This window comes from Beta vulgaris, chromosome 6 (genome assembly GCF_026745355.1).
Source record: "Beta vulgaris subsp. vulgaris cultivar EL10 chromosome 6, EL10.2, whole genome shotgun sequence".
Classification (NCBI taxonomy): domain Eukaryota; kingdom Viridiplantae; phylum Streptophyta; class Magnoliopsida; order Caryophyllales; family Amaranthaceae; genus Beta; species Beta vulgaris.
Genome location: NC_079207.1, coordinates 55,661,327 through 55,720,703, shown reverse-complemented (window position 1 = coordinate 55,720,703; position 59,377 = coordinate 55,661,327). Strand labels below are relative to the sequence as shown.

The 59,377-nt window shown below is 34.9% G+C and overlaps 5 protein-coding genes across 6 annotated transcripts; 4 read left to right on the top strand and 1 right to left on the bottom strand.

Moving 5' to 3' along the window:
• The first annotated feature begins 19,495 nt into the window (after positions 1-19,495).
• Positions 19,496-20,110, top strand: LOC125494014 (uncharacterized). The gene has a single exon (XM_048637512.1). It carries the CDS (start codon positions 19,496-19,498, stop codon positions 20,108-20,110), a length of 615 nt encoding a protein of 204 aa, XP_048493469.1.
• Positions 20,111-27,722: 7,612 nt separating this feature from the next.
• Positions 27,723-30,478, top strand: LOC104903639 (uncharacterized). Of its 2 annotated transcripts, XM_010691709.3 has the most exons (6): positions 27,723-28,074; positions 28,168-28,341; positions 29,467-29,518; positions 29,633-29,734; positions 29,870-29,931; positions 30,058-30,478. In XM_010691709.3, exons 1-5 carry the CDS (start codon positions 27,817-27,819, stop codon positions 29,899-29,901), a joined length of 618 nt encoding a protein of 205 aa, XP_010690011.2. In that variant the 5' UTR covers positions 27,723-27,816; the 3' UTR covers positions 29,902-29,931; positions 30,058-30,478. The 2 variants fall into 2 exon arrangements, with proteins under 2 accessions (XP_010690011.2, XP_010690010.2); XM_010691708.4 differs by having other exon boundaries at positions 29,467-29,734; positions 30,058-30,474.
• Positions 30,479-43,531: 13,053 nt separating this feature from the next.
• On the bottom strand, positions 43,532-44,984 carry LOC130591984 (spore wall protein 2-like). Its single transcript, XM_057396010.1, has 3 exons — positions 44,651-44,984; positions 44,058-44,303; positions 43,532-43,774 (listed from the first exon to the last, which is right to left on the bottom strand). Exons 1-3 carry the CDS (start codon positions 44,961-44,963, stop codon positions 43,623-43,625), a joined length of 711 nt encoding a protein of 236 aa, XP_057251993.1. The 5' UTR covers positions 44,964-44,984; the 3' UTR covers positions 43,532-43,622.
• An 8,304-nt stretch (positions 44,985-53,288) lies between these two features.
• On the top strand, positions 53,289-55,189 carry LOC104903735 (U-box domain-containing protein 35). The gene is made up of 4 exons (XM_048637513.1): positions 53,289-53,669; positions 54,327-54,362; positions 54,447-55,006; positions 55,106-55,189. Exons 1-4 carry the CDS (start codon positions 53,456-53,458, stop codon positions 55,187-55,189), a joined length of 894 nt encoding a protein of 297 aa, XP_048493470.1. The 5' UTR covers positions 53,289-53,455.
• An 11-nt stretch (positions 55,190-55,200) lies between these two features.
• Positions 55,201-57,918, top strand: LOC125494015 (U-box domain-containing protein 35-like). The gene is made up of 5 exons (XM_048637514.1): positions 55,201-55,208; positions 55,448-55,457; positions 55,584-56,006; positions 56,349-57,107; positions 57,446-57,918. The coding sequence occupies exons 1-5, from the start codon at positions 55,201-55,203 to the stop codon at positions 57,632-57,634; spliced, it is 1,389 nt and encodes a 462-aa protein (XP_048493471.1). The 3' UTR covers positions 57,635-57,918.
• Positions 57,919-59,377: the final 1,459 nt, after the last annotated feature.

Below are 59,377 nucleotides of genomic sequence, written 5' to 3'. Positions count from 1 at the left end.
TATTCTCTTAACAATACTACTACTTATAGATTTCTAGTTTTTAATTCTGAAGTTCCTGAAATCTCTAACAATACTATTATAGAGTCCAGATATGCAGTTTTCTTTGAAAATATTTTTCCCATAAAGGATAAACTATCTAGACCTCTTAATGCTATTGTTTCTGCTTCGTCTAGTGGTGTTAATATTGATCAATGTGACATTTCTCTTAGCAATGAACCTGTTGAACCTAGAAGGAGTAAGAGGCATAAGAAGGCTTGAGCTTTTGGGGATGATTTTTATACCTTTTTACTTGAAAATGAGCCTAAAACTCAAAGTGAAGCTATGTTATATGTTAATGCCCCTTTCTGGAAAGATGTTTCTGATGAGATGGTTTCTCTTTTGTATAACAATACTTGGTTTTTGACTGATCTCTCGCCTGGTTGTAAGACAATTGAGTGCAAATGGATTTTCAGGAAGAAATTAATGACAGATGGGTCAGTAGACAAATTTAAGGCTAGACTAGTGGCTAAAGGTTTTAAACAAGAAGTTGGTGTCAATTTTTTTGATACATACTCTCCTGTTTCTAAGATTACTACTATTCGATTACTAATTACTATTGCGTTTGTTTACAAGCTAGACATCCATCAAATGGATGTAAAAACCACCTTTTTGAATGGTGAGTTAGAAGAGGAAATTTATATGGATCAACCAGAAGGTTTTATTGTGCCCAGTGAGGAAAAGAAGGTTTGTAAGCTTGTAAAGTCTCTTTGTGGACTAAAACAGGCTCGTGTGCAATGGCATGAAAAATTTGACAAGGTTATGCTTTCTAGCTTTTACATTAATCAAGGTGATAAATGTGTTTATGTTAAAGTTGTCGATAATGCATGTGTTATCTTATGCTTGTATGTCGATGATATTCTTATTCTTGGCATAACATTCATATTATTAACGGTACCAAAAATTTGTTATCTAGTAGTTTTGATATGAAAGATCTTGGCTCAATCGATGTTATTTTAGGCATTAAGGTGACCAAGAACGGTAATTCTATATCTTTATCCCAATCTCACTATGTGGAGAAATTGTTGCGTAAATATAATTATTTTGATGTTAGTCCTATCTCTGTGCTTTATGACCCTACTATTAACTTGTCCAAAAATAAAGGAGCAAGTGTCTCACTAACATATATACTCACAAATTATTAGGTCTTTGTTGCATCTCATGAACCATACTAGACCTGATATTTCTTATGCAGTAAGAAGACTTCTAGATATACTCATAGTCCTAATACTTCACATTCGAGTGCTTAGAAAGATTATTCAAATACTTGAAGGGGACTATGAATTATGTTATTACCTACACTAGTTTTCCTAATGTGGTTGAAGTTTATACTAATGCTAATTGGATCACTGATTCGCATGAAACTAAGTCCACCAGTGGATATGTTTTTACATTAGCAGGCGACGCCATATCATGGAGGTCTGCAATGCAGACGATTATCTCTCGTTCAACCATGGAGGCCGAGCTAATAGCACTAGATAGTGCTTGTAGTGAGGCGAAATGGCTTAAAACTTTATTAAATGATATACCTATATTAATTAAGCATGTACCTCCTATTTCTATTCACTAAGATAGTTAAGTTGTTATAGCTAAGGCCAAGAGCAAAAATTATAATGAGAAGCGAACGCACCTAGTGGTAAGACATAAGACTATTAGACATATGGTTTCTCATGGAATTATTTTTTTGGATTTTGTCGGGTCCGAAAATAATATTGCGGATTCGCTCACCAAAACTTTGACGCGTCAACAAGTTCTAAAACATCAAGGGGAATGGGATTAGAGCCTTGAAATTAAGTCACCATAGTGGAAACCCAACTTCGAAGGTATGGCGATCCCATGAACGAGATTCAATGGGTAAGAACGAAATTGTAAATCTGGTGAGTTGGAAGAGCAAGATATATGGTTGTATCCTATTCTTGTGCTTATTGCTCTTCATGTGACGATTGAGGTTAAGTTTATAGCTCTTAATGAGTTCGAAGGAAAAATGATTGTAGGATGTCTGGGCACAAGTCATCCTTGGAGGATTCACCTAGATGGACATGGTGGTCTGGTCACCACCGTGGGGTTGTTAACCTCCTAATGACGTTCATGACACAAGATTCTTGCGCATGACCGTAAGGCGCACCACTGATAGAACCATGTTGATAACTCACGCCATGTGTATGGTAAGTCTAAACTTGATATAAGGAGTCGAGTTCAAAGTATGTTAGTACTACTCTAAATCTTTCAAGTATAGACTAATCTCTATTATATAAGGGAAGGGGGAGCTATGGTGTCCTCTTTTGAAACGCCTATTTTGCCCCCTTTCTCTTTCTAAATTACAAAAGAAATGTCAAAATCAAAATAACGAAAATAAATTTACAACACTCACTCACAAATCACTTAAAAGAAGAAACTTTACAAATCACCCATACAATTGAAAAAATCACGTTATAAAAATCACGCAAATCACTCAAATAATCAGGAAACTTTATTAAAACTTAAAATTAATATACAAACTAAAACTAATAACCTAGAACGTTAATACATAATAAAAACATTTACAAAAATTTACTTACAAATCACTATTCTCAAGAACCATTCACAATTAATGGTGGGTCATGATAAAAAAAATAGAGGTGTATTTGTAGTGAAATCAGAATTTAGAAATTAGACAAGAAAAAAAATTATTTACTTTTTTATAGTGTTTCCTTGAAACTTTTACATATATATTGGACGTATTTTTTTCTATTATATAATAGCGATAAATTATCAAGGTAAAAAAAGTTTATATAAAATATCATTCAAGAATTAAAGTACAACATATCTCTATTATATAAGGGAAGGGGGGAGCTATGGTATCCCCGAATGAAGAGACTATCTTACCCCCTTCCCATTCTAAATTACAAATTCACTTACAAATCAAAGGGGGCTTCAAACAAAAATATCAAAAATATAATTATAATAATCACTCACAAGTCAACTAAAATCATAAAATTGCATAATTTACGTTATGCAAATCACAAAAATGAGGAAACTTTACAAAAACTTAAAAATCCACTTACAAACTACAACCTATGAAAAAATTGAATTGAAATCAAAGTGTCTACTTTCTTTATAATTTATGAAGTACTGTACTTAATTCAAAAATCAACTAAAAAATTATAATATTAGAAATCATAAATAAATTAAAAAAAAAAATTCTATTTTATTCATAGAATTTAACTTTGAAAAGTAAAAAAAACAAAAAGAATGGTGAGAGACTTAAGTGATAGAAACTAAACCAATCAAATTTTGCAACTAAAAACAATTATACTTCGTATGTCTAATATTCAAATTTTGACTCTTATGCCGAAGAAAATTGAGTTTATGAAAAAAAATGCAAGCACGCATCGCGTGTAAAAAATTCTAGTCTATACTAAGTGTAGGTTCAAACCCGAGAGGTACCTACATCTATTACGCGGTAATATGGTAATATGCTCAATCCAATAGTTTTCTTTTTGTGAAATTTTTAAATCATGTGGGGGATTGTTAGAAATATTTCATTTTTATGATTTAAAAATTATGTTACATGTTATTAGTAAAATAGTTTTCTAAATCCTTTTACTTTAGCAATTTTTTCTAGTTAGTCTAAGTAGTGGGTTAGGGTTCCTTAATTTTTGAGTTGTTACCATTATAAATGGTATTTGGTCAGTTCAAGTTACCTGGAAAAATAAGTTGTTGTGAGAGTGGGCTTAAATTATAGGCATTTTAGTTTATAATCATTGTTGGACTGCATTATTTATAAGAAGCGGTAAGTTTCCTGAATCCTGAACACTCACTACAAAACAAAAGGAAAACAAAATTATCTTTCTCTCTCACTAGACCACGACATTTCTTTCTTTCATCTTCTTTATTGTTGCTTTCTTTCATCTCTTTATTGTTGCTTTCTTTCATCTTCTTTAATCTTTACTTGTTGATTCCTTCATCTTCTTTGTTGCTACTCACTTAAATCCTCCACAATCAATTCAATTAAAAGCTGTTAATTCCCTATTGGGGCATAGAGTTATCAACTTGTTTGGGGATTCTTCTTTGCTGTCACCGAAGGAGTCCGACGGGTTGCCGAATCTTGGGAGAGGGACGTATTTTAAATTGATCAGTGCAATGGGGGTGTATCCTCTCTAAAGAGAGCAAAAAAACATGATTCGACCCAAGCTATTTTGCAATTACTCTTATTTATTGAATTAAGTTAGTTTGTTGTATGATTCTGATTGGCAAGGGTACTTGAACAATTTTGCTAAATTGATTTTCTTAATTGAGTGTTACTATAATTTCTAATTATTGCTATCAATTTCCTAACAGCTATGGCTAGGAATTGGGTGGTAAGTGGCAGTCACATAGAGGAGAAACAAAAGAGCATGACCAATTGGTTGGAAAACTTTTGGATATTGGTCGGTTTTATGAAATTCAAGTAGTTTTGAACAATTTCATTTACTTAAGATATTTTCTCGCAAACAGACACAAAGTTAAGGTTGTTTGGAACAAAAAATCCGAATGGATGGGTTTAGCGAGTGATGGAACGGATAATAGCATTCATATCCAAACCGACCGACCAGATCCATCCATCACCCACTTCACCGGGTGATCACCAATTTATTCGGGTTATATGCAATCTCGCAATTCCAAAAATATCGGGTAAATTATGGTTCTCAATTTTTCGTGTCTTATTTTTATTTCAGAGTCCAATCGGATCATATCATACTCATCTCCAACACTTCAACTTGAGTTCGAATCAAATCATACTCATTTCCAACACTTCCACTTGAGTTCGAATCAAATGGATCAATCTTTAAAGAACCTAGTTTAATCTAATTCCTTCAAACAAAAATGCAAATGTCGAATCCAGATGTAGCTCAATAATAGGTGACACATACTATCGGGCAACGATGGACACTTCCAAGAGAAATAACGAAGACAAAATGGGAAAACCCCATTTTATCAACTTCTTTCTCCATATTTCATCTCCCAGACATGTAACGGTTTACTACCAATAACATAGGTAGAGACCTGACTTCAATATCTGAGTCACACTTCAACAAATATTTTCAAAGTTACTCATTACTCAAATTTCTACCAATTTCATAAATCAACAAATTAAATCAATAAATGACAGAATTTTGTAATGTAGAACCCAAATGTACCAAAGATAGCAACAAATTTATACTACTCAGGCAACGATATGGGCACTAAATTGATTTTCCAGGACAAAAAACGGTCTATTGTAGAAAAATTCATAATAAACACCTGCCGTATGCCTGGATTGATGAATTGCAAAAAAAAATTATTAGTGATTTATAAGTTGACTAGAATTTGGAAATATGGGAAGAAATTTACAGAAATCGAAGAATTAAAAAAGAAAATTTAAAAAAAAAAACTCAGAAGAAACTCAACAGAGTTATATAGACAGACAATCAACACGGCATCAGTTCAGTCCGCCCGTCTGCTTTTCTTCATCATCGATTTGATTTGCGATGCTTAAGATTGCAACAATTTTAAACTCAAAGATGGATGAAAAAGAAATTATTAAGAAATTAAAGTGAACAAAATTTCAAAAAGTTGGAGAAAAAGGGGCTAATTGATTTAGGGTTTTGCAGCTCACGAATTGTTACGTTTGTTCTTCGCTTCCATTTTTATAAGAGAGTGGGAAGACGGGGTTTAGGGTTCAGTGATGGGTGGATTAGATAAGGCCCAGTTTGAACTGGGTCGGGGTAACTGTTTGCATGGGTTGTTTCTCTATTTAAGAGATGGAGATTGCTACATCCATCCGGTGGGTAGACTACTCATGAGAAACAGACAATTAAAAAATAAATAATTTTCTTGAGTTGGACTCCACTTATTATTAATGTACTCCCTCTACTTTTATTTATTTACAACATTTTCCAAAAAAGGTTGTATTTTTTTATTTGCTACATTTCATTATTAGGAGACTTGGCCCACCAAAAAGTAATAGTATTATATTTGTTTCCCCTCTTTTTCCACCAAAAAATATTACTTTTTTCCCTTTTCCCACCCTATTTAATGCTAAAGGGGTCAAAAAGTACATTAAAAAAGAATGAAAATGACATCTCCTAAATTCTTGTGTAAACCAAAATGTAGCAAATAAATAAAAGTGGAGGGAGTATATCTCTAATGGGTAGATTACCCAATGGGTAGACAAAGTTTTTCCCTTCTTAGTGCATGTGTTGTGCAATTTAAGGGTTTGATGTAAATAGCTCTCCTTTTAGAGTGAAATACCACGCTTTGATATTACGGTTTTTTCACCAAATACCCCCGAGTTTTCAGTTTATTCACGAGTTACCCTCGCACTTTCGAAAATACACGAGGTACCCCTCAGTTTTTAAATAATACATCCAAATACCCTTAATGACTAAAGGTGTTAACCACCGTTAGTCATTAATCCTAATTTTGTGTTTTAAACCCTAATTAACCCTAATTCTAACCCTAATCCTAACCCTAATCCCCTAACCCTAATCCTAACCCTGACCCACCCTCTCACCACCCCCTCCCACACCCTCCCACCACCCCAGCAGCTCCCCCACCCCCAACCCTAGCAGCTCCCCCCTCCCCTAACCCCCGCAGCCGCCCTCCCCCACGCACCCCGCCACCCTTCACAGAGCAACAACCATCCGCCACCCAAGCACGACTCTCTCTCCTGATCTAATTGCGCGAAAATTGACACGGGTGGGGGGAAGGGGTGCGAAAACCGACAGGGGTGGGGGGAAGGTGTGCGAAAACCGACGAGGGTGGGGGAAGTTTTGGGCCCAGTCGATTTCGGCACCCTCCCCCCACCCCAGCCGGTTTCTATTCACGCGTGGGTTTCTGGGTTGTTCATCAACGAGGGTGGAGGTTTGGTTCCGAAATCGGCTGGGGTTTGGGGGGGTGCGACAATCGACAGGGGTGGAGGGGGTGGGGGAGGGGACTGAAACTCATCGGAGGGGAGGGGAGCGAAATTCCAGTGGGGGCTTGGTGGGGTGGGCGGCTGCGAGGGGGTGGAGGAAGGGGCTGCGGCCTGCGAGGGGTGGGGAGGGGCGCGACAGGTGGTTGAGGGAGGGGAGGTCTGCTGAGGTGGTGGGGAGGGTGGGGTTGGGGAGGGGGGTCTGTTGGGTGGTGGGTGGATGTGGTGGTGGGGAGTACAGGGTTTAATGTTAGAAGTTAGGTTAAGTTAAGTTAGGGTTAGGATTAGGTTTAAGGTTAGGGTTAGTAGTTAATTATGTCTGAAAACAACAAAATAACAGTTAATGACTAACGGTGGGCATTTGGGTGTATTGTTCAGAAACTGAGGGGTACCCAGTGTATTTTCAAAAGTGCAGGGGTACCCGGTGAATTTCATGAAAACTCGGGGGTATTTGGTGAAAAAACCGTTGATATTATTATTCAGTTTTGTTAGCTTTAGACATAGTTATTATTCTCTTTCTCAAGAACTCTAGTTTCTCCTCAATCTATTTTGCAAGTACATTGAAGATTTCAATAGAGTAACCGTTTTCGATATGCGTTACTCAATTAGTATTGTCTCTCATCATTTACTGTTCACTTTTTAATTCTTCCTTGTTATTCTATCATGTTGCTTGCTTATTTAATTATGATTATGTTTGCCCTAATTGTGTGTGAGTAGTTTACTATCTAGGGATTTTGAGATCTATGTATGCATATAAGGAAGGAAAAATTATTTTAAATAAGTCAACCTTTGCATGGTCTTCCCATTTTAAGTCTATCTTTTGATTATCCCTGATTGAGTTAGGCTTGTATGTTTGTTTTCTTCTATTGAGTTTTAAGCTATTTGCGACTTGTTTAGTAGGTTACTTATGATATGTGTTACAAAAATAAATATGATTATTCAATAATGACACGGACGTGTTGACCTGTAACCATAAAAAGTAATATACGAAAAAAATCAGAGTGGCACGGACGTGTCAAAGGTGACACGGATGTGTTGTCCTGTAATCGTCAGATTCCCCAACTCAACTTCGAAGAGCTATAACAATTGATACGTAGCTCCGTTTGGTGTATGTAATATATCGTTGGAAAGATCTTCAAGTCTAGTTTTGAATCCAATCAGAATCATCTAATTATCATTTTTGTGTCAAAAATTATGGGTATAATGGTGCAAAGGTGTCATATTTCGCACAAGTACACAAAGTCCTTTGAATTTTCTTCAATTCCAATCCGTTTTGAGCAGATGATATATTGTTTCGAAGGTAATACAAGTCTCGTAACCATCATGTCCTCAAAAAGGAGTCCAAAGTACCTGAAATTACATCAAAATACCAAACAACCCGTGAAAGCACTGTAGCTTATAAAAAGGGACCTAAATATGCATAAATGCAATATAAATGCTTTAATGCTACATGAAAATGCACCCTAATATGAACTAAATAATGTTAGAATATGTACTTATCACAATACAAAGTTATACACCAAGACTTTGTCAAAAAACTGCTTTAAAAGAAATGCCCTCCTATCTTCCCCCGAAAAACAGCCCTACCATCTGGTCGTTCTCCGTCGTGGCGGCCGCCTCCTCTGCATGGCCGAGAAGATCTCTTATTTTGTTTCTAAATTACGAATCGATTCTGAAGAAGAAGAAGTTCTTGATGATATAGTAAACCCTAATCTTGAAAATTTCGTATCTCTCCTATTGTTAGGACGCCTCCTCACAAAACTCTCCTTCAACGTCGACGCCTTCAAACGAACCATAACCCCTATCTGGGATCTAGTTCATGGCCTCGTCATTAGGGTTCTGCGACCAAATCTCTTCGTTTTCTATTTTTTTATTAGAGAGACATGATGAAAGTTTTGGATGGAAGACCTTGATGCTTTGACAATATGCTTGTTTTACTCAAAGAGGTTGATGCCTGATGGTGATAAACCACCAGACCAGATAACACTTCATCAATCCCCCTTCTGGATCCGTATGAAAACCTTGCCCTATAATATGCTATCGATGACGTAGTGATAAGAGATTTTTAATGTGTCGTTAAGGCACCAAAAATCGTTTTTCAAACAATACTTATAAAACCTAACAAGCAATTACTAAGAAAATAGTAAGGGTAAGTCAAGGGTCGATCCACAGGGAAAATGGGATTAATTAAAGTCTATCAAGTCTAAATTACCTAATTGAAGGGTATTTGGGGGTTTGAAAAAGGTGTGGTAACAACTATGACTAGCCAATAACAAGACAAGCAAATAACACGAGTTAAAATATCAGATAGGAAGACACTAGAGTTGAGGTTACTAATATGAACAAGAATGGACAATGAATGTTAATGCGATTGTGAAGTAATGGAGACGATTATGCAAGATTTAGTTTTCCTCTAAAATACTTGAGTCCTCTCTCGAATGGTCCTCAAGAATAATCACTTAATCAATCAACTAAATCCTCTCTCGAATTGTCTTTAGTCAATTGATTAAGAGATTCAATAAATTCGGAAAACCCCTTATAATAAAGGATCCCCTTAATTTCTACCCAATATCTTGGCCTAGAAATTAATTTGATTCTCGGGGATGATAAAAGAGTTCAAAATTCAATTTAAGAACATTTGAATTCAAAATATCAAAGTATAAATGTGATCAATATCTATCATAAGGTCTCAAAACACCAAGATCAATGCATAAACTTCTTTAAAAAATCACAATCACATCAATAAAACATTTAAAATCCTAATCCATACTTTCACCCTAACCCTAGATAAGAAACTACTCACTAATCATAGATTCTAATCAATTAAACATAAAATCTATGACTAATCTAAGGCTAAATATGATTAAGAGATAATTAAACTTATAGAAATAACAATTATGAGACTATGAGAATGAAGATCTAAAAATGACTAAGAACAAGAACAAACACGAAAAGAATGAAATAAAAACTGAAACTTCAAATTAAATTGAATGAAAAGTACCTTGAATGTTATCAGAATCACAAACTATGATTAATTAATCTCAAATCTCAATAAAATTAAAGTGTTTATCTGTCTAGTATAAACCCTAAAAAATACTCTTTAAACTCTAAAATAAAGCATAATGAAAACATAAAACAAAAACTCTCATTTTTAAGCAGCCTCGAGTATTTTTCTTTTGCGGATTCGAATGGTGCGGGCGCACCAAAACCTTCTGATATGGTCGGATAGTTCAAGTTAAAACGAGCATAACTTTTTCGTTTTATATCAAAATCGAGCTTATGACCAGTCGTTGGAAAGATATTGAAACCTCCAACTAGAATTACCTTCGTCCGATTTGTGGTTTGAAAGTTGTGTCCATTTGAAGTTTTCCATACAAAATTTTAAGGCACTATGTGCTCCTTTGTGCGAGCGGACATGGGGCAAGGTGCAAGCACACCATTTCTCAGTGCATGCTCTATTTTCATTGCTTCATTTTGCAAACTCTACAACTCATATTCATATTAGATCGTTCCACCTATATTAAGAATATAAAACAGAGTGAAAGCAAATGTACTAGAAATTCGGTCAAAAATGACTCAAAATCTAGTAAAATATCACTATGATCAAGAATGATCAAGTGAATGAAATAGAAGGCAAAATGGAGAAGAAAGATGGAAGAAAGGGGTGAAAGAGGGTCAAAACTCCCCCAAGCTTAGCATTTTACTTGTCCTCAAGTAAATTAAGAATGAGAAAGAATTAAGAAAGAGAAGAGGAGAAAAAGATGAAAAAGAAAAAACCATGAAATACACTAGCGTAAATGCTCTATGTGCAAAGCTACAAACATGACATGCAAGCTAAATGAGTTCATAACAAGATTTAGGAAACCAACCAAACATAAGAGGGAAGATGACTAGGAAGTACAAGAGTGACTTAAGAGATCCAATCCCCTGATCAACCGAATCTCCTTGAAAAAGAGGCTTTCTAAGAGTGATTTCTCACTCCTCTCCACTTCCAAGTCCCGATTTTGACTCCTCCCTAGGGATGCTCAACCATAATAGCTCGCCTCCACCATATTTTTATGACCCTCATCATGACTTGCACAAAATCTCACCCGCCACTACTAAATCGACCAAGTCCAATCTAGAAGTCAAAAAGGACTTTATTAAGGTTGTAATGGGGCTAGGTTAAAGGTGTGGATGAAAATTTAGGAATGTGGTGCAAAAAGGGTAAAGCATAGTACAAACTAGGGGTAAAGCAGAGTACAAACTAGGGGTAAAATTCCCCCAAGCTAGTCCTAACACCAATCTCTAATCAAAATCTCACACATAACCTTGATTTTCACTTTGACTTTTTCACTTTTTGAACTTTTTCATTTTTCTCATCAATTTGCTCTTTCTTTCTTTTCTTTTCAATAGAAATCCAAATGAAACAATAAGAGCTTTCTTTCTTTCATTTCTTTTGCCTTTCTTTTTCGCGATTTTCTTCAACTATTGCAATTATACATCCACATTAATTCACTTTCAACCAAGACTTAGTATCAAAACAACTCAACTCGACACAAACTAGACATGCACTCCACTTTGGGGAAAGTTTGGCCATGACTTATTATGAGGGTTAAGCAAAAATAGGATAGAAAGGCTCAGATGGGTTGAGAAGCGGATAATTATGCCGGTATTAAAGCTTTTTGGCTTTTGAGCTCCTATCTATGGCAAAAAAAAACGCCCTAAATCATTCTTCTAAAGGTTAGGTCTTATACAATCTCGGGGAGCTAAAATGCAAGTCACAAGTTAGGCAATCAATGGTGAGAGTTGTGAATGAGTCTTATGAGGTTCTTGGCCCTCCTTCGGGGTTCGTCGCACAAGGGACAAGGCAATCCAATCAACCAACTCGCCTAATTTCAAAAAGATTCTACCAAAATTTATCGTTCTCAAGAATCACTTAAAGTCATAATAGGGCTCCCAAAACCATCAAGTCTAATATAGGGAAGGTCTTCCAATCAAGTTATGAATACTTTTAGCAATAAGTCATGCGTGCAACCAAGCTACCCTAAAAGCAGGAAAAAAAAAAAGAATTTTTTTTCTGTTTTTTTTTTTATGCAAATCTAATTAACATGCAAGGAAAAAATGTTGAGATGGAGAGAACACATGCTAACTCCCCCAAGCTTAATACAAACTCTGTCCTCGGAGTGTACAAGCAAAGAGAAAGTAAGGGATGAGGTAAGGGCACAAAATCAAGCAAAAATCCTAACCAAGTATGATAAGAAGAAGGGTCTAAATATACCTGCCAAAAAGAGCTCTTTTAGGATAATTAGCTAGACCTTGCCACAAAATAATTTGACAAATATCTCAATAGTTTATCATAAGCATTAGCACACATTTCAGAATGGATCAAATATCTATGATATAAACAAAGAGCATGCATAAATTTCAATGCGTCTATATGCTTACCAAGTAATGAGTGCCGGAAATAATGAAATTTCCAAGAGAATCCTGGAAAGTATGAAGAACAAACATTAAAATCAAATAAAAAGAAGAAAACAATGAGTTCTCCTTTTGATGTCCTTGCAATTTTAAGCTCGGTCATATCCTCGATGACTTTCATTTGGGTCTTGTGAAGTTTAAAGAGGTCAAAGGCTCTTCCAATGGTGAAATTTGAGGAGAGGGAATAAGATGGGAAAGGAAGGAACTAAGTCGATTTTCCTTGAAAAAGGAATATGAAGAGAACGAGTAGAAACAAAATCTCATCAACTACTTTTTCAACATCATTAGACTTTATAGTGTAAGCTTTCTCAACAAATGATTCCTCTACTGGGATTCTCATCCATATCCCAATCATCATCTTCATGTTATATGTCATACAAGAGTGATTTTGATTATTGATAATTTGACCCAATGTTTCAATTGATATTTTGCTAGATTCGACAATGTTGTCCATCATAGAATCACATCTCTTTAACAATGCCATATTTTCTTAAGTGAATTAAGAATTTCAGAATAAACATGGTTTCACAGCTAGAGACATCTTTAAATTTGAGAAAGTGGTATTTCATGGTCCCACTCATAAGTTCTCTAGACAACCACCAAAAGAAACTCCATGCTTCATCAAAGTGTTGGGATCGAAATTCACCATTAAACATAGACTCCACCATGTCTCTTGTATGCATATTCAAACCCTCATACATCACCTCACACATCTCCCAAATCTCAAGTATACTTAGTTAGAAGAGTGTTCTCAAATCTCTGATAATAATTCCAAAATGGTTCATCCTCATATTGAGGAAAAAAGAAGTTTGTCATTTTTTTAGAATTCTCTTAAAAAAAATTTTAAAAAAATTATGTACAAAATCCTAGACTCATATAAACAACACTTACCACATAAAATAAAGACAACTATTATATTTGATATTCTCAACAAATATGAGTTAGCATGCGGGCATAAAATGAACTATGAAAAATTAGAGGCGTCTTTTAGCACAGGAGTCAACATCAGCCAAAGAGAGGAATTGACTAATATTATGTGCATGAGAAAGGTGGAAAAGCATGAAAAATATCTTGGTATCCCTTCTATTTTGGGGCGATCGAAGAAACTTATTTTTGAGTCCCTCTTGGATAGAATTTGGAAGCAACTCCAAGGTTGAAAAGAGAATCTCCTTTCTAGAGCTGGAAAAGAAATTCTATTGAAGTCTGTGATTCAAGCCATCCCTACTTATCTGATGGGTGTTTAGAAACTCCTTAGCTCTATTATCTAAAAGATTAATTCAACTATGTCGTGATTTTGGTGGCGTGGTTATGATACTCAAAGGAAGATTCACTGGAAGAGTTGAGATTCTCTATGTACTCTGAAATGTCTTGGAGGTATCTCAAAGTTTTCAATGATGCACTCCTTGGTCGACAAGCTTGAAGTTTAGTTCGTGAACCGAAATCACTTTTTGCTAGAGTCATGAAGGCTAAATATTATCCTGATTGTGATTTCTTGGAGGCCTCGCTTGCATATTCTTGTAGTTATTCTTGGAGTAGTATTTGGAGTTCTAGAGCTCTTATAAAAGAAGGAATGGTGTGGAGAGTTGGTAATGGAACACATATTAATCTATGGGAGGATTTGTGGGTGGTTGATGAGGAGAGGCGACACCTTACTAGTGTACGAAATGATGAGTTCCAAATGGTGAGTAATTTAATTGACTTTGATAGAAAGAAGTGGAAGGTGGAGCTGTTTGAGGGAAAATTTTAATGAGAGAGATATTCGATACTCTTAGCACCCCTTAACTCGAGTGATACAAAGGATGAGATCTCTTGGGCTTTCATAAAAGATTCTTGTTACTCGGTGAAAACGGCTTACATGCTTGGCAAAGGTGGAAATCTTGACAAATTTCATCAAGTATGGGTTGACATTTGGAGCATGGATGTGAGCCCGTAGGTGCATCAATTTTTGTGGCGTATGTGCACCAATACTCTTCCAATTTGTAGCCTTCTCAAACATCGTCACATGACTGAAGATGAATCGTACCCGTGGGGTTGCAGCCATGTTGAATCACAAGAACATGCCATGTTTAATATCCGACGTTTGCTGGATCTTTGGGCTAATAGAGGAAGCGATGAGTTACGTCAATTATCATTAGCCACTACCATGAGTGATGTTGTTGTGCGTTGGCGTGAAATTTACAGAAAAATCAAGATTAAAGGGATCTTTCTTGCATGGTGTCTATGGGGAAACTGAAATTCATTGGTTTTCAGCAATAATGCCACGCCACATAATGTGCTGCTCTCACGTGTTCAAAGATGGGATGATGAAAATGGTTCCTGTATGTAGAAGATTTACCACTCTCGAAAGCTTCCTCCTTGTAGCAGCACATGTGTGTGGACTCCACCTACCAATGTTATAAAATTGAACATAGGCACTTCTTTAGTAGTTGACTGTTGGGTGGGATTGGGAACCATTGCTCGTGACTCAAGTGGAGGTGTTGTTATTGCTGCCACCCGCAAAATGAGAGCTCACTGGTCTGTCGAAGTAGCCGAGGCCAAGGCTATTAAAATGGTTGTTCATCTTGGAAAGAGGTACAACTTGTAAGATGTCACTATGGAATTCAATTGTCAATCTGTTATTATCCGAGTCTCTAAGCATGCTATCTTTCTTGTGGAGCTTGATCTTGTTCTCCATAATTTTTTTCCTCTAGTTTATTATTCCTCCATTGCATGGTCACATGTTAAACGTGACGGAAATTTCGTAGCTCACAACTTAGCTAAGCTCATCCCCTTTGGGGTTGAGCAAATATGGGAGAACCACTGTTTCAACTCTTATGGAAGTGGCTCCCTATGTCTTGATGGATAGTTTATCAATGGAGTAATGATAATATGCTTTTCCCCTCAAAAAAAATAAGTTACAGACCAAGAGGTAGGATTTTGTATAGGCACTCAATACTAAGCTTAGCAATCTATGACCACGCGAGAGCGACTTAGTGAGATTCGAGAGAGGTAATGTTCGAGAGAAATTATATGTGCCAGAGTTAAATTAATTTACTGAGTTTCTTTGGTCATTCTTGATTTTCTGCATTGCATACATGGTGAATTATTTCCACAACCTTTCCCTTTATTTGATATTTGTGATTTGATTATTTGCAATTAGCTTAGTAAACCAACTTCATTTTCATCTGATTTAGTTAGTATAATATTAGAGCTCAGACATTATAATATAGCTATCTCCATGTGGATTCGATCCCAACTTCTCTGATTACTAGTTAGAGGATCTTAAGTTATTTTTGATTAGATAGTGAATTATTTCCACAACCTTTCCCTTTATTTGATATTTGTGATTTGATTATTTGCAATTAGTTTAGTAAACCAACTTCATTTTCATCTGATTTAGTTAGTATAATATTAGAGCTCAGACATTATAATATAGCTATCTCCATATGGATTCGATCCCAACTTCTCTGATTACTAGTTAGAGGATCTTAAGTTATTTTTGATTAGGTGATACGACTTTAGCCTGTCATTAAAGAGAACAAAAAAAGAAAACAAAAAGCTCGTAAACTCCATAAAGACGCTCTTCCTAAGAGTCGAAACCCCAACCATCAAATCCCCATGTGTTATAAGGCACTAACTACTTACCATCTGAGCTAATTTTCCAACAACAACAACAACAACAAGCATGCGGAATTATTATATATTCGCTATTAATCTGGCGAAAAAAAACTGAAAATATTTTTCGACGGAGTTTGTGCCACCCACAACATAAATCCGCCCCTACAACTATGTACATGTCATGATATTGCACACATACCATATGTATGAACTATTAAAGAGACATGTGATAAAGGATGGAAATAGGTGATGGATCATCCATCACTCGTTTAACCCGGTTTTTTAAATAGATGAAAAACCCGATTTAAATGGATGGAAAGCGGGTGGTGGGTGAGAATTTTTTCACCCGTCACCCGATCCATCACCCGTTTAACCTCCAACCCATCACCCATTTATTAAGTTGTACATGTAAACTTACTTACTTTTTATATTTTTGATAGAAATATTTTATATCATATCACAAATTTGATTAGAAAAATATACTAAATGGTTTCACCCGTTTATCACCCGACCCACTCGTTTCACCCGGTGGGTGACGGATGGATGGATGCGGGTGACGGATGCGGGTGATGTCCCACCCGCCCCGAATCCCATCCATTTACATCCCTACATGTGATAAGTGAGATTTATTTACCTTCAACTTAGTATTATGGTTCTTTTTTATTTTATTCTCCTTCTCTTTGTAACTTCTTCCATGTTCACTTTCTTTAGCTTATTTTATAAACTAACATTTAATATAATGCACCTATCCAAGTTATCCATCTATACTTTGATTTGTGTAGATCTTATTGTTTCCCTTATAAAGGTTTGCATTATGATGACAACTTGGCCTTTTAGACATGACCAAGTAAGAAGGGAGCAGTAACAAAAATTAGGAAAGATCACTTAGAAGATTGAAGATCAAAGGGTTGACATGTTTTTTTAGAGGAGTTTGGATTCTTAAAGTAGCAGTTTCAATTTCTCGCGGTTAGCTGTAGACACATAATCATGTCTCCCTACACCCAATGATGAAACATACCGTTGTCCTAATTGATCTGGTTCAAAGGAAGAGCAATCAAACAAGCTAAGTACAAAGTCATTTTAAGAACATAAAGTCACTAGTAGAATTATTGCTTATTGCTGCGGTTTTATCCATACGCAGCAATATATAACGTTAAAAGAAAATATAAAATACAAAATAAACATATTGCTGCGGTTCTTGGCAGATTCCGCAGCAATATTGTATCAATGGAAAAAATTTTGAAAAAAAGTTGACATTTGACTAGATATATTGCTGCGATTTCTGACAAGAACCGCAACAATATATTAAAATAATATTAAAATTTTTTAATATATTGCTGCGGTTCTTGTTAGAAACCGCAGCAATATATCTAACCCAAAAAAAAATAAAACCCTAAATATAACCTAAGTGGGGCTCCCCCCATTTCTCCCTCTCAAATCTCGCTCCTTCCTTCTCTCTCTCTCTCTTCCCTCTCTCTTATTTCTCCTGGAGATCTCCCCGGAAATCTCCCGAAAATATTTAAACTCCGATCGTCTCCTACACTCTCTCTCGTTTGTTCTCCGTCGGCCGTTTATTCCGCCAACCTCCGTCGGTCGTTCTTTCGTGTTCTTCATTGGTGGTTTTTCGTTGTTCTTCGTCGGTGGTTATTTGTTGTTCTTCGTCGGTGGTTTTTAGTTGTTCTTCATCGAAATCGGACCGGCCGTTCACTTGGCGAGATGGAAGAGGTGAAATCGGACTTGGCCGTTCACTTCGTCAGCCGTTTTTTTCTTTTTTTTTTCTTTTTTTCTTTTTTAAATCTTTTTAGATCTGAAAATTTTATGTTTTAGGTTTTTTTTTATTTTCAGTTTGTTATTTTTTAATATATTTTTTTGTTTTTATTATAGTTTTTTTGTAAATAATTATTTAGTTATAACTATTGTTTTTATTATTTTTTGTTAGATCTGTAATTATATATATGTTTTTAATTAATCATTTAATTATATTTATCAGTATCATCAGGCTCATTTGTAATATATTTGGGGGTTGAGTATGAATACACTTCACAACATTATTTGCCTCTTGGAAAGTTGTGGTTGAGTATTTTTGCTTTACGGTATTATTATCAATATCAGGTTCATTTGCTATACATTTGGGGGCTGAGTATGGATTTACTTTTTCAAATTTAATTTCGAAATGCAAAAAAAGAAAAAAAATTCCTATTTTTATCAGGACCTATTGCTGCGGTTTTGGGCAATAACCACAACAATAGGCCAAGATGTTGCTGCAGTATCTAGCCAAAACCGCAACAATATTCTCTTTTAAACTGATAATACATAGTTATATTGCTGCGGTTTGGCCTAGAAACCGCAGCAATATAATAATTACCTATTGCTGCCCCCTTAATTGATGCGCGTCCAAAACCGCAGCAATAGACCACTTTTTGACCGCGACAGTAAACATTTATTCTACTAGTGAGTCTATTTATTTATTCCAAACCCAGTTTTAAAGACCCAACTAAGAAATTATTCATGATAATTAATTGCATTTTTAAAGCCCGTTTTCGAAAAGCCCGGTTATTATTCATGATAAATTTATTATATTATTGATAAATATTAATTATTTTTGATAATTAATTATACTTCATTAGTCAAAAGATATTATGAAATTTAGATTTTTATTCCTTAAAATAACTGATTTTCAAATCTAAAAGATATTATTTAACCAAAGATAAATGTAATCTTTTAACGAGTAAAGTTTCGAGCAAATATGCTATTATGCGACACGCATTCGAATGCCCCAAGTGCACCAGGATCCGTGCACGCAACGTTGAGACAGAAAGTGAAACACATAAACGAAGAAGCATCTATGCTGACGCCACGCGTCATGCACAAAGCCTACGCTCTGTGCGCTAAGCGCACCACTTTTTTTAAATCTTTTCCACACGGTTTTCGAAATTGTTTTCCTATAAATAGGCTCATGTTCTACACGCTTTATCATGCTTTTATACACTTATAAACACGATTTCTCGCGCTTTCATCTACGAAAATCACTTCAAATACATTCCAAATACTTCAAACACTTTCAATTTCCATTTAACCTTCATTCAAGTTCAAGATTGTTCAGCTTGTGGATAGTATATTCGAGACTCAGACGACAAATATATAGATGCTAAGGGTCAATTGCAATATGATTCTTAATATACTAACAAAATACTTTTTCATGATGTAGATCTTAAAGGAAATCATGCTTTTATACATTCTTCGTTAAACCTCTAATCTTTCCCTTTTCTTTTAATTTCTATACATTATTATGTCACATGCATACACTAGTGGAAAAAACCTTATATGTCGCTTAGTAGCAGATGCAGTTTTACAAAAACCGCATCCGAAAAGCAACCAAAAATTGAGAGGAAAAAGATGAGAGGACAATCAGAAGCGGTTATTGTGGATGAGCTCTCTCATGTCTAGAGAGATATCCAAGAGCTTTCTAAATCCTGTCTGATTGGTAAGATGTTGAGTAAGCCTCTTGATGTGCGCACTATTATTTCTAGAACTAAGGTTGAATGGAAGTTTGTGAAGGGTGATATAGAGTTTCTTGATATGGGTAATCATTGGATTTTACTAAAATTTGCTAAACCTAATGGTTTGTTTCTTGTTTGGTCGGAACGGCCATGGCATGTTCAAGGTGAACTGTTTGTTTTGCAAGCTTGGAGGCCAAATTTTGACCCTTTCCTTGAAGAAACTAAGTGGGTGAATCTTTGGATTCGTATCCCCAGATTCCCTACTGAGTTGCTTAATTTTGAGTCTCTTGCTAATCTCTTTGTTGCTAATAATGTGGGGGTGCTTATCAAACTGGATTATAGCTCTTTATTAAGAAACAAAATTCGTTTTGCCCGCGCTTGTATCCGTGTTGATATTACTGCCCCTCTCCTTGAGTATGCTGAATTGTCCCATGTTGTGGGGCAAGTATGTGGGTATGTTATTTGGTATAAGGACTTTAGTTCTGGGTGTTCTTTTTGTGGATGTGAAGAGCATACTATTGATGTGTGTCCATTATTGCATGCTCCTAAAAAAGAGATTACTGTTTCGCTTTTGAAAAGTCCCAAAACAAAAGTACTTGGCTGAGATTCTCTCACTAGCTACAAGGCAAGAACATCTTGCTACCAGCGCTGTGGAAGCCAATGTGGTGCAAGCTAAGCCTAAGTCAGTTTTTAGAACCTCCTGGGAATAAGAGTGCTTTTCACAATCCTGCTGTGAATCTTTCTAATTCTGCTACTATTCCTGTTAAGCGTAAGGATCATGGAATTGTTATTCGAGAACCTTCTAAGATTACCCCTCGCCCAGCTGTTGTTCCTGTTTATGGTAAAGGTAAAGGAAAAGCTGTGATGTGTGCTGCTCCCCCTCTATATGAAAATGTTAGTGACTCTGATGATGAATCTGTTAATGTTGCTGCCCCCCCCCCCCTCAGTTGCCCTCCTCTCCTTGCTTTCAAGCTGCCTTGCTTGATTACTCTCACTGTGAGAATGGTGAGGGTGCAAGGCAGGCCTTCGCTCCATCTATAGATGATTCTATTGAGCTCTCCCCTGTCCCTCTTCAAGTGATTTATCCTGAAAATTATTGCTAGGGTAATTCTTTTGGCCCCTTGGCTCAACTGTCAGATCAGAATTGTGGTGGGTTTTCTATATTTGATTCTGGTATTGAAAATTATTGCTAGGGTAATTCTTTTGGCCCCATGAGACTTCTTTTCAGTATATTGATTCGGAGAGTTCAATTGTTAGGCACATAAGTGCCATGGGTGTTGAGCAGGAGCCCCCTAAGGCACCCTCTTCTCTTTCTAGTACTACCAAGAGGAGGAAGGGCAACTATGAGGATGACTCAGCTTCTTCAGATCTAAAGAGATCTAAAGCGTAAGTTTCTTGTTTTAGCTCAAGTGGAAGGTGGTTTTTTGGGATGCTCTTTTATGAAAGTTATCTTTAATTTGCTGGGAAGTCGGTGTAGAAGGAGACGTAGGAATAATTTTGCATTAGAAGAATCTATGAGCTTTTGTAATGTAAATAGAGTAGTTTTTGTAATGTTGTGGGAAACTTTGTTGTGCCTACCTTCGTCCTTTGTGTGGATAAGGAGGATAGGTTTCTCATATGATGATTCTCCTCCCTTCCCCAGCTTGTTTAATGGCATCCACTTGATGGTTATGGTTTATTTTGTGCACTATGTCCAGTTTCTATCTTTTTGGTTGATTGTAAGTTGGCCATGGTTTTATTTGCTTATTCCCATGGTTTGGGTTGGTTTTTTCATATGAACCTAAATTTTGCTGGCATATCTGGACCCTGCCCTTTCGATTTTCTACTATAGGGTGGATGATTTTATTATCTCCACTTATGAATTATTTGTGTTTTCAGATTCCTCCATTTGGTGGTGTTTTATAGCTCTTTGGTTTTCTATTATCTTTCTATGTTTTTATGATTGTCGGATTTTGGAATATAAGAGGTGCGTTAAAGAAGAATGCTTTTCCGGATATTAAAGATTTCTGCTTTAGCAATCATATTAGTATTTTCATGGTTTGTGAAGTGAAGTTTAAGGCCCCCCCTTCTCAGCTGACAACAAACCAATGTGGATTTCACTATTTTGACTATGTGCCTACTATAGGCTTAGCGGGGGGTCTTTGGCTGTTCTGGAAGGATAGTACTCAATCCCCATTTAACCTTGTGATAATGTTTAAAGGATCCCGGTTTATGGCGTGTTCTGTATCCCTTCTCAACGAGGATTTTAATTTTGTAATTATTATTGTTTATGCACCTCCTCAGCATGATCATAAGGTGGATTTTTGGGAGGAGATTGTTGTATTTGCTAACTCTTTATCTGTCACTTTTGTTATTCTTGGCGATTTTAATGATATTGGGTGTGAGCAAGATAAGTTGGGGGGTGCTCCGTTTTCTTCTAATCGAGCTCGCAATATGAATAATCTTTTAGCTTCTCTTCCTTGTGTCGAGCTCCCTTTCCATGGGTCTTGTTTTACTTGGAGGAAAAAACGAGCAGGTCCAAATAATCTTTTAGAACGACTGGATAGAGGTGTTGCGAGTCCTTTGTGGCTTAATTGGTTCCCTCAGGCTAAGCTTGTTCATCACCCCTTTACCTCGTCAGATCATTGCAAAGTTTCCTTAGATCTCACTAAGCATCATATTGTTAAGGCGCCTCCATTTCGGTTTGAAAAAATGTGGTGTCAACATAAGGACTATGATACTCTAGTTAAGAAAACTTGGTGTGCTCAGTTTCAAGGTTCTCATATGTTTAATTTAACTAAAAAATGTAAACTGTTGAAAGATAAAACTAAGCTTTGGAATAAATCGCATTTTGGGAATGTTTTTAGACAACTCCGGGCTGTTGATATTAAGCTGCAATCTCTCCAAAATCAGTTACCAGTCTCGCCTTTATGCCCCTCTCTATCTCTCCAGCAGGATCGTTTTCTTCAGAAAAGAGAAAAGTTGCTTTCTTTTAGTCATGAATATTGGAAACAAAAGAGTAAGACTAATTATTTGCACCTAGGGGATGCTAATACCCGTTATTATCATACCCATACATCGATCCGAAGGAATAGGAATCAAATTAAGTGTTTTACTACAGCTCTAGATCAAATTGTTTCTGCTCCAAACGAAAATCTCAAATGCAATCTTAAAAGAATTTGAGCAACGGTTTATCTCTAATCCGGATTGTGGATTTGATGAGGAGGTGGATTTTCAGCTTCTTTCTTCTATTGTTTCTGAAGAAGAAAATGCGTATCTAGTCTCTGACGTCTCGTCGGAAGAGATAAAATCTGCGGTTTTTGATCTTGCTCCGGATAAATCGCCAAGTCCAGATGGTTTTCCTCCTTTTTCTTTCAGAAGTATTGGACATTGGTTGGTAACTCAGTTATTCGCGCTGTGCAGGCTTTTTTTCACTCTGGCCATATCTTGAAAGAAATTAATCATACTTTCTTGTCCTTATTCCTAAAACTGAAAAACCCTTCTTCTGCGAATCATTTTAGACCCATTAGTCTCTGTTCCACTATTTATAAAGTAATTTCTAAAGTATTGACCAACCGTCTAAAATCCGTCCTTGGGAAAATCATTCATTCTCTTCAGGGGACTTTTGTTCCAGATCGTTTTATTTAGGATAATATTTTAATTGCTCATGAAGTGTTTCACTCCTTTCATAAGAAAACGGGTGCTGATGGTTGGTTAGCCATTAAGCTAGATACGGAAAAAGCGTATGCTCAGTTAGAATGGAGTTATATTTTAACTTCCCTCAAAAAGTTAGGCTTCTGTGCGAAATGGATTGATTGGATTAAGTTTGTATCTCCACCCCTTCCTTTTCGGTGTTAGTCAATGGCATCCCGGGAGAGCGTTTTAGCCCGTCAAGAGGTATTCGTCAAGGAGATCCTCTCTCTCCTTATCTTTTGATCCTATGTGCTGAGCTTCTTGCTAGACAACTCTCTGCAGCAAATGCTCATCGACATAAACCTATTGGAGTTTCTATTGGCTAATCTGGAGTGCGTGTTCCGTTTCTTACATTTGCAGATGATATGATGATTTTTGCTAAAGCCTCTGATTCTAGTTGTGTGGTGATTAAGCAAATTCTTGATAAATATTGTTCTATGTCTGGTCAGCTTGTTAATTTCCACAAGTCAGCTTTTCAATGTTCCCCAAATGTTCCTGTGCTAGCTAAAGGTCGTTTTTGCCTCTTTGTTAGGTATGAGAGAAGTTAGCACCATATGTGAGTACTTAGGTTGCCCCATTATTGATTCACGTGTTACTAAGGAAACTTTTGGAACTATTAGTAGTAGGGTTGTTAGCCAGCTTCCAAAATGGAAAGCCAACTCACTATCCCAAGCTAGTAGAACGGTTCTAATTCAAGCTAATTTGACCACTAAAGCTAATTACCAGATGCAAAGCTTTTATCTTCCTCAGCCGGTGTTGTCAGGGTTGGATAAATCCTATCGGAATTTCTTCTGGAACAAGGATAATCTGAGTAAAACAACAAATTTGATTGGTTGGGATAAGATATGTCTTCCTAAGGCTTATGGAGGCTTAGGCATTCGTAAGGCTAATGTTAACAATGTTGTTCTTCAAATGAAACTTCTCTGGCAACTTATTAAATTTAAAGATAATCTAGGTTAGTCTTGTTAAAAAAAATATTTTAAGGCCCACGATGTGCTTGCACACAAGGTGTCTCCAGTGACGTCGTGGCAATGGAGGAAACATATGTCTATAAGGCCCTTGTTCAAAAAGGGGCTCCGCTAGCAGATTGGGAATGACAGAGACATCAGTTTTTGGGATGATAATTGGGTTTTCCAAATATCCGATTAGCCAGGTCGTCAGTCCTTCTCCTGGATCTGAGGAGCTTAAAGTAAGTGACGTCTTGAATGCTTTTAGGGGTTGGGACAGAGCTAGGATTGACCGGTTGGTTCCCTCTCATATTGGGGACAAGATTAGTTCCCTTTTTATTCCCTCTTCTCCTCAAGCTGATTCTTTGATCTGGGGGTTGACAGCTGATGGCCATTATTCAGTTAAGACTGGGTCCTTGCTTACCTAGGGTCTTTTTAACCCAAACTTTGAAAAAGTAGAATTTGCTTGGCTTTGGAAACTCAATGTCTCTCCTAAGATAAAATTATTTCGATGGAAAGCTTGTCATGATGGACTGCCATCCAAGGATAGACTTGAAAAATGCAAAATTTTTGTTCCTCAGCAATGAGTGCTTTGCTGCCATGACTCCGAGTCAATTGCTCATCTCTGCTTTCAATGTCCCTTCACTCTGCAGGTGATTGCTTGTCCTCACTCATTTGATGCTTGGCCCTCTCTTCCTGATTTTATTAATCTCTCGGAGTATCCTTCATTTAGATATTGGATTGAGGAGTGTCATTCTGTCATCGACAATGCTTCAATTGTAAAGTTTGCTTTTGTGTGGTGGTTTATTTGGTTTAGTCGTAACAAAGTTATTTTTAATGAGGAGGGTTTCTCTCCTCGAAAAGTCAGTGCAATGATTAGCAATTTTTTTGCTCAGTGGTTAAAAGCTCCAGGTGGGGCTGAGGAGTATCCAGCTGGACGACCTCCGAGCCACTCTGTTAAGCTGAAGGTTGCGAGAGCAGGTGCTAATATTATTTGGTCCCCCCCTCCTGAGAATTTTTGTAAGCTGAACTTTGATGGTTCGAAAGAAGGTAATGGCAATGCTGCGCTGGATTTTCTGGTTTGAAATAGTAGGGGGGAGGTGTTGCTGGCAGGGGACAAGTCTCTTGGGCCCCATGTTTCCATTGTCCAAGCTGAAGCTTGGGCTCTTAGTGAAGGTATCAAAGGAGCTCACTCGCTGAATATTTCCCATATTATTGTGGAAGGGGATAATCTTATAGTCATCAATTATATGAAAAATGTTTGGCGTATTCCTTGGGAGATTTCTAATATGATAAAAGATGCAGGTTTGGATGCTTCTCTGTTCGGAGTGTCAGTTTCGTCACTGCTTCCGTGAAGCAAACCGGGCGGCAGATTTTATGGCCAAGAAGGCGCATCACTACTCCTCTCTACTGTAATGGTTTCCCCCGTACTGTATGGATTTTCCCCTTATCATCCGAAAGGATGTTTTAGGTTGGCCCCCTGACTAGAGGGTTTGCCTAAATCTTTTCTCCTTATCAAAAACCCAAAAAAAAAGCCAAAGGGGAGCTATGGTATCCCCTTTTGAAAAGTCCTTTTGTCCTTAGCTAAATATATAATTGGATATTCGAGTTTCCCACAATATATCCTTTCCTAATTTAAAGTTGGGTCAAAATTCTAATGATAAATCAAACTAAATAAGCATTACACAATGTAACTTGATACAACGAGAAAAATGGTAATTTTAAAAAATTACAAATTTAAATGTGATTATAAGACCTTAGATCTAAATGTTCGTTACAATTTCTAGGCACCTTACATTAATTTGTACAACAATAATTATAAATCACACTTCTAAAATTATATTTAGATGAAATTTATTAAGAACAAACCCAAATAATCGACGCATGCATCGCATGCATAGTAGGCTAGTATAAAATTAGTGAATCATAAAGATTGAAAATTCAATCCCTAAAATCATGTATTGCAAATTAGTAATGATTTTGATTTAGGTGATCAACTCACTCATGATTTAAGAATCCACATGATTTATTTCCATAATTTAAAGATTGTAATTGATTGACATAAGTTTGATTGAAAGATGACTAATTATATCATAATCTATGTAGGACAAATATCAAGGTTTAGTTTATTAGTGTATATAGATATAATATATAAATATAGATGATATGATGAAATAAAGTACTGTCTTTGTAAATCACGCTCTCTGCTCTCGACTAGGCGTCAGAAGACTTGTATGCAGGTTTAGGATTTCTGGCAATTGCATTTTTTGACGTTAACAAATTTTGAATATCATTTTGTCTTTATTTCACCTTCCCCCGGCCACGCGCCAACAATTCTTGCTTAATTCATCAAAGAAGAGAAAAAGTACACAAAGCCACAGAAGTCATCCTATCATTTGCAGAATTTATGGAAACTAACAATTTTACCCAATATTTTCAAATTACTACAGTAGTAGAAGTCATATCAGTATATATATATATATATATATATATATATATATATATATTCCCATTAGAAAAGAGTTTTTTTTATATATATAAATATTTTAGTCATATAAAGTACTCCATTCGTTTCATTTTAATCTACACACTTACACTTTTCACGCATGTCAATGTAAAACTTTGAGGATATATATCTTTAGCTTTGTATTTGTAAAAATTATAAAAAGCACATATTAATAAAACATGTTAGGATGAATCTAACAAAGATCCCATATGATTATATTTCATCCGCGTATAAATCACAAATAATGGTCAAAGTGAAATTTGTGAAAAGTGTAAAATATCAAAGTGTGAAACGAAGGGAGTAGCAAATTTCCATTTGGCATTCAATACTAGCAGCATATGTAAGCCATACGTGCGCCAACAACTTTATGTAACTATATATACAAATGTACATGTTTTTTATCTAAAATTATTTTGATAGTGATGTAAATTATTGAATTTCTTTTGTAGATGTTATTATCTTTTTAAATTGAAGGTGACCAATTTTTACTTTTTCAATACCGTCACTAAAAATTTAGATGAGGATTTAATAATTCTTTATCAGCAACCTTAGTATAGTTCTTTAACAATAATAAATGTTAATAAAATCATATTGTTTGAACTACCAAGTAAGGTTTGACCTAACTGTAAAGGGTTGACCTCATGAATTTAAAGTCACGAGATCAAATCTCACTAGGGGGTTTTTGGGGTGAGGTCTCCCTTACCAGTTACCATCCCCTTTCCCTCCAAGGCTCCAATGAGTCTGATATGCAAACTTAGTAAAGTCCTTCATCTTACCAACTTTAAAAAAAAAGTTGTTTGAACTTTGTAAATACGAAGTATCATGTTGTCATGTTATGTCGCTAATTTTTTTGATTGAAAATTATAATTAGTTTCGTGAATTGATTGTATCAATCTATTTTTTTAAATTATTAATAGTAATTGCATATTCCATTTTTGACTTACAAATATGATAAGTTGCATTGATTCTCAGTTTTTTTTTTTTTAAAAAACTTTGTTTTAAATTATTAAAGAATATTGTAGTCATTCTTGACTATAAAAAAGATCACTTCGTCCAAAAGCTTGTCTTGGCTGATTTTTTTCTTACTTCTTCGTTTCTTTCTTTAATGAAAACCATCATTTTTTTTCTTTGTTGTCAACTAATTGTTTTTGATAAAAGTTGAAAAAATAATTATTTAAAAAATCCATGGAGAAACGCACAATTTGCTTCAACGGCAGAAACACAGGTCACATCTCCGAAAATTGGCCAGGAAGTTCGTCCACCATCAACAACAACAACAACAACAACAACAAGAGGAAGAAGCCATCATTTTCATCATCAACCCCAGAAATCACATTTACTCAGAAGTTCCCACCCACGTATTGCCGTTGTGGTGGAGGATTCTGCATAATTAAGCTGATTCCCAGAAAAAATCAACACTTTTATTCTTGCCCTAACAAATATGTCAGTCTTTCAATTACCCATAATTTCTTTCCTTTTTTTTTTGTTCTCGTTTTTAAAAATTCATTAATTAAAAAGCTAAAAATTTGGGTGTAGGAAATGCACTGCGGATACTTCAAATGGTGTCATGAACTGAAGAAAGAAGAGATTTTGACTCATCGTCAACCACCTTATCCTTGTTGTTCATGTGGGGCTGGAATTTGCAGGCTTGAAACTGAGAGACAAAAACCTTTTATTGGTCATAAGTATTTTGCTTGCAGAATTGCCAAGGTGAGGCCTTTTTTGCTGGGAGTTTTTTTTTAATGAGTTCTAATTGAGTTACTTTTTTGAAGAACTGCAAAATGGTTCTATCTAGTTGTGTTATTTGGATGTTGATGTGTGCAATGTGGGGTTTGTATTTGTCTTCTTGTTAAAACCCTTATATTGGAATGTTGGTTGACGATAATGAGTAATGACTCTGACTCATAGTGTTTGTTGCTCTATTTGTTGTCAATTAATTCGCCTATTATTTGCTCGTTCGGAATTTATTGTCACATTGATAGTGTAATTTGAACTAGTAATGTGACATACACATATTATATTCGGACGGGGATCTTGGTAATATTTTTAGGATGATCAAGTTAATTTTCAAGACTCTCTGTCCATTATGGTGGTAGCTAGTCTCTTAAGTCTTAAAGCAAAGTTTGTGAAGAGTCAGGAAATGTAATATCTTAATAAGATATTATTGGGTCTTAGAAAAATCATGTAAGAGGAATTGCACTTGAGTTCAGTTACATGGTCATGGAGGATTTGTGTTTCGTTTAAAAATGTTTGTTATCTGATGCTAGGAAGATGTAAAGATTCTTACTTGATCACCTTCCCTGACAAAATGCAAGCAATATTACCTAATTTGCATGTGAAAATGGGTGTGAGAATGCTATTCGCGATTGACTTATGCTAATTAGTCCAAAAGCATACCATTTGCATATATAAATTCACCTTTTTCGGGTGGCAGTTCACAAGAGTTTAGTGAAATAGGTAACACTGATAGCAACTCGCAATTATGCATCAAGTCACTATATATAAAAAGTGTCAATCCTGTATCTATTTTCTTGAATAAATATGTTTATCATGATTATTGACATACCTGTTCATTCGGTTAAAGTCTCCCATCATTTACACGCTTCATCTCTTGGAATCATTTACTATGATCTCTGCTCAATCTGTAAGTGGGATTATTTAATCATCTATTAACTCGTTTGTCTTTAAGGCTGCATATTCTATAATTTTGTCCTCATCTCTACCGTTATTAAACTTGTGAAAATATGGTAGATTTCATTTGTCTTTGCTCTTCAAATATTGAGCTTAGAGTACTTGTTAGCTTGTTCAACTTAATGAATTTACCACTATGTACAGGGACATGGTGCTTGCAATTTCAGGCAATGGAAGGATGCTAATCCTACGCCGGGTATGCTTAAGGATACCACTGCATATGATAATTGCATAGACAATGAGATCGATATGATTCGTACAGAAATTGAAAATGGTGAAGTGGATGCTGACTTTCCCTATTCTACTACAGAGGAATCCCTGGTTGATGGAATGTATGCTGGAGACAACACTCATCGCAGTCCTTTACCAAGTCCCAATAGCCCATTAGATGTGGAGGCTCTTGGATCAATGAGTATGTGCCATGTTTTGCGATCAGCCAATATAATGAGCTTAATCTTTAATTAAATTTGCTTTTTTGTATTATGAGTTCTTTTAGTATGGTTTCTATTTTGTCATTGCTAACATTATCTTCTTTTGCATCTACCAGATTCTCGCCATTTGGTCGTGCAGTGGTGGTAATAACACGAGAATGTTTATTTTCTTTGTGGGGTAAGAAAGTTGAAACAGCTGCAACGAACTTGTTCAGTTTTTGTATTCGCTGATTTGTATTCTTGATAGTTTTCCTTAGCTGTCTTTCGTTCTAATGAGCAAGGTTGTTTGTTCTTATATTCCCAGGATATTATGACAGACAGAAGCTGCCGAATGACTTGGCTTGTTCTAGCTATTTGCTAATTTAGCACATCCTGTCTTAGAGGTAAATTGTGGGAGAGCTGTTACGTTATGTCGTTGTAACTGTAATGGGAGCTCTGAACATTGATAACAGATGGAAGCTAATACGTACAACAGAGGCTACATTTGAGGAGATTAGGTTGAGATAGCTTTCGATGCTTTGTGATATATTATTAATCAAATCTGTATTAACCCAAGTAAATTGTGAAGTTAGTTAACAGCCTAGTAGTGTAGTTGTATCTGTAAAACTGAAGTGAGTTAAGAATATTACCATCGAGATATTAGGCTCCGTTTGCTTGTAAAGCTTTTTCAGTATAAAATGCTTTTCATGGAACATAATTTACAATGCAAAACATAATTTTGAAATTATTTTTTTGTTGTTTGGTTCCATGTAAGAAAATTGATGAAAAGAAAGGAAAAAAAAGAAGTGAGGAGGTAGAGACTAGAGAGAGGAGTATAAAGGAGAGATAAGAAAAATGAAGGAAACCAGTTTTCCGTTCATTTGAACGGAAAATGGTTTTCCATCATTGGAAGAACAATTTTACTCTTAGGGAAAATGGTTTTACACTCTTTTGCAAACCAAACAATGTAAAATTGAAAATAGAGGAAAACATTTTTCCTAAAAAAACGTTTTACGCCCTACCAAATAGAGTCTTAGTGAAGGAAGGTCAATCATATAATCCATGTCTTTAGTTTCATGTTGTGATGTGCAAATGTCAATTGTAACTCATTGCAAGTGCTTGATTATGGTGAGAAAACCGTACTTGTCCCGGGTAAGATATATGCAGGTTCTTGAATGCTATGATTACCCAAGCAACCTTAGACAAAACATGGATCCTGTTTTGGGTAGGAAAAGACAAAGTCCCGGTATCACATCTGATGTTTGCAGATGATCTCTTGATCTTTGGGAGGGTAGATGAATCAACAACCTTTGCAGTTAAGGAAACACTAAGGACCTTTTGTAAGATCTCCGGGAAAAAAATCAACGAGAGCAAGAGTCGCCTCATTTTTTCTCCTAATACCTCGAGTGAACATAAAGCCTTGTTTCAACAAACCCTAAACATTGAGGAAAATGCAAACCTAGGGACCTACCTTGGACTCCCGCTATCTCACAAAAGACCATCAAAGAATCAAGTCCAATTCGTGGTAGAGAAAGTTAAAAGGAAACTGGCCAACTGGAAAACAAAGTATCTATCACGAGCAGGCAGGATGTGCCTTATATCCTCTACTCTGTTAACTATCCAGGCACATTACATGCAAGCCATGGCCCTATCAGCTGCAACCCTTAAAGATCTAGATAGAGTGTGCAACAACTTTCTATGGGGGGATTTAGAAAACCAAAAGAGAATCCACCTGGTAGGGGTAGAGAGAACTTTCAAGCCTAAAGCAATGGGAGGTCTGGGTATACGGAACCAAACTTTGATGAACAAGGCTTACTTGGCAAAATTAGGCTGGAAGCTTTCTCAAGGCTCTGACAACCTTGCCCAAAAATGCATTTCTTCGAAGTATATTCACAGGAATTATGTCACATCCTTTGCGAAGGGCTCGCCCATCTGGCAAAGTGTAGGCAAAGGGTGGGAACTTCTCACAAAAAATAGTCAATGGATTTTAGGGAACGGGGAGGATATAGAATTCTGGGACGATAATTGGCTAGGAATAGGATCTATACAAAGCCACATATTTGGACCTTTAAATCAACACGAGTATGGGTACAAGGTTAGGGATGTCACTGGGGACGGAATCTGGAAACTAGAAGGGTTATCCATGACACTGCCGACCCATATAGTAAGTCGAATATTATGTGTGGACCCTCCTAATCAGGAAGCTCAGAAGGACATTAGAGCACCAATATTCCTAGAGCCCCAAGGTTTTTCACTTGCTTTAGCGTATAACGACCAATTCCTAAACAATAATTCGGAGGACCTAGGAGAGATATGGAAAGTACATACGAGTCCAAAAATCCAATTTTTTCTTTGGCTAGTGTGTCTAGACAGATTACCCCACAACAAATTGCTCAGGGATAGGCATATAACCCAAGATGCGAGTTGCCCGAGATGCTCTCATGATGTGGAAGACACTAACCATATTCTTCGTCAGTGCCCAAAATCTCAACAAATTTGGGACTTAGTACCTACAGTCGCACCACCTAACCCTAACATGACCATGTGGGTGAGGGAAAATATTAAGAGTCAAATGGACTTTAGGGAAAGTGAGTGGTCCGTACTTTTTCCCTTTCTATGTTTTGAAATATGGAAAAGTAGAAACCATATAGTGTTTAATCCCACTTCAAACCACCCTAACCCAACCTTTGTACTATCACAAGCGCTGAAAAACGCCAAAGACTTCCTTCAAGCAAAAGGCCTGACTGAGGCCCTTACGGATAATCCAGTGACAGACCACCTAGTTGACCACACTCCTAGCAATTGGACTATGCTCAATGTAGATGCCGCCTTCAAGAACCAAACCCAAACAAGTGGACTAGGGGGGGTGTTTAGAACTAACGAGGGCCAGTGGGTTATGGGCTTCACAAAAACTACGTTTGCAAGAGATGCCTTAGGTGCCGAGATCCAGGGGATTCAAGTGGGACTAGAACTTGCCCTCCTTTATGGCTTTAAAAAATTGGTCCTTTTTTCTGATTGCAAAAAGGTCGTACAACTCCTTGACCAGGAGGTAACCCAAACTAACATTTATACTAATGTTCTTTGTAAATGTAGGGAGTTGAGCAGAGCCTTTGAAGCTTTGAAGATTCGACATTGCAGGCGGCAACACAACACAATCGCAGATCGAATGGCAAAATATTGTATGGAAAATGAAGACCCCCAAATATGTAATAGGGTAGCTAGTGTTTTCAACGAGATTCCTAATTATTGTGTAATACCTTATGAGGAGGATTGTATTAGTAGTGTTACTATGACTGTAGCCGAGAGGTTTGCTTGAAACAATGTTTAATTAAATGCAATCTCCCCTTTTTCACCAAAAAAAAAAAAGATGACCAGTTCGTATATAATTGAACGTTGTATATTCAATTTTATTATTTCCTTATCAGCGGCTGAGCAGTGAAGGATCAATTAACAATGGTTCCTTGCTACTGCATCATTTACAGCCTTACAGGTGAGGTCGAAGAAGACATGTTTGGACTTGCACAAGTTTTTTAAGTCTTATAATCTGTTCACATTTACGGTTAAGGAAAAGTTAAGTAAGAACATGTTTACATACACCATGGGGACCATAATACTGTTAAACACAAAGTATTATTTTTTGGGATGTATAATAGTAATTGCGATAACTTTTGGCACATTTTTATACTAAAGGCGTGTTCGGCAACAATAGCTGTGGTGGTAGCTCTTAGCTGTGAGAGTATCTGTTAGTTGTATTGGTAGCTGTTAGTGGTTGGTGTATAGCTGTCCAAGTAGCGGTGTAAAATATTGATGTTCGGTAAAAGAAGCTGTCAAAGTAGTTGTTTAAGAATAACTAGTTAAAAACTTCAAAGTAGTTGTTTAAGTAAAATATAATTTATATACCACTAAAAGCTACCCAAAAGCTACAAATTGTAGCTTTTGAGAAACACTACTAAAACACTACTTGTACCAGTAAAAGTTATTTACACCACTACCTTGCCAAACACTCTTATTTTTTCTAATTAGTGTTTTGACCGAGTCAAGATACTAAAAGCTACTTGAAAAGCTTGTGCCGAATACGCCCTAATTAAACTGTATTTTATCACTTTTTTTTACCCCTTTTGGAATCCCGTAGTAAGATGAATTTTTTCTGGGTTGTCCTCGCACATGGTCACTCACCTAGAGGCCCAACAAACCCCAAATCCCCCTCCCCAATAATATTGAAATTTTTACTTCCATCAAGATTTGAACCTTGATTTCCCATGTGAGATATAGAAAGCCATATCATTAGACATAAGGGTCCTTGGTACTATATTTTATCACTTGAACACAAGTAATGTTCCTCTTTCTGCTCCTCATTGGTTCATGTGTGATTTACAAATGTTCTAAGTATTTAGAAAAGAAGGAACTATATATATGCTCATATATGAATATACATGAAATAGTGTCACGTGACGACTAAAACTATTGTTGTCATGTTTGGACCGTCACAATTGAAATGGCAAGTTTTAATATTCCAACATCATGCATTGTACGGGTGCTAACCTAGTGTAGCAATTAAATGAATACACTCAAAATAAGATACATGTAACAAGTAAAACAAGACAGAGGGAGTATAACTTATGTTTGATAGGTAAATAGGTTTAGAGAACGTATTGTGTCGGACTCGTCCGACACAACATTCTCATCGGACGAGCACGCGCGCGCGCCTTAATAAAGACCGAAAAAATAAAAAAAAAAACAACAGCTTCATCCGCTTCATCTGCCATTGTTCAAAAACAAAAACAACCGCAAAATATCGTACAGATCCACTTTCTCCATGCAATTAAATCTCACTTGAACATTCCACTACTCGAATCTAGTTCAAGCAAGAATGTCAACCGAAGATTCGAATTCACAAATCGGAAGTTCATTACAAATTGATCTAAGCAATGAGAAAGGTGACACAGATCTCACATTACAAATTGAACTAAACAATGAAAAACTTAACACAGATTTCACATCAGAAAAAAAAGAAAGAAATTACATGAAGAATCAGTTGGAAAAGAAGACAAAGAAACAGGTGTATGTCTAAAATTAATTTTCAATTGCATTTACTTATTTTCAGTTAGAATTTCGATTGTATCAGTTAGTATGTGTAAAATTAGCATTTACATTGCAACAAAAGTCTATTTTTCACTCATTAACTTCTTTTTCAGTTAGACTTATTTATTATTCAGTTAGACTTATTTATTATTCAGTTAAACTTATTTAGTTTTCAGTTAATATAGTTTTCAGTTAGACTAATTTACTTTACTTTTCAGTTAGACTTATTTAGTTTTCAGTTAGACTAATTTACTTTTCAGTTAGACTTATTTAGTTTTCAGTTAGACTTATTTAGTTTTCAGTTAGACTTATTTAGTTTTCAGTTAGACTTATTTACTCTTCAGTTAGACTTATTTACTCTTCAGTTAGACTTATTTACTCTTCAGTTAGACTTATTTAGTTTTCAGTTAGACTTATTTAGTTTTCAGTTAGACTTATTTAGTTTTCAGTTAGACTTATTTACTCTTCAGTTAGACTTATTTACTCTTCAGTTAGATTATTAGTTTCAGTTAGACTTATTTAGTTTCAGTTAGACTTTTTATTTCCAGTTAGACTTCTTTATTTTTCGTTAGACTTATTTTCTTTTCAGTTGGTCCTTAATTATTTTCATTTAGTATAATGATTCTTTCATTTGATACTATTACAATTATTTTCAGCTACACTTGTTTAGTTTTCAGTTAGTGCTTTGTTCTTTCAGTTAGTGTCCTTATTTTTGTCAATGAACTCAACAGCTGAACATGAATATCTCAAGTACATCAATGACGAGAATATCAGTAGCAGTTTAATAGGGAGACATGTTACAGATCACAAAGATGGTTACAACTTGTATCAAGCCACTCAAGAGCATTAGGATTTAGTATTAGGAAACAAACTCTAAGGAGGAGGAGAATTGATAATTCATATACGAATTCTACTTGGTTTGCTCAAAGGAAGGAGCCTCAAAATCAACAAACAAAATAACAGAACCAAAAGAAAAAGACACACAACAACAACAACATGTTCAGATACCAGATGTTGAGCAGCCAACCAAGGAAAGAAAGGAAAGAGTAGTCAATGAGACAAGAACAGCATGCAAAGCCATGGTCAGATTTAAGCAAGAAAAACCTGGTCAAGACTTTGTTGTAGTAGCTCATGAGTTGCAGCACAACCATGAGTTGGTAATACAACAAGAAATACATCATCTGAAATCAGAAAGGAAGAAAACTGAACAAAAAGGACAACTAATAGAAACAATGGTTAATCTGGCATAAAGCCAATGCATGCTACAACTTTTTGTGTCATGAGGCTGGATCAAAGAAGTAGTGGGCCACACAAAAAGGGACATCTAAACTATATCACACAGTACAGAACAAGATTGGTTGAAGGAAAGGATATGCAGAGTGTGTTGGACTTACTTCAGCAAAGAGCGGATGATGATCCTGCATTCTTCTACAGGCTGAAATTTGGGGAACATAACAACATTGTCAGCTACTTTTGGCGAGATTCAATGATGTTGGAGGACTTCAAAGCATATGGAGATGTTATGATATTCGACACAACTATAGGACAAACAAATATGGACTGATATGTGCACCATTTGTTGGCATAAATGCCATTGAAAAACAACAATGTTTGCATGTGCTTTCATAACTAATGAAAAGGAAGAGAGCTTTGAATGGCTACTAGAAACATTCAAGAGAGCAATGTGCCAACAAGAGCCAAAGACAATTTTCACTGATCAAGATAAGGCAATGGGCAATGCAATTGAAAAGGTATAAAATTTTCAATTAGCATTTTCAGTTAGACTAATTTACTTTTCAGTTAGACTTATTTAGTTTTCAGTTAGACTTATTTATTTCAGTTAGACTTATTTATTTTCAGTTAGACTCTTAGTTCAGATTTCTTTCGTTTTCTTATTATTTCTAATTTAGTTTTCAGTTAGACTTATTTAGTTTTCAGTTAGACTATTTAATTTTCAGTTAGACTTATTTAGTTTTCAGTTAGACTTATTTAGTTTCAGTTAGACTCATTTAGTTTTCAGTTGCTTCATATTATTCATTTAGTCAATGAAATTTTCAGTTAGCATTTACACTATTTCAATTAGACTTCTTTATTTTTCATTTAGACTTATTTATTATTCAGTTAGACTTATTTAGTTTTCAGTTAGACTTATTTAGTTGTCAGTTAGACTTATTTAGTTTTCAGTTAGACTAATTTACTTTTCAGTTAGACTTATTTAGTTTTCATTTGGGCTTCATATTACTTCATTTAGTCTAATGAAATTTTCAGTTAGCATTTACACTGTTTCAGTTAGACTTCTTTATTTTTCAGTTGGTCTTCATATTATTTCTTTACTATTTCAATTAGATTCACAAGCATTCAAATGAAAGTGATTTGTAGCATAATATGTACTATCTTAAAACAGGTTTTCCCAAATTCAAGACATAGGCTTTGCCTTTGGCATATAAAGAAGAACTTTGTAAGCCACTTTGGATCCCTAAAGACCAATGAAGACTTCAAGAACATGTTCAAGAACTGCTTGATGGGGTGTCAAAATGAATCAGGCTTTGAAGAATTGTGGGCGAAAATGATGGAAATGTATGGACACGAGAAAAAGGAATGGTTCGATCAAGTTATGATCAGAGACACAGTGGTGCACCGCGTTAAATAGGGATATGTTTTCAGCTGGAATCTTATCATCACAAAGAAGTGAAGTCACAAACAAGGCAATATCACTCAATGCAAAAGCAACAACAAACCTGTTTGAATTCTATCATATATTTGAGCAAACAGTGAAAAGATGGAGAAGCAATGAAACTAGTGACAACTTCCGGAACAGAACCGAACGTCCCAAAGCCTGTCAAATCCAAATCAAAGCTTCTGAAACATGCAGTGATGTATACACACTAGCACTGTATAATGACTTTGAAACAGAGTATGAGTGGGCAATGGCATCCTTTTTACGAGCATTTGCAACAGAAAACTCAGAGCTGAAGTTGTTTGAAGTCTCACCAGAAGAAGATTTCAGCAATTCACATACAGTAGCATACGATGAGGCTACAACAGAATTAGTGTGCTCATGTCAATGCTTCACAGAGACGGGGATGCTTTGCTTTCACATAATAAGGGTCATGCACATGTTCATCATATTTCAAATCCCAGAACAATATATCCTTAAGAGATGGACAAGACTTGCAAAGTCAGCAGTATGAGAGAATGTTCAAGGTTAGTGAAACAAATCAATATGACTAACTGACAAATTAATGCAACTAACTGAAAAAATGAAGACTCCAACTGAAACAATTTACTGATCACCTGAAAGATTTACTTAGTGAACTGAAAAAAAGGCTCCAGCTGAAAAATTAGTATAACTAACTGATCCATTAATGTTACTAATAGAAAATTAATTGGGGGTTTTGTTGTGTGTGGGAGGGGGATATTAGTGGGTGGGTTTTAGGGGGTGTGGGGTTTAACACTTAACTAACTGAAACAATTAACATGCCACCTGAAACAATTTATCAGCTATCTGAAAAATTTAGTTAGTCAAATGAAATAATTGACTAAGAAACATTTATTACAGCAGACAAGGACCAAAGCCAAAATGCACTGTTGTGGACACCATGGAGACATGCAATAACCAAGAATTTCTACAACCTAGTGTCAATATGTCAATCAAATGAGGATGCAAGAACATTATGTGACAAGTCGTTGAAGGAATCATACAAATCAGTGAAAAAAGTTTTCAAGACCGATCAACAAAAACAACAAGAAATCGAAGACGAAGAACTACAAAGACAGACAGTTGAAAATCCTGAGGTGATAAAGACAAAAGGAAGACCCCCAAAGGGAAACAAGAGAGTAAAAGGACATTTTGAGAAGCGTAAAATGAAGACAAGGCATCCGAATGAATATGGAACAAAAACCCCAAATGTACCTGAAGTTGAATAGTGTACAAATAATATTAGTTTTCAATTGTATTCCAGTCATTAATTGTATTCAAATTTACACTTGTTTATTTCTCAGCTACTCGAAATTCAGTAATATTAATATTTATTGTCCTTCAGTTAGACTTGTTTATTTTTCAGCTAGTGTTTATAGTGCTTCAGTTAGACTTGTTTACTTTTCAACTTATATTAAAGTGCTTCAGTTAGACTTGTTTATTTTTCAGCTAATCTTTATACTGCTTCAGTTAGACTTGTGTATTTTTCAGCTAGTGTTAATTGTGCTTCAGTTAGACTTATTTATTTTTTCAGCTTGTATTAATTGTGCTTCAGTTAGACTTGTGTATTTTTCAGCTAGTGTTAATTTTGCTTCAGTTAGACTTATTTATTTTTCAGCTAGTATCAATTGTGCTTCAGTTAGAGTTGTTTATTTTTCAGCTAGTGTTTATAGAGCTTCAGTTAGACTTATTTATTTTTCAGCTAGTCGTTATTGTCCTTCAGTTAGACATGTTTGTTTTTCAGCTACTCTTTACAGTGCTTCAGTTAGACTTAAAATTTATATTTACAAATATATGTCATGCACTTATTATTATGAGTTACATTTTTCATTTTTCAGTTGGTGATTGTATTTTTCCAATTAATTTTCAAACAACTTCATTTACACAAATGTATTCCATTCAAAGTAAGTGTAAATGTACAATTATAAAGATAAAAAATATAAAATGAGTTGTGTGCTATTTCTACTGTACATTACAAAATTTAATGGTGTGTTATTTCTACTGTACATTATAATAATAATAAAAAAAACAGTTTGGCAACTAAGAATAACGAAATTTCAACAGTTGCTCTAATTTGACTTTGTCTTCAAATTTATTATTCAACACCTCTTCGACTTCCGCCTCATGCTCCCTCCTTCGCCGTAAAACGTGTGCTTCTTTTCTATTTGTCCTCTTTGATCGATTAAATGCTAATTTATCTAGAACAACCTCTTTATCCTTCCTAAACTTCTGTCTTGCCATCAGTTGAGGTTTGTGTGCAGACCAAACATAACAGTCATGCTTCACTTTCTCTCTTAGTTTGTTTAAAGGATGCTCCACAAGACGAAGTGCAAGCCTGCACCGCTCAAGGTTTTTGGTGGCTGCCTGAAAAATAATAAAATCAACACTATTAAAAAAGTCTCAAAAACAGAAATCTAACAAGTAAAAAATAAAACTAACTGAAAACAAGCAACAACATCAACTAGTCTTTATAGTGCTTCAGTTAGAATTGTTTTTTTATAAGCTAGTCTTTATAGTGCTTCAGTTAGACCAGCTTGTTTTTCAGCTAGTCTTTATAATGCTTCAGTTAGACTTGTTTGGCTTTCAGCTAGTAATGATTGTGTTTCAGTTAGACTTGATTGTTTTTCAGCTAGTCTTTATTGTGTTTCAGTTAGACTTGTTTTTTTCTCAGCTAGTCTTTATAGTGCTTCAGTTAAACTTGTTTTTTTATAAGCTAGTCTTTATAGTGATTCAGTTAGACTTCTTTGTTTTTCAGCTAGTCTTCAAGTGCTTCACTAACTGGTTATCATACCCTTTTCTATTAAAAAAGTTTCAAAAACAGAAATCTAACAAGTAAAAATACTCCCTAAAAAAAATAAAGTAATCATACCCTTTTCAGGTCAACAAGTGCAAAATGGTTAGCATTTTGACCATCATACAGCTCCATGGATTTGATTGCATAGACACCAAAATCATAGTTGTTGTCCTTGCTTCTCCAAGGGAAATAAAGAGTTGATGTTTGCCAATGTTGGAGATGATCAAAATTACGACATCTCATATTACCTTGCATAAAAGAATCAAAAGCACGACACTACATTTGAAGATGAAAAAGTTAAGAACAATTAAAAAACAAGTAATAAAATGGAATAAAAAACAATCCAATCACAAAAGCGTACGTACAAAGTATGTAAGACCGTTAAATCCCTCATGCATATATCTATCAATATCCTTCATGTTTGTACGATTGTCAATGTTTTCAATCCTTTTAGCTTTCTTGTTCAGCACCAAGACATTATAATGATCATCCTTGTGAACAGGAACAAAAATCTGGAAAATAAACATAAGATGCAAAAGCAATAAGTCTACCTGACAGAGAACAAAGAACTAAATGAAATACTAAAAACACTAGCTGAAACAAAACATACACTAACTGAAAGATTGAAAACACTGACTGAAATGTAAATTACTCCAACTCATTTATATACACTAACTGAACTAGAAACATACACTAACTGAAATAGAAAGATACACTAACTAAAACATAAACTAGTACTAACTGACAAGTAACATACACTAAGTGAAATAGAAACATACACTAACTGACATAGAAACATACACTAACTGAAACATAAACTAATACTAACTGACAAGTAACATACACTAACTGAAATAGGAACATACACTAACTGAAACATAAACTAATACTAAGTGACAAGTAACATACACTAACTGACAAAAAACATACACTAAATGAAACATAAACTAATACTACCTGACATGAAACATACACTAACTGACAACAAGCATACACTAAATAAAACATAAAATAATACTAAGTGAAATCAAAAGAAATAAAAAAATGGTTAACAATAATACAACTAACCAGTTCAGCCTCTCGAATATCATTCCCTGGAAATGATTTCACCCATGAAGAAATAGCTTCCTTACATTTATTGTAGTATAAATCATCATCTTTTGTAACCAACTTTTTCTTCTTTCCTTCCCATTCCTTCAACTTCTGATCATACTCACTAGTGCTCTCCAGCTTTTTCAAAATAATCTCATTTTCAGCAATTTCACTATCAACCTTAACCTTTTTTACCTTCTCAGCACACATCCAATTGATATAGTTCTGCAACAAAAGAAAACAGATAATATGACAAACTGAAAAACAGAAGATGACCAACTAAAAAAATAATATGACCAACTGAAAAACAGAAGATGACAAACTGAAAAACAGAAGATAACCAACTGAAAAAATAATATGACCAAATGAAAACACACGTATAAAATTAAGCAATAACACTAAACACTTACAAAAGGCATAAACCAGAATCTCCTCGTTGCAGAAGGTGATTCCTTTTCTTGCCTATTAAACATGCAGGCGCATCCATCAATAACTCCACTGGTGAGCCAACCTTGACGAGGCATGCTAATTAAGTCGAATTTGTACAACTGAACCACATAGTTGCTATGAGGATTATCAAAATCCACAATGAGATCACTTTGTAGTTCACTTTGCATAATATGATTTTTCATCTTCACATCTTCAGAATCTATATCCAATGACATAAATGAAAGATCTTCAAACTCATTGTAAAGTAGGTAATCAACCAGCAACCTCTGCTCAGGAGACAAATCACTCAGGTACTTATTATATTGTTGCAAGCTTCGACACAATATTATGCCATGATTACTGACAGGGACAACCTGCAATCCAGGTGTAGAAGAAGAACCAATATCTTTCGCCTCATCCTCTTCTTTTTTGGGCTCATTAGAATCAACTCCTTGTGCACAAACCCTATCAATGAGGTCATCCAAACCTTCATCGTCATAATCATCACCTGGTTCCTTAACTCTCAAACTTTCTCAGATTTCTCTGAAGTAGGTCATAGTCCCACCCCTTCAATAATTCAGGTGTTGAAGGAATTTTGACTTTGATTGTTTCTGAGGTTTGTAGGATTTGTATGATGATTGATCAGAATAAGAGCCATCACCCTGCATTCAATTAAAATATCAAAAAATACTAAACAAAAATGACAGATATACTAACTGAAAGATAAACATACACTAACTGAAAATAGAAACAGATACTAACTGACAAGAAACACAAACCAAATGAAAAATAAACTATTACTAACTGACAAGAAAGATACACTAACTGAAACATAAAATAATACTAACTGACAAGAAACAAACACTAACTGACATGAAACTTACACTAACTCAAACATAAACTATACTAACTGACAAGAAACAAACACTAACTGACAACAAACATACACTAACGAAATAAAAGATATACTAAATGACAAGAAACATACACTAACTGAAACAGAAAAATAAACAAATTAAAACACAAACTAAAACTATACTTACTCGAGGATATTTTACATTTACTGGAGTGATGATTGGAATTGAACTTCCAACACCCTCACCACTCTCTGCACTGTCTGCAAATCAACATCCTCAACAACAGGACTAGGAGTTAATAGTTGGAATGAAGGGCCATCGAAATCAGAATCTTTTTCCTTTTAGCAGAAGAATCAACTCTCCAAGACTTTCTGCTATATACATTCTCAACAGCTTCAACAACAGGAGGAGGAGGAGGAGGAGGAGTTGGAGTACAAAGATCAATAAGATCAACACCAACAGCGGTGCGAGTAGGGACGTGTGTAGAACTCTTACACTTATCCTTATCCTTAGCCCCTTTAATTGATCATCATCAGCATTCCTCGTCTTGTATCATCTTCCTTTGGTTGTTCTTTCTCAACATCTTAATTCAAAAACAAAAAACAATAAAAAATAAATAAAAAAGTTCCATTTGATATTTATATGATATTCAGTTGGTATTAATACTATTTCAGTTAGAGTATCAAAGTTTTCAGTTGGTCTGAATATTCTTTCAGTTTGACTTGTTTATTGTTCAGTAGTCTTTATAGTGCTTCAGTTAGACTTGTTTATTTTTCAGCTAGTCTTTATAATACTTCAGTTAGCCCTATTTATTTTTCAGTTCGTTTTCATATTGTTACAAACTAAACAGTATTTCAGTTGCTATTTATAAGATATTATTTCCTTTAGAGCATCACATTTTTCAGTTGGTCTTTGAATTCTTTCAATTAGCTATAAAATCAAAGAAACTTACTTCCTCCTTTCTCTCCATCTGCATGAACCCCAGCATCCAACTCTTTATTTCCTCCTTTCTCTTTATCTCCTTGAAGACCACCATCATCATCAGCATTGCCAGTCTTCTTATCATCTTCCTTTGGTTCTTTCTCATTATCTTCATTCAAAAACAAAAACAATAAAAAAAAAATTAAATACACAATAACTGAAAAACACAAAATAAAAATGAATCAATTCATTGACAAACTGAAACAATTTTTCCACCAGATTAAATAAAAACAAATACCAAAAGTTTCATTTGGTATTTATATGATATTCAGCTAGTATTAATATTATTTCAGTTAGAATATCAGACTTTTCAGTTGGTCTTTTTATTCTTTCAGTTAGCTATTTAACTTTTTCATTTAAGCAAACTGAAACAATACAATAGAAGAACTTACTTCCACCTTCCTCTCCATCTCCATGAACACCAGCATCCTTATCTCCTCCTTTGTCTTCATCTCCTTGAAGACCAGCATCACCATTATCATCAGCATCATCATCCTTTGTCTCATTATAATTCTGGTGATCCTTATCATCACCATCATCATCATCATCATCATCATCATCATCATCATCATCATCTTTATGCTGATCATCATCAGCATTCCTCTTCTTCTCATCCTCCTCTCCTTCTTTTTCATCATCTTCATTCAAAACATAAAAAAACAACTAAATACACATGAACTGAAACAATGTTTCCACCAGATGAAAAAAAAAACATCAACTGAAAACATCCAGCAATCAAATGAAAACTTAATGAAGTGAAAAAATTCATTTAGTATTCATCTCATTTTCAGCTGGTGTTCATATTATTTCAGTTAGACTGTCAAAGTTTTCAGTTGGTCTTTTTATTCTTTCAGTTAGAGTCTCAAAGTTAGCTATTTCATTCTTCATTTAAACATTTCTTTCAGTTAGAGTCTAAAATTTTTATTCCAACCAGATTACAAAACTACAACAACAAAATGAAAACAATATAATGAAAGGAACTTACTTCCTTCTTTCTCTTCAACTCCATGAACACCAGAATCCAAATCAGGAACATTTTCATTTCTTCCAAACTCCAATTCAACAGGCCGCTTCACCAATAGTGAAATTGTAGGATCAACTTTGTTTGCACTGTCTTTCGCTTCCAAATGACGCTTGCATATGTCGTCAATTTGACTCAAAAAATCTGGGTTAAATACTTCACTATCATCCAGAGAAATACTGTCTTGAGACAGCTTCTCGCCTTCCTCCCGAATATTTTGGGCAATCTCCAAGTTCACTTGACAGAATGCAAGCGCATTCCTCTTCAACTTGTGCATGTTCTTCACATATTCCTTCAATTAAAAGAGCAAAACAAAATAAACAAACAAATCAATATGATGATGACACAGAAACAACATAAACAAAAATATAAGGACCAACTGAAAGAATCCAACAATCAAATGAAAACTTAAATGAAATAAAAATAAACTTATTTAGTTTTCAGTTAACTATTTAGTTTCCAGATAGACTTATTTAGTTTTCAGTTAGACTTATTTATTTTCAGTTAGACTAATTTTACTCTTCAGTTAGACTTATTAGTTTTCAGTTAGACTTATGTACTTCTTCATAGACTTATTTAGTTTTCAGTTAGACTTATTTAGTTTTCAGTTAGACTTATTTACTTCTCAGTTAGACTTATTTACTTTTCAGTTAGACTAATATAATTTCAGTTAGACTTATTTACTCTTCAGTTAGACTTATTTCAGTTAGACATAGTTTCAGTTAGACTTCTTTATTTCTAAGTTACACTTCTTTATTTTCAGTTAGACTTATTTGCTCTTCAGCTAGAACTGACATTATTTCAGTTAGAGGTTAACAGTCTTCACTTAGAGTTCAAGAGTAAAAAAAATAAAAAACATAAGATAAATGAAACTCACAGGAACATCAAGAGCATCTATTTCCTCATCAGTCATCAAACTATGAGGAAGATCCATAATAAGCTCCTAGTTGAAGGTGATGGACCCTCAACCACCTTCATTATAGGAGAACCAGACTTCCTACTAGCAGCACTAACACTAGGAGCTTTAAACTCAACCTTCTGTTTTTCACGCTTCACCGGCAGAATAAAATCCATGTTGATCTCAAACTGCTTCACAACACTACTCATCAAATCCTTCTCTTCCTGCCAATAAGTGATAAATGGCTTACTGACATTTGAATAATCCAGATTACGACACTTGAAGTTGTGAATAACAGCAAGAGTCAAAGCGCTAAGCATCCCCGAAGCTTGAATGTTACTTTCTTCTGTCCAAGCTCATTCTTCTTCATCATAATAGACTGATGACAGTCCAAAACAGCAGACAAAGACTTCTAATATATATCCACACCAGTCATAACTTGAAATTGTAGATGCATCTTCTAAACTCTTGGCACATTTCAGCACAGGCCCTAAATCAGCTATAGGACATAGAAGCTTGGACAACGAAAAGATAACAAATAACTTCTTCAAATCATCCCCGGATTGATATTTCTTAAACAAATCATCCCAATTTTTTCTACCAATGTATGGCTTCTTGGGTCAGAAATACCAAGAAACCTATGCCAATCCTTCCTGGCACTTCCAGCCTCTATCTGACTACCTTTCCTCCTAAAGGCGTCATCATCTATAACCTCTACTGGTCTATCTGACACAGGTAAACCCAAAACATCACTAATGGTAAACTTATTAAAAATCAGTTTACCATTCTTTGTTGAAAACATCATTCCAGATGCATTGTAATTCAACAACACCTCCAAATTCAGATTAGGACAAAACTTCTTTATCCTAATATCTAAGAGACTCCCAAACCCAATATCCCTAATGTCTCTTTTTTGCTCATCACTAAATTACTAACCACTTCATTTAAATGGGAATAGTCTGACAATACTTGTAGACTAATTGACTTCATTTCTTGCTCAGTGAAATTCCTAACAAAAGTGAACAAAAATAACTTTAAAAAATAAAAAAAACAATCATATAATATAAAAGGAGAATAATGAAAAAAACATACGATCTATCAAATGTGTCTTTCTGTTCATCGGGATTAGATCTTGAAAATGAAAACTTGATTGGTGATAAATCAGATTTGCCTTTCTTCTTAGACAATGATTTATCACATCTGAAAGAAAGAAAGTTTAATCAAACAATAAACTAACTGAAAACAAAAACAACATCAACTGAAAGAATAAAAGATCAACTGAAAGAATACAAAACTGAAAGAATACAAATCAACTGAAAGAATACAACATACAAAGAAGACACATCAACTGAAAGAATACAAAGAGCAACTGAAAGAAGACCACCATCAACTGAAAGAATACAAAGGTCACTTTCTTATTTTTCACTTGTTTATTTTTCAGCTACTCGAGATTCAGTTAGTTATATTACTATTTATATTGCTTCAGTTAGACTTGCTTGTGTTTCAGCTAGTCTTTATTGTGCTTCAGTTAGCCTTGTTTATTTTTCAGGTAGTCTATATAGCGCTTCAGTTAGACTTGTTTGTTTTTCAGGTAGTCTATATAGTGCTTCAGTTAGACTTGTTTGTTTTTCAGGTAGTCTATATAGTGCTTCAGTTAGACTTGTTTACTTTTCAGCTTATATTAATTGTGCTTCAGTTACACTTGTTTATTTTTCAGCTAGTCTTTACAGTCCTTCAAAGTAACTTCTTTGTTTTTCAGCTAGTCTTTATTGTGCTTCAGTTAGCCTTGTTTATTTTTCAGCTAGTCTATATAGTGCTTCAGTTACACTTGTTTGTTCTTCAGCTAGTCTTTAGCTTCAAGTAACTTCTTTGTTTTTCAGCTAGTCTTTATTGTGCTTCAGTTAGCCTTGTTTATTTTTCAGCTAGTCTATATAGTGCTTCAGTTAGACTTGTTTGTTTTTTCAGGTAGTCTATATAGTGCTTCAGTTAGACTTGTTTGTTTCTCAGCTAGTCTTTACAGTCCTTCAAAGTGACTTCTTTATTGTGCTTCACTTAGACTTGTTGTTTATCAGCTAGTCCTTATTATTTCATTTAGTATAATTATTCTTTCATTTCATTCTATTCCAATTACACTTAAAATTTTCATTGTAAATTTACATTGCTTCAGTTAGACTTGTTTGTTTTTCAGGTAGTCTATATAGTGCTTCAGTTAGACTTGTTTGTTTTATCAGCTAGTCTATATAATGCTTCAGTTAGACTTGTTTGTTTTTCAGCTAGTCTATATAGTGCTTCAGATAGACTTGTTCGTTTTTCAGCTAGTCTATATAGTGCTTCAGATAGACTTGTTCGTTTTTCAGTTAGTCTATATAGTGCTTCAGATAGACTTGTTTGTTTTCAGATAGTCTATATAGTGCTTCAGTTAGATTTCTTTATTTTTCAGTTACACTTCTTTATTTTTCAGTTGGTCTTCTTACTATTTCATTTAGTATAATGACTCCTTTATTTCATTGTATTCCCAATAAAGACTACAAAATTTCAGTTATCATTTACATTCTTTCAGTTAGACTTCTATATTTTTTCAGTTAGACTTCTTATTATTTCATTTAGTATAATGATTCTTTCATTTCATTGTTTTCCAATGAGACTAAAAATATTCAGTTACAATTTACATTGTTTCAGTTACACTTCTTCATTTTTCAGTTACACATCTTTATTTTTTAAAAAAAGTAAAGAAAAACAAATGAAAAACACCAAACGAAAGGTAGAAATGTCTAAATGAAACAAAAACAAATCAACTGAAAGAATATAAGAAGCAATTGAAACAATACTAGAATCAACTGAAAGAATATATATATCAACTGAAAAACAACATCAACTGAAAGAATACAAGTAGTAACTGAAAGAATACTAGCATCAACTGAAAGAATATAAATATCAACTGAAAAACAACAACAACTGAAAACATTTGTGTATAATACAAAACAACATAAACTGAAACACAAACCCTAACAACATGAAATACATACAATAATAAACTGAAAACATCCAAAAATAGAAAAAAACAAAATAAATATCTCAAGTACACTAAGAACTTGAAATATACCTTGGATCATAATCACCATATTTCTCTTTCTTCTTCCCAGCAGTAGACAGTACCAAATTTTTTCCTGAATATGCGACACTCTTCACCTTCTTCGACTTCGGGCTACATTACAATTACAACAACAAAAACGCTAAGAATTTGAAAAAAAAAAAAAAAAAAATTGCAGCAAAAATCAAACGAAATTATACCTAGAATCATCATCTCTGATCCTCTTCACCATATTTGCGATGCAACAGTAATGAATTACGAACAAAAAAACAAGCTAAGTTTCAACAGCAGAGAAGCAGAGAACCAGAAAAATTCTAGAAATAATCAGTAATTAATATAGAAATATTGGTTTCTTTGAAAAGAAGAAGAATCAGTTTTAAAACTAGCGAGAATCAAGCAGATATCGAAAAAACAGTTTCAAACTCGTAAAAAGATAATGACCTAATAACCGTTAAATGTTTTTTTTTTTAAAATAAACAAAGCTGCTGATCAACAAAAAGAAAGAAAACAAATATGAAAAAAAAGCCCGCGAGTTTTTGATGGGCTAAGCCCGTCCGACGGAAGGTATTGGGTCAGACGATCTGACCCAATACTTTCACATAGGTTTACGTTAGATTAATGTTACTAAATCAGTAGTCTTCCCCACAATTTGGCCACTGGCCATAGTATATGGGTGCAGTGTGTAAAATTGTAGGTTGTGTTCGAGTTTATTAATATAATTCTCCAAAAAAAGAAAATGAAAAATGTCATTGACAGACAACGTAAGATAAAGTCAATCCTGAAATCCATCAACATTATGTTGCTTCAAATCTTTGTGAAGCCCTTATATATGCGGCAACACGAGGCTATACAATTAGTATCGCGTGAAAGGTCGTTAACCCGTCACTTCCCTGAATGCAGCAGCATATCTAAGAAATTAAACCAACTAAAACACAAAGACGTGCAAACGTGGGTCCCCTTTTCTTCTAATTCCATGGCATTAGTGCATGAATCATGATTTGATCTTCTGTATCACAAGAGATGATTTCCTTCATTCGTTCTGAAATAGGAGAGACACAAAAAAACACACTTTTTGATTGAGTAGAGAGCACACATAAACTCCGCATTCCGGCTTCACTTAACAAACAATACAAATCTTGCAAAGTTGGATTACATAGGTTGGTAATTTCACTATCTCATATGTTTTTTCTTTCTGCATTTCTTTCTTTTTCTTGATTTGACAATTTTATGTTGCTTAAATCGCAATGCGTATGGAACTTAGACTAGTTTTATAATTTAATCTTTCTAAAATAATGTTTACACTTCACTATTATAGAACTTCCATAATACTTGCTATATATTCTTTCCGTTTCAAAATATTATTCTTACTATTAGTTTTTTGTATTTCAAAAATATTGCAAATAGGATGAACAAAAAATGAATAAAGTACTACTTTTGAAGACTTCTATACACTTAAAAGTGCAAATTTAGCTTTATCTAATGTTAAGGTTTTTGGCGGGGACCTTTTAAATCTAGCTCTATCTTTCTTGTGATGCTTTTCTTTCTCGCTTCAGCTATTTTAAAAGTATGCATATTCTTCCCATACAACATATAATAAGTAAATACAACAAAAAAATCACTAAGCTTGGCCTAGTGATAAGGTTGTACCCTTTTACCTCAAAATTGAGAATTTAATTTATATCGAAAACACTTTGAAAAAGGAGATCCCTTTACCTTCCTATCCTCCACTTCTGAAGTGTCTAGTCTCTGAGTTTAAAAGGGTTGACCAATTAATGTTTTCGTCCTTATAAGAATTAGAATTATTCATCTTACCCACCCACAAAGAAAGGTATTAACAATGGAGGAAGTATAATTACTGGATTAGTTAAGAGGGGTAAGGGTTCTATCCATCTCAAACCAAGATGGACAAAAACTTCCAATCTCAAGAAGACCTTATAATATCGTTGACATTTATATGGCCGTTTTGTGGTTTTACTCACTATGAAGTAGAAGGGTATATTTGGCAGCAAAAATCCTAGGGTTGTATGATTTTGCACAATTCCTTGATAGGTTGTCGTGGCTCTAGAAGATGGTGCTTCATGCATTGACTCATGTAAATATATGATCCTATATCACTTGATAATATATATGTGTGGGTTGATCATGCATCTAGATCAATGAAGACAATACAATAGCAAAATGATCTAAGAAATATATACCATGTAGTCTACATTAACCCATGTTCTTGGTATATATTTCTTAGATCATTTTGCTATTATATTGTAGATGCATGAATTATGTATACCACCAGTTTGGGAAAAAAAAAAAGAAAAAGAGACATCTACATTATGTAGATGTCTCTTTTTCTTTTTTCTCCCCAACTGGTGGTATGCATAATTTCACTTTGATTGCACCATATGAAGAAGACATTTCCTATTGATCTTTGAACTTCTTGTGTCATTCGCACAAATGATGGCAAGACCTGCTAGATCTATGCATTAGCTATGTATCAAGTGATTAAGTTCACGTAGTAGTGTAAAGACGTCATCAGAGTAATTATAACTTTAAAATCCCAAAACCAAAAATTATACCTAGGACATTTTTGCTATCTATTTCAATATTTAGCTTTCAATAAATTATAAAAACTAGCCGATTTTTCAAATAGACCTTCATTTATATCCAATGAATTTAAGGTTATGAAACCAAAAAATAGAAACTGATAATAATACCGGATGAGCTGTACAACAAGTGATTTTGCTTGATTTAGCATGTGTTTTATACAGAGAATCACTCATTGTTCACTTTCAGAAAATGGCGGAAGCCCAAGCTGTTGACCAGAGCCAACTTGTTGTCGGAGTTGCGTTGACGGGAAGCCGTAAAAGCAAGTACATCCTAAGATGGGCACTAGAAAATTTCCTTCCAGAAGGCAATGTATCTTTCAAGCTCTTACATGTGTATCCAAAAATAAATGTAGTACCTAGCGGTCCTACACCAAGTGAGTAAGACGTCAAACAGAAAAAGAAATAAAAACTAAACTTCCTTCATATGTTAATGCTTCCCATTTTATGAATTACTTGTTATGTTGACATTTTCGGCAATTTCTCTTTCTCTCTTCTAACACATAATTGAGATTTAAATGAGAAAGTGTTGGTAATTCATAATTAGATGTCAAAATGACATCTCATAAAATTTTTGGTACCAAAGCTAGTTAAAGTGGTACCAAAATAGAATCATTTGATACCAAAACGTAGCTTTGTTATCAAACTTACACTTTGGTACAAGTAAGAGTTATTTTGGTATTGATATCACAATAACTCTATTTTGATACCAAGTGACTCTATTTTGATACCAATTTGAGTTAACTTTGATACCAAAAATTTTGTGAGATACCAATCCAAACTCGATTCAAATATATCAGATTTAGTGACTTAATATTTCTGACAACTTCTTTCAGTGGGAACTTGGCTACCTGTGGTACGAGATCCAGAGGACGTAATAAATGGTTATAGGCGGGAAACAGAGCGGCAAAAACTAAAGAAGCTTGTTCCATACCAGCAATCATTAGAAGCAGACAAGGTCTTTTCATTTCCTTATCTTTCAAAGAATATATTGATAGCTTTGGGAATTTGGGATGGTTCATTGTTAGTTTTTCAATTTTGGTTTGAAAATTAACCGAAGTTCAAAATCTTGAATAACCGTTTGTTTAGCGGTACTAAATGCTGGTAATTAATGGTAATTATTTTTAGTTTAAATTTGTGAAGACATTTTCATGTCAACATCCATGATAACTCTAGTTTATCCTAAAATAACTATTTTAATTTATTCATAACATTTCATTACCATCCATTGACCATTACCATTACCACTTGAGAATGTAGTATTGAGTTGTAATGAAAATTTACGAAGAAAAACACATGTTTTGACATCAAGTTTCATACATAAATGTTAACATTGGAATGTATTCACAAACTTACACTAACAAACATTATGATCACTGCTATATAGTACTACGCTAATCAAACGAGCTGTATATCAATGCTAACGAACTAATCCTAAGAGTCTGCTTGCTAAGTGGTACTATATAATGGTGGTGGTATTAAACTTTTAGTATACTTTTACAAGAAAAACACATGCCAATATCTATGCTATTCATTTAACATGCATTTTTTTCATATGTTTTTATTATCGTTGAATACTACCTTCCAAAGTAATAATGTATCGTACGGATCGAGGAAATATTTTGTTGGAAATCACGTGTTTGGAGATGAAATACATTATGTAGATATTTGCATGAGAATTTGTTTACAAAATTAAATACTTCCTCTGTTCTAAAAGAAATGAAACCGTTACTATTCTAGGCTGTTTCAAAATAGATGAAATGTTACCTTATTTGGTATTCACTTCTCTCTATCTCTCTCATCATCACACAAGCCCCTCTTTTTCTTTCTTTCTATCTCTCTCCTCTCCTCAATTCTTGTACCAAGGCTCTACGTTTCATTTAAAACAAAAGCGGAGGAAATATAGAATCCAATTATCGTCGTTATAGCAATTTATAATTGGCTAAGCTACCAAGTACCAAACAAGCTGTATATATTTATATATTTGCGGTGACAAGCTTTCTGTAATATTTGCAGATCAAAGCAGACATTGTGCTTCTTGAATCAGATGATATTGCAAAGGCAATCTCATTGGAGACTTCTAGACAAGCAATAAGACATCTGGTCATTGGAGTTTCAGCATCTGGAAGCATTTTTTCAATGTACTAAAAGGAAAATGAGAAAGTACCTTACATGATTCATTAATGTTTTTGCAACTTATTTCCATGATTAATATGTTCATTAAGGAAATCATTTTTTGCAGGAGAAGTCTGTCACTGATGAGGGCAGATGACTTATGTCAAGTTATCTCAGAAAATGCTCCCAGTATTTGTTCAGTCTATACCATTGGTGATGGAAAGCTGCAACAACTACGTCCTGCAAGTTCAGAGCAGAATGTGATAACCATGGATGACACAAGTAATTTGGGAAAGTGCAATTGTTTGAACTCATTTCAAAGTTTCTGAACTTATGAGATTAATTAAGATTCAATAGAAATATTTTGAAATTATCCTAGTTTCTGAAAATTAGTAAAATTACATGAAAGAAAACATGGGCTTACAGTTAGTGAAGGTTTAATAAAGATCTACTTCTTCCGTCCCACTAATTGTCGAATTTCTAGTTTTGTTTGTCCTACAAGACCTATAACTAATGAATAGCAATTGATAAAAAGGATAGTTTAAAAATAAATTAAATACACAGTTCACACTTCAAAGCCTATGCACAAAAGCGTGGTGTATACCATGGCTTGGGTTACATGTTCTTTTGCATTACACACGCATGCTCTTTTGATCACAAGTCCAGTATTTGCATGTATTTTAAGCATAATGATTTTTGTATATTAACATTTACAGCTTCTTATTATGATGCATGTGTAATGAAATGGGAAGTGTGTAATTAAAGGAAAATGTAAATGTGACACAAAAAACTTGTAATCAAGAGCATGGGATTCCCAAGTGTAGGATCTAAACGTTGGTGTTTTTCCAACTAAGACAATCACAATGAGGATGGAGTACAATGAGTCAATTACCTCTTTATAACCTATTAGTTGAATTTTGGGTGTTTGTTATCTTGCAGGTCATCTACTGAAAAACAAACCTACATCACCAAGATGTGAGTATTGTTTTACAAGATCTATATGGAAAAAAATCATTAGTCATACCTGCTAAAAGATCTAACACTAGATGGCTTTGACAGATGGAAGCACAGCTGCAGCTTCAGACTTTTCGACCTCTACCTCCGAACCCAAACATCCTGAGTTTTCCCTGAAACATACTGCCCGTACTAAGACATTAGTAAGGGAGACATTAGAACGCAGGCAATATACCTTTAAGGATTTAAACATTAAGTTTGGCAATGCCAGTACTCAGAGTCAAAGTTCTAGCAGTGGAGACTCTGGATCTTGGGTTTCTGATCGAACATCTCCTGGATGTTCACTAATAGGAACCCAAACTGATGTCCCATCACCTATAGGAACTCTGCATAATGGTGGTGCTTTCGCTGCGACTTCCACAACAGTTTGTTTTATGAACACTCCTCCTGCAGGAACTCCACCCATGAGTTCTTATATGGCCACACATCCTGCAGGCTCCCGTGCAGGAACTCCACCAGGAGGTTCTTATGTGGGCACTTCTGCAAGAACTCCACCACAAGGTTCTGATGTTGGCACTCCTCCTTACTCTTACGATATAACGCCACCATCAGTTTCATTTCTAAATATTCCATCAGATTCCAAAAGAGGCTCTTCTAGTAATCAGGTATTAAATCATCTAATAGCATAGATCAATAGATTCCTTTCTGCTTTTAGATTATATGATCGCTTTCCTGATGGATTTCACATTATACGAAATCTGTAGATAGCTGAACTGGAAAAGCTAAGAATTGAACTTAGGCATATTGAAAAGATATGTGAACTGACTCATAATAGTTTTTTTAGCTGATTTTCTTATTGATGAAAGGGTAAGCTCCTTATTTAACACCAAGTAACTTCAAATAATTTTTTTTTTTACCCTTTGTCCAAATTTTTAAATAATTTTTTTTAGTTTCACCAATAGGAACTGACTCATAATTGTCCTTCAAATAATTTTTTTTTTTACCCTTTGTCCCAAATTTTTAAAAATAAGAAAATCAATGTTTTTGAGAATTTCCTGGTGACATTTTTAGCTACATGCTATATTTGCAATTGTATAAATTATTAGTCTAAAGAAGGTCCTAATAATTATTATTCCATTGATAATTGTTTAGTTTCACCAAATCCATATCATAATTCATAAGTTAGGAGGAAGTTTTCTAATAAAATTTCGGTATCCTTCTTATGTTATTTCACCTTTGTAGTTCCTCTTTCCCCTTGATCAGCTAAATGAACCAGGAGAGCGACTAGGGGAAGCATTGAAACTAAAGGAGGCAAAGGGTAAAGAGATAGAAAGTATAGAGAAGACCCAACTCTTATCTGAAATTATAGATCCAGGGCGTAGAGCTGAGAGAAACAAATCCAGGAACAAAGCAAACACTAAGGATACTCAAGAGATTGAGGAGAGCAAGAACAAGCTTAAACAGCTGTTCGTAAGTCCAGCTGTTCAGTACCAGAAGTTTACATGGGAAGAGATCATGGAAGCAACCTCATCCTTGTCAAATGAGTTTATAATAGGGATGGGTGCATTTGGAACTGTCTACAAGTGCAAATTGCACCACACGACCGTGGCAATAAAGGTCCTTCATTCCAAGGATAGTGTCACAAACAAGCAATTCGTTCAGGAGGTATGAGAATTCTGAATTTCATAAGGTAATATTAAATTTTGCTCTTTTTACTCGCACTCGGTTATTGATATCAAAGACAGGTTTGTCCCAAGGGTTTGGCCCAGGCATTTCATGAAACATTTTTATGATTTTGGCCCACAATTGAAACACAAACTTTTCACACCCATGTTGCCATGTTAGAATATCAAGGATTCGACATGGGTACTTCAAGTAAAATAGCAGGTTATGCTAAGTGTCAAAACTAATATAGCAGCACCCTCCATTCGAAAATAAAATGATAAAAGATTGCGGAATTGTATAAATCAAATAATAACTTTTGTTTAATGGTTGGTGATTTAACAGGTAGAAATCTTGAGCACGATTCGTCATCCACACTTGCTGTTGTTACTTGGTGCTGTTCCAGAAGAGAGTTGCCTTATATATGAGTACATGGATCAGGGTAGCCTAGATGATAGGTTGCTTCGGAAGACTGACAAGCCTCCTTTACCATGGTATGACAGGTTCAGGATCTGCTATGAAGTAGCAAGTGCTCTTGCCTTTCTCCACAGCACAAAGCCAAGACCTATTATTCATCGAGACCTTAAACCAGCGAACATCTTGCTTGACCACCACTTAGTTAGCAAGATTGGTGATGCTGGTCTCGGTACAATGATCAATATTGAACCTAACAATCAATCCTTGAAAACAATATACAAGGAAACTAGCCCAGTTGGAACACTTTGCTACATTGATCCCGAGTATCAAAGGGCTGGAAGAGTTTCAACTAAATCAGATATATATGCCTTAGGAGTGGTGATCTTACAGTTGTTGACTGCAAAACCAGCAGTTGGGATAGCCTATATGATTGAGGATGCTATAGACGAAGGCACTTTGACAGAACTCTTGGATCCAGAAGCCGGGGCATGGCCTGAGAACGAAACACTTGAGTTGGCTCTTTTAGGACTGCAATGTGCTGAGCTTAGGGGTAGAGATAGACCTGATTTGAGAGAGAAAGTTCTTCCTGCTTTGGAGATATTCAAAGATGTAGCTGACAGAGCCAGGGAATCAGCTTCGAACGCCCTAACAGAGACACCAGCACACTTTATGTGCCCCATTCTTAAGGTATGCATGGGTAGTAATACTATATATAGTGACATTATATTTACATTCAAATTGTTATTTTCTAGATTATTAAGTTGTAAAAAAGTCTCCTGATATGTCTAAATAGTTCATCTAGATTCTATACCCCCTAAGTCAGAGTCAAAAGTAAGAATTTTATTTTGGATTAACGTTGTTTGGCACATGAAAGCAATTTTTCATTAGAAAATATTAGATGAAGTAAATTAACATAAACTCTCCACAGACAATCTTTGAACTTTGTGATTCCATCAAGATCCTGTTTCATAAAGATGATTAAACATACAAATAATCCTTGTGATTTCACTTGATTCCTACAACAGGATTTCATGGAGGACCCATATGTGGCAGCTGACGGGTACACATACGACCGGAAGGCGATAGAGAAGTGGCTCATGGAAAGCGACATGTCGCCTACTACTAACCAACCACTTCCTCACAAGTTTATAATGCCAAATACCTCCCTGCTTGAGGCTATTAAGCAATGGAAGTCCAAAAAATCGCCAAATTAATGCACTTATTAGGGTGGAAACTAGCATTTTCATGCATTGTCGTCTATAAATGTTTTATGGAAAAGTGCATTTTTATGCATTATCGTCTCTAGAATGTTTTATGGAAGAGATCAACATTGTTATGTATGAAACTTTAGCAACTATTACTAACTAGGACCACTGCTATAGAATTCTCTATCTGGATCTTACTATCCAATGATTCACGATTTGAAAGACCTAACAGATCTGATCCTATGTAGAATCCTAAGTTTGTAGAATATTCAAATCATATTCAACTCAAAGAAATTCACGTGGTAGGATCTTTATACGAACTTATAACATTAGTGTATTACTATTTGATCCTATTTTAAAGTAGATACCAATTTAACATGTTATTTTTTCCAAATAAGATTTTGGTTACATGTTACGTGAATTGAATGCAATGCTTCTTGAGCATTCCCATGACGGGCTACCTCTGACGAGGTGTTAACCTCGTTCATTTGTTACTCATCTTGAATTTCTTCGAGATTTATATTACCCCCACATGTTATTTTGGAAATAAACTCTTTTTTGAGAAAGATACCATTACGAGAAACAAACACTTTGTTTTCGCTTTGGTTGTAGATGTAGTATCCCTTAGTCTCTTTTGGGTAACCCATAAAGAGACATTTATCGAATTTGGGTGAAAGCTTATCAGAGAGTAAATGCTTTACATAAGGATAGCAACCCTATATCCTTAGAAAGATAATTTTGAAATGTTTATAATCCACATTTCATATAGTATATTTTCCACTACTTTGTACGGTGCTCTGTCAAGTGCAAATGCACAATTTCAAGCGCAAACCCCATACGGAAATAGGAAGATCAACAAGACTCATTATGTATCGAACCATATCTTGTAAAGTTCGATTCCTTTTTTCGGAAATGTTGTTTGACTGTGGTGTTCCTGGTGGGGTCCATTGTGAAAGTATTCCACAGTCCTTCAAATGATCACTAATTTCTTTGAGATAAATATTCACCACCATGACTAGATCGCAATGCCTTAATTTTCTTTCCAAGTTAGTTATGCACTTCATTTGGAACTCCTTGAATTTTTCAAAGGATTTCGACCTATGTCGCATGAGGTAAACATATCCAAATGTGCTAGGTAAAAATAATGAAGTAATTGTACCCTCCCCTAGCCAAAGTACTCATAGGTCCACACACATTAGTATGTATGAGAGCTAAAAAATCATTGGCCCTTTCATTTGAATATGTGAAAGGAGACTTTTTCATTTTCCCCATCAAGCCAAAACTCACATGCATCAAATGATTGATTTGAGAATTCATATCTTTATGAGTCGAGGTTTCTCAATGCGCTTTGAGCTTATGTAGCCTAATCGACAATGCCATATGTATGTAAGGTATGAATAATTTGCTTTCTGTTTCCGGCTATCTATGTTATAGATGGGGGTTTCTAAGTCTAGTACACATAAGCCATTTGATAACTTAGTGGAGCCATATAACATATCATTCAAATACGCAGAACAACAATTGCTCTTTATAGTAAATGAAAAACCTTCCGAATCAAACACAAGAATTGAAATAAGGTTCTTTGTGAGAGCATGAACATAATAACACAATTATAAGTTCTAAAACTACTCCTCAAGGTAAAAGTGGATATATACTCCCATTGCCAATGTAGCAACTCGTAATCTATTACCAACACGAAGATCCACCTCTCCTTAGCCTGATGTTCTACTTCTTTTGAGGCCTTACTTATTA

Excerpts from the sequence above, each read along its gene's own strand:
- LOC125494014 (XM_048637512.1), top strand. The coding sequence starts at position 19,496 with ATGTTGAGTAAGCCTCTTGATGTGCGCACTATTATTTCTAGAACTAAG.
- LOC104903639 (XM_010691708.4), top strand. The coding sequence starts at position 27,817 with ATGGAGAAACGCACAATTTGCTTCAACGGCAGAAACACAGGTCACATC. Across the intron at positions 28,075-28,167 it reads ATTCTTGCCCTAACAAATAT|GAAATGCACTGCGGATACTT; the intron begins GTCAGTCTTTCA and ends ATTTGGGTGTAG. Across the intron at positions 28,342-29,466 it reads TTGCTTGCAGAATTGCCAAG|GGACATGGTGCTTGCAATTT; the intron begins GTGAGGCCTTTT and ends CACTATGTACAG.
- LOC130591984 (XM_057396010.1), bottom strand. The coding sequence starts at position 44,963 with ATGCACAAGTTGAAGAGGAATGCGCTTGCATTCTGTCAAGTGAACTTG. Across the intron at positions 44,304-44,650 it reads AGTTGAAGAGAAAGAAGGAA|ATGATGAAAAAGAAGGAGAG; the intron begins GTAAGTTCCTTT and ends TTTTGAATGAAG. Across the intron at positions 43,775-44,057 it reads AGATGGAGAGGAAGGTGGAA|ATAATGAGAAAGAACCAAAG; the intron begins GTAAGTTCTTCT and ends TTTTGAATGAAG.
- LOC104903735 (XM_048637513.1), top strand. The coding sequence starts at position 53,456 with ATGTTTTTGCAACTTATTTCCATGATTAATATGTTCATTAAGGAAATC. Across the intron at positions 53,670-54,326 it reads GATAACCATGGATGACACAA|GTCATCTACTGAAAAACAAA; the intron begins GTAATTTGGGAA and ends GTTATCTTGCAG. Across the intron at positions 54,363-54,446 it reads CAAACCTACATCACCAAGAT|ATGGAAGCACAGCTGCAGCT; the intron begins GTGAGTATTGTT and ends TGGCTTTGACAG.
- LOC125494015 (XM_048637514.1), top strand. Across the intron at positions 56,007-56,348 it reads ACAAGCAATTCGTTCAGGAG|GTAGAAATCTTGAGCACGAT; the intron begins GTATGAGAATTC and ends GTGATTTAACAG. Across the intron at positions 57,108-57,445 it reads TTATGTGCCCCATTCTTAAG|GATTTCATGGAGGACCCATA; the intron begins GTATGCATGGGT and ends TTCCTACAACAG.